The following is a 55,874-nucleotide window of genomic DNA, read 5'->3' on the forward strand; positions in this document are numbered from 1 at the left end:
ATGGAGGCTGGTCTGCTGCAGCCGTTCAGTCAGTGGTATGTACTCAGATTTGTTGTTTTATATCAGGATTGATAATAATAATACTACAGCAGAGAAACTTTAGGAGACAATTTAAGAGTAAATTAAAACATAATCTGCATAGAATAAGCAACAAAAACAAGATTTTCTGTAACAGCAAACTGATGTTTTGTTTTAAGACTGGAAGGAGCGACAGCCTGTGGTTCAGTGGTTTAGATCGTCCAACATGGCGGATCGTCCTTCATATCCGTCAGTGACCACTTTCCAAATGTGCCATGACAGGTTTGTGTGTTGCAGACGCACCGGCCGAGTCCTGCTGATTTATCCTGCAGGACGTTTCCTCGCGGTGTCGGCTGTGGTTTATCGTGCCGGTGATGACAGCAGAGTCTTTCCCCTTCGGGCTCTTTTCCTACTTACACAAAGTGTGAACAAAGTTTGATTCTGATTGTTTCCAGATTTGGAAAACTGGTCAAAAACTTGTCAAAATCCAGAAAATACTCCTTCAGTCGTGGAGTCCTGAGTGAAGGTTTTGAATGAGCCCAGGCGAACGACGGTGAAGCTGCCAAACTGCACACGAGGGAACAAAGTCTGTTCTCTCCATTATCTGTTTCTCTAAAGGAAAAATCCAACCTAAAACTCCTGATCACTGTTTCAGGAAAGCACTTTGTTTTTGGTGATGTGCTTCCCAGACTTTTTTTTTTTTTTTATTCCCATGGATTGTTGAGAACAGCTACAGAACAGTAAACGTTAAAGGGGTTTTCATCTGGATTCTTCTTTCTTTCTTTCTCACAACACTCTAAACTCGCTAAATCATTTGTTTCACTGGCCCTCAGCTAAGCGCCAACCCCCGTTAGCATCTGTTTTCAGATGTCACGGAAATACTCATTGATTTCTGAAACAGCGTCTTTCATTTCAGGCAAAAGTCAATAAGAGCATCCTCCCATTTTCTTGCAGACCGCCGTCAGTTTGGCTGCTTGAATTAACGATGTTAGCTAATGGAGCTAATGTTAGCTAATGGAGCTAATGTTAGCTTCATGAGTTTGTTGCTAATGATTCGTTTTAAATATGGAGGAGTATCGGGGACGGGCTTTAGACTTATTTTACATTACTTTTTGCATTATTGTAGAGAATACAATTTAACTGAAAGTGTCAGCGTTAGAAAAAGTAAATCAAAAGAGGAATATGTATGTAGAGTAGCTACATGCGTGATATCCTGCTGTCATGCTAACGGCTGAGGCTAAAGCTAAAAGTCGAAGTCCGAACCAGTTGGTGATCCTGGGACCAGCTCCACAGTGAGAACAGGACCTGTAATCCACAAACTATTGATTATTAGTAGTGTGTGTGTTGATCATGTGCTCCTCGGTCCTGAGAGCAACACCCGGTTATCGTTGTAGGCTGTTTGGCTAGTTAGCCATACATGCTAACGTTTATGCTAACACAGATAAACACACATTTCTTACACTTTTAATTTTGTGGTTGAAAACAGAAACAGAAAACACACTGTGATGGGCCCGTCGCTGTTCCGGGTAGATGGTTGAATAAACAGCAATATTTTCTGTGTGCTGTTGCATGGCATCCTGGGAAATGTAGGAAGTCAGGGATTAAGAGGAACAAACCAAAAACAGTGACTATCTAAAGGTTGGATTTTTCCTGAGTTCTTCATATCTCCATAACTAAACACTAGATTCGCTTGGATTGCACTTCGACCATGTATTGCCTTTTTTTTTGTTGTTATTTTCACCTGCATGAAGTTCATGAATCTCTTAACGATCAAATGAATGATGCGCCCCAGAATAGAAAATTAAAAAAAAACTAATTAAAAAAAAAACCCTGCGGAAGCAATACGGTGACGAGCAGCAGGAGGCACGTCGTCCGGCTGTCGTGGATGTTGTTCGTGCCACTGTGGCGTGAAATCCCCCGCTGTTGAACACTGTGACCTTTGACCCTTTCACTCTGCCCTGTCTGCCTGTGGATCGGCGCGTCACGTCGAGCACTGTGAACTAAAAAAAAAACTAAACACAAACGTCTCAGTCGTTTTTCCCCGTAATGGCGTCGTAGTGACCGTCCGCCCTTCGCTCATCTTGTTGGCGAGCAGCGAAGGCATCAGGCTTTGACCCTACATGTGCCAAAAATATCAAGGAAAGAGAGAAAAAGGTTTTAACGCACGAGTCCTCTGCCTTTCACCGTGAAGAAAATCATGTTTGTATGTTTACTGTTGTTGCATTTTTCTGGAAAACAAAAAAAAGGGTGAGAATACTAAGATGTCTGGACGTATTTCCCTGTGGAGAATTAGACTGTCGTCCATTAAACTTGAAGATGTTTGTCCGGAGCTGCAGATGAAGCTGTTGTAGAAACTTTCATGACTTTAATCCGTCTTAATGTCGTCTGTCAGAATCAAACAGCCTCCGAAATTCGAAGTTATTCAGAACTGGAGCGTCAAAACCAGCAGTTCTTCAACCATAAACTGTGTTTTTATTCCAACCAAACTCACGTCTGAGGTGCGTTCGCTGACAGAAATGTAGCAGCCGATTTCTGCTTGAATTATATGAAGGAACAAAGAATCTCACTTTAAGTGTTCGGCATTTTAAGACTCAACAAGAAACTATATTTCCTGCACCAAAATCATACATTTTACCCCACAGATTGAATATTTTTGCTTTATTTTTTGCCAAGTTTCAGCAAAAAACCACTTAATCTGTGCCGAAACCCCTCTCAGACATTAAAGGGATAGTTCAGATTGTTAGAGAAGCAGGCATGCTCAGACACTAAATGAGACGAGAGCAGAAAGAAGCAGGAAAACAGATTTTAGCCTCCATCTAAAAAAAAAATCAGTATATGTGTCGCTCTCTTCAAACCACCAGACTCCATTGACAAAAACAATAATTTTACCACACACAACACTGGAGTTGCTGCCACCGCCCTGGTCTGTTAGTTAGTTTGTGTTATTGTGTGGCGTTGATGTTTTAAATGGTTTGTTCGGATCAATGAACTTAAGTGTTATTTCATTTTAACGAGGCAGCGGTAGCACAGTGAACTCCTGTTTTCTGCGAGGCAAAATTATGACTGTTTTGTCAATGAAGTCTGGTGGCTTTGAAGTGAGCGAAGAGAAAGAGAACAGTAATCTGAACTGCCCCGTCAACCGTTTTACAAACATCCTTCGACTTATTGTAGAGCCTCAGTGGTATATTACAGTTGTAACAGGACCTTGAATGCACCACGGCGTATCACTCGACATCACAAACTGACTACAGACCACAGACGAGAAGCACTGACAGAAAATCTTTACTTTAGTTCACATTCAGACAGTCGACTTTAAACTGTTTCAAAATGTCTCGAAGATGAGCGATGCACACTTTTCCAAACAGATCCTGAACGCAGCATCAGTGAGGTGTTTGGTTGGAATGAAAACATTCATTGATCATCAGGCCTTTTAATCTAATTTAATTTAATTTAATTTGATTTAATTTAGTTTAAAGCAAACGTCAGATGATTCTTCCCAAAGTCGAACCCGAGTGTTTCTTCAGCAGCTCGTCTCCGCTCTCAGTTCTTTGTGCTCAGATTAACAGATGGACTCGACCCTGCGTGACCCTGCGCGCCTTTTTTAATTTTTAATTTTTGTTTTTTGTTTTCGTGCTGACGAGGTCGCTGTCGGACCGGTCTGTGTGTCGTCGTAGCCCGTGTTGACAGTGACGTACCTTTTGTGATTTGACCTGATTCTGTGCGAGTTTGAACAAAAAAAAAAAAAAAAGGCTGCGTTTACAAGAAAAAAAAAACGAAACAAAAAAAGGAAACCAGCTGGCGTGGTGTGTGTGTTTTTTATTTCTACTTTTTGTTTTTTATTTTTCATTTTGATCCCCTGAACTGTGCTCGGGTGCCATTTTCCATTTTAACAAAAAGAACTTTTTCTAACTGCGGTCTCTTCTTTGTTTTACTTTTCCTACTTTTCACACAAACCCCCACGTAGAATACAAGACTGTCCCCGATTATGTCTTTGTTTATTTATTGATTTGTATATAGAGATTTTGTTTTGCATTGTACATTCTCTCCTCTCTTGGTTATAGATTAATATATTCATGTATATACGAATAAACATTAAGTTTATAAAAGTAAAAAGACTCTTTTCTCTTAATTATTGCCTCCTTTGTCTTAAGATTAATGAACTGACAGTAAACTGGACTGGAAATCTTTTATTTGACAGAAGCACAGAGACCTAAAATGATAATAAATCAACATGGATGTTATACTGAAGTCTTAAATTGATCGTTAAAGGTCATAATCACACTTTTCAAGCATGATAATGCAATAAAATGTGTCATATGTCCTTTTTTCTACACAGTTTGAAATACTTTGATATGTATTTTATTTACAGATAATTAGTCACCACACTAGATTAAAATAAAAGTCATCATCCGTCTTATTCTCTCTCCTACAATTAAATAAAGACCAAAAATTAGACATCAAATATACAACATATACTTTAAAAATAGTATAATAAATTCCAAATGTGGTGCAAAGAATATTTCAACTTGCAAGCAAAGATTAAACTGTACATAAAGGAGCTAAAATACTAAATTCAAAACTATACTTAAGTAAAAGTGCATAAAAATGATCAGTGAAATGTTCTTAAAGTATAAAAGAGCTCATTATGCAGCCATAATGTTTATAATTTATAATATTCTCTTATCATTATTTATGCATTAACATGTGAGCAGCATTTTTACACTTTAGTCGACTGTTATAGAGCTAATTTTATTAAATTATGTATTTTCAGGCTTCTTAATTCACTGTTTTGTATTTTACAGGCTCATGATATCGCAAATAACTACGTCATCCGTCAGCGACAGGACGCGCTTGTCCGTCGCGCCTGCGCAGTAGCTCAGAGCTTTGTTATTTCATTCAGAATGGCGCTTAGCAAAACGTTTGGACAAAAACCGGTGAAGTTTCAGCTGGAGGAGGATGGAGACTTTTACATGATCGGATCGGAGGTTAGTTTTTCACTTCTTCAACAACACGGTGCTTTAATTCTTTACTTATTAGGCAGAGATTGTGTCCTAAAGCTGGCAGCCGGTCCGCTAGCAGCTAGCTAGCTAGCTAACAAAGCTAGCAGAGAGGGAGGACGACGCACGAAGATTCATTCATTTATTTTGGGATTATTGTTAATTTAACCGAGAAAATCTGTGAGGATTAATACTTATCCATCTATATGCGTTTATAACTGAATACATTTTGACCTGAAAACGTTCGTCCTTCTCCGGAGGGTCACCCGCTTCTGTTCGGCGGAGCTAGCTGACGTTAAACAATTAGCTAAGCTAAGCTAACGGTGTTTATCCAAGGCTAAACAACCTGAATGTGGTTCCTTCAGTGACTTTATTCAGGATAAACTGATTATATGTGTCACTGAAACTATAAAAGTCGTACTTATTGGAAAACATTTGAAAGCTCTAGCTATTTTGTAGTTAGTTGTTTATGAGATTATTGCCCCTTTCCCACTAATTACACAGAACATATTGTTTGTAACGTCACTTCACAATAAACTGGTGTGTGTTAATTAGTCCAGACTCTTTTTATATTAACCTTTTTTAATATATATTCTCATATTTTATTTTGTATAACATACCAGGTTATATTGTACTAAACCATGTCTATATGTATAGTGCTTTATTACATACTGTATAAATGTCATTATAGACAAATACAGCTAATTAATCATGTTATATTCTGTGTTTTAGTACTTGTATTACATTCAGTACATTTACTTATGTACTTAAGTACACATCTGAGGTACTTATACTAATATTTCCATTTCATGCTGTTTTCTAATTCGACTCCACTAGATTTCAAAATAAAATATGATGCCGTGATATAAATTAGAACACCTGAAAAGATTAGTCGATCAATCTATTAGTCGATCAACAGAAGGTTAATTTGCAGCTAAATCTGATCGTTGTTTAAGTCAGTTCATGTAGAAACATTTCACAGTTCCAGCTGCTCAGTGAAGATTTGCTGTTTTTCCTTTTGAGCGGTTTTAATGAACTGAATGTGTTTTTTTTATTGATAATGTTGAAGGTTTGAACCGAACAGGTTTATCAAAGTGTCACTTTGGGCTCATTGTGATGACGTTCCTCATTATTTTCATAATTTCTTATATAACTGTGCTGCTTGACTTGGGATTTTGAATTTAATCATTCTTGTATAGTTTCTATTATTTCTAATCGTATTTTCTATTCTATAAATTATTTATTTTGTTTAATTTCTGTATTTATCTGCACTTATTTCTGTGACAGACTTCAATAATTATTAAAGACAACAGAGATCAATAAAGTATTATCTTAATCTTGTTGTCAGAGAATTTACATTGCAGTAAAGCAGCACAATGAAGCAAATGTCAAACATTGATATTTGTTGTGTAAAAAGATTAAATTAGTCTTGTTGTCCACCTAAATGATTTATAATAATAATGATAATCATATTTTCCAGCTCCTCTGTATTAACCCGTCTTTCTCATATATGAAACATCTCAAACCAGCCAACAATCCAAACAGCAAAGACATTCAATTTACTATCAAAAACCAGAAAACGCTCAAATGCGTGAAACTGGAACCAGCAGAAATGATTAATTAATTGCCATCAACACGTCTTCTGCTTGTGTTCAGGTTGGAAACTACCTCCGTATGTTCAGAGGCTCCCTGTATAAAAGATACCCGTCATTATGGAGGAAGCTGGCGTCAGTAGAAGAACGGAAGAAGATCGTGGAGTCGTCACACGGTCAGTAACACATCTTCAGCTTTCCTCTAATGTGAGAGGAAGAAAATCTGGATTATGGAGTCTCTCTGTTATTTACTGTTGCTGAAAAGAGAAAAAAAAGCCTGTTAATTCAATAATATGAAGAACAATTACAGGAGTTGATTTGTTTATGAGAAACTTTATCTTCCACAAATAGAATAATGAAGATAATTTTGTACTTACTGACTTGTAAGTAGAAAACGTTTTTCCAGTAGCTCACCAGGGGCACAGATCCCTACAGAGAGAGACCTGGAAGATCCTTTTGGTTTAACCACAAACGGCTGTTATATCGCTCTCTGCACACACACCAGACTACATTCACAAAAACAGGAATTTAACGTTCTGCCGCTGTTCTACCGTTGCCATGATCGTTTGGTTTTGAGTGTTGGTTATTGTGTGATTTTGGTGTTTTAAAGGGTTAGTTTGGAACAACACAATATTTATGTAGCACACAGTAACACAAACTAACTAACAGATTGAGGCAGCAGCAGACCAGCAGCTCCTGTGTTCTGCGTGGTAAAATGACTGTGAATGTGAATGTAGTCTGGTGTGTTTGCAGGGAGCGATATAACGGCTGTTTGTGGTTAAACCTAAAGGATCTTATAGGTTGTACCAAAATATGTTAACATGTAATATTCATTTGTTTCTCAATATTCAAAAAAATACTGAAACTGTTTGTTTAAAAAGTAATCAGCTCTAAAGAATAATGTAAGTGATGATTTAAATGGCTGCCCGGCTCAGTCGTCCCACACTCATGGCGTGTTCGTGTTCTCGTTCTTGTCGTTCAGATCACGGCTACACTCAGCTGGCCACCAGTGTGACCCTGCTGAAGGCGTCGGAGGTCGAGGAGATCCTTGAAGGCAACGACGAGAAGTACAAAGCTGTCTCCATCAGCACCGAGCCCCCCGCCTACCTCAGGTACCTCACAGACGATGACGGGAACGTCGCTTAATTTACATGTTTGATCGAGCCGGAAAAGGTTCCTGCAAAAGAGCAGTTTCAGTAATCGATCTGGAGGTTTGTAGGTGAGCAGGAGAAGAGCTCCTTTTCAGCTCGACAAAGGTGATCATCAGTAGAAAACCTCTGTAGATCCTCGAAGAGTATTTGTTTTCTACAACTTTACTCAGTATTCAGATCATTAATGCGATAATGTCAGAGTTCATTCAGGCTCTCTGAAAATGTTTGAATTTTAATGTGGTATTTTTAAGGTGTGTTTGGATTTTGAAGAAAATGCTTGAAGTTCTAATTACATTAATATAATAAATGACTGAATGCTTTTTAGATAAATAAAGTCAAAGTCGAGCCAAACTGACTTTAATATAAATAACCATAGTATTAAGGTCCTGGAAGAGCTTGAAAATGACCGAAAAGTGCTTCATTGTCACTTTACAAGAGATGTAAGAACCCTGTAATATACAATTAACAACAATATAATTAACAGATGAATTGTGATGGTTATGATATATATTATAACACTATCTAGTCCTTTAAGGTAAACTGCAAAATAATGACTATTAGTGCCAGAGAGACTATTGGGTAAATGGCATAATAGATAAATAAATATAATATAATACAATATAGTATAGTAGTAGATTTTTAACACTTAAATCTACGTTGGTGAGATTAAGAACAATAAAGAGCCGTCTCGTTTTGTTTGTGACGTCATCGCTGCGTCTCTTCTGGCTCCAGGGAACAGAAGGCGAAGAGGAACAGTCAGTGGGTTCCCACGCTGCCCAACAGTTCTCACCACCTGGACGCCGTGCCGTGCTCCACCACCATCAACCGCAGCCGGCTGGGACGCGACAAGAAGAGGACCTTCCCGCTGTGGTGAGCCGCCGCTCCCTCCTTCCTCCTTCGTTCCTCATGTTACACACACTCTGGGCGCTCACCTCTTCTGGTTATGTGTGTGTGTCCTGTGTAGCTTTGATGACCACGATCCAGCAGTGATCCACGAGAACGCCACTCAGTCTGAGGTTCTGGTTCCGATCCGTCTGGACATGGAGATCGAGGGACAGAAGCTCAGAGACGCTTTCACCTGGAATATGAACGGTAACGTCCCATCAGAAGAGTCTGGTACTGAACTCACTTCATGGAGTTAAAGAGAGAAGTTAAAAGCTTAACTTCAGTGTTTTTAAACTTGGACCCTGTTCGTTCATATCCTGGTGTCTAAATGACTGGTAGGTAGAAAAAGTGTTGGAACTGGTCCAGTAGATCACCTCAGCCAGGCTGCAACATGATCCTTTGGGACAACTGCACCTGATCACAGTAGGTCCACTAAAAGAGCTTGTTTGATCCACTGACAGCCTCATGGAAAGGATCCCTACAGAGAGAGACCTGGAAGATCCTTTTGGTTTAACCACAAACAGCACACACACCAGACTACATTCACTAAAACAGGGATTTTAGCTCACAGTGCACAGGAGCTACTGGTCTGCTGCTGCCTCAGTGTCTGTGCTTGGTTGTGTTATTGTGTGCTACATAAATATTGTGTTGGGTCGAAACTAAGCCTTTTAAACACCAAAGTCACACAATAACTCACACAAAATCAAACGATTGAGGCAGCAGTAGAAGAGCAACGCCTGTGTCCTGTGAGCTAAAATCCCTGTTTTAGTGAATGTAGTCTGGTGTGTGTGCAGAGAGCGATATAATGGCTGTTTGTGGTTAAACCAAAAGGATCTTCCAGGTCTCTCTCTGTAGGGATCCTTTCCATGATGCTGTCACACACTTAGAATAACAACTAGAGCCTGTCAGTGGAAAAAATATGTAAAAAAATAAGGCAGAGGTTTAAAAATACTGAAGTTACCATTTAAGCATCCAGAGCTGCTAATCACTATTAAAAATGTCCATTAAAGACCAAAAACAAAACATTTCTCCTGCTTGTTTGAACTTTTCAGAGAAGCTGATGACACCTGAGATGTTCGCTGAGATTCTTTGCGACGACCTGGACCTCAACCCGCTGGCCTTCGTCCCCGCCATCGCCTCCGCCATCCGACAGCAGATCGAGTCTTACCCGACGGACAGCATCCTGGAGGACCAGGCGGACCAGAGGGTCATCATCAAGGTCTCTATCTACTCTCTCTGGTATCTCATTCTACCTCACATCCGTGGTGGAGGTGAGTCATTCATCACCTGTTTGTTAAATGTCCTCGTGTTCCAGCTGAACATCCACGTTGGGAACATCTCTCTGGTGGACCAGTTTGAGTGGGACATGTCCGAGAGGGAGAACTCTCCGGAGAAGTTTGCCCTGAAGCTGTGCTCCGAGCTCGGCCTCGGCGGGGAGTTTGTCACCACCATCGCCTACAGCATCCGCGGTCAGCTGAGCTGGCACCAGAGGACGTACGCCTTCAGGTACTGCCCCACACACACACGGCGAAACGTGCGGCTGAGAGGATGTTAGCTTACGTTTGGTATCCTGGCTGCTTTCTTCTGTGTGAAGATGGTTGTCATGCTGCATTCAGGTGCCCCTCGGACAGTCCCATTTCCTCCAGTGTGTTCAAGAGCTTTTAAGTCATAATGTGGAAACAACATGGAAGACGAGAAGATTTTAACGCTCAGAGTGTTTAAGCAACATGTCGACAACAGGTGTTAATATTTACAATATTGATTTAACTGATTAGTGATCAGGTTTAATGTGAATAAATAACTTAATCAACTAATTTAGGTCACTCGATGTGACAGCAGCTAACGGTTACAGACGAACTAAAAAGTTTCTTACCATCAACCAAACATTTACTTTTGTCCTCCATGTTTCTGTGTTTAAGAAGTTGGCAAAAGTTTCCGGTTTGTTCCACCTTGAGGAGGCGTTCAGGTGCATTTTCACAGTCTGGAACAAATTTTTCCAGTTATTCTGACACTGCATGAATGCACCACTAGGTTTAGATCGATGTTTGATGTTTGGCGACCGCTGGCTGAGGTGATATACTGGACCTGGTCCAACAGATCTTATACCTTCCAGACATTTAGACACCAAAACATGCAGTTAGAAAAAAAAAAAAGAGGACCCAGGTTTAAAAACACTGGAGTTTTCCTTTAACCAGTGAAAACATCCGTCCTGCTTACGTCTCTGTTGTTGTGTATGTTGTTGCCGTGGTGATGTGGCGGAGACCTTTGACCCTCTTTGAAGCCTGTTGTTGTTTTTCTCACTGTAAACCAGATGATGGTTTATAAAGACGTCCAGACTGCAGACAGACAAGGTTTTTTTTGTTTGTTTGGCGTTTGCTGCTCTGACGGTTCTTCTTCGGGCTGAAATGTCGTCTGTCTGGCTCAGAGTTTAGCTGGATGTCAAGTGATGAAATATTCCTAAACCCAGACGGCCACCGACCTCTGCTCCAGCTGGATGTCTGGACTGGAAGAAATCTTTCAGCGCTGCTTATTTTCCTGCTTATTCCACAGTGACGGCGAATCATCAGATGTTTGTCGGAAATATATTAAAACAGGGAAAAATCTCAGATGTGACACAAATGGAAAACTGTACAGTACAAGACACAATAATATATAAAACACAACAAGCAACAGTAAAACTACATAACACACAAAAAGAAAGGACGTCCTCTTCCTCTGGCTGAATGTCGGCTGAACGCTGGAGGCCGACTGAGGGACCGTCAATAAATTACTAAACTGACACAACAGTCAAAAACAATCAGTCAGAACCTTCATGCTGATCAGTGAAAATTAGGATTTAAAAATTATGTGTACTTTATTTATTTTACATAAATATTTTAATAAAATAGTAATTTCATTAGCTTCCATGAAACGTGATGCAGTGATTATTATACAGTCACACCTCTTTAGATTACATTTAAGTGCTGCTTGTACTTTATTTTAATGCTTTTATGGAGAAGAAAAATCCTGATTTATGTCAGTAGCTTCTGTTTGTTCTGTGTATTAATCATTTCTGTCAATGCCTCACATTACCTTGAAACTTTAGCAGGGGTCCTTGAAAAGCCATGGAAAGTTTTTAAATGTTGTCCCTGAAGCTGTTCAGGAACCTTCACCTCCTAAACATCCTTAAATATTTTGGGAAAAGTCATTTCATTTTGTTAAGTGACTGTGTGTGACTGTGTGTGTGACTGTGTGTGTGACTGTGTGTGTGACTGTGTGTGTGACTGTGTGTGTGTGTGTTGCAGTGAGAACCCCCTGCCCACAGTGGAAATGATTGTGTGTGTGTGTGTGTGTGTTGCAGTGAGAACCCCCTGCCCACAGTGGAAATGACTGTGTGTGTGTGTGTGTTGCAGTGAGAACCCCCTGCCCACAGTGGAAATGACTGTGTGTGTGTGTGTGTGTGTGTGTTGCAGTGAGAACCCCCTGCCCACAGTGGAAATGACTGTGTGTGTGTGTGTGTGTTGCAGTGAGAACCCCCTGCCCACAGTGGAAATGACTGTGTGTGTGTGTGTGTGTGTTGCAGTGAGAACCCCCTGCCCACAGTGGAAATAGCCATCAGAAACACAGGTGACGCCGACCAGTGGTGCCCCCTGCTGGAGACGCTGACAGACGCCGAGATGGAGAAGAAGATCAGAGATCAGGACAGAAACACGAGGTCAGTTTCCGGCCGCACGGACGGTCAGCTGACCGGCGGTCCTGTTTCCAGTCACAATAAGAGCTCGGGCAATTTGATTATTTTCTGGATTAATCAGTTAATTATCAGTGAAATACCAGAAAATTCTTCAAATGTTTCAAAGCAGCCGAAAACCCCCAAATATCCAACTTGGTTATAAAGAAAAGCAGCAAAGCTGGAAATGTTTGTCATGTTTACTTATCCATTATTTATATATTATTAAAATGATCAATTGATTCTCTTAAAGAACAGCAATGTAAATATTCTCTTGTCATTGAAAATCGATTCTCTGTTTATGTTTGTTGGCTCTGCAAACACACATGTTCTGGTTTTTTAAAGACTGACTGATGAACTGATTGGTTGACAAAGATGGTCAGCTAATTAATTGATAAAGTAGAAACCCTTATTCGAATTTAATGTCACCTTTAAAGGGATAGTTTGGATTTATTATTTTTTTTTTTTAACTTGTTAAATCACTCCAAAGTCGTCTCCAAAGCCACCAGACTCCATTCACAAAAACAGCATTTGTACCCTGCACAACACTGGAGTTGCAGGTCCACTTCTGCCTCAATCCATTTAGTGTGTTTGCATTATTGTGTGACTTTTAGTGTTTTAATGGTTTAGTTCTGGTCTGAATTAACATGTTAATACACCAAACTAATGGCAACTAGACCAGCAACTCTTCTCTTCTGTGAGGTAAAATTACTGTTTTTGTCAATGGAGTTTGGTGGCTTGTAAGACTGCAGTATAACAGCTCCAGTTCCCAGTTAGAAATGGCTCTCTGACATACTTCAGAAAATCCAAACTATCCCAGAAAAGCTTTGGAAACTTGCAATAATCACCTTTTAAAACATTTCAGCCATTTTGTTAGTGAAACAATTAGTTGATAATTATTGATTGATATGATGAGAACAGTTATTAGTTGCAGTAATCAGGTCTGTAACAGTCTGGAGTTTGTGTCGTGTGTTTTCCTCACACGAAGTGAGTTGCTGCTCTTGTTGTTGTTCTGTTGTTGACTCTCTCTTCTTCCCGTTCGCTCCGCAGGCGGATGAGGCGACTGGCGAACACGGCGCCCGCGTGGTAGAAGAAGCAGCTTCAGCGCCCCCTGCAGGAACGTCTGATCTGAGGTATGACGCCGTCTCGGTTCGCAAAACATCATCAGCAACAAAGACGTCCCTCCATCGCGTGCCGGACGTCTTTCCTGCTCGACCGGGCTCCCGCTCAGCCGTTCACCGTGTTATTTTTTGTTTTATTTTTTACTATTAATGTTAATATTCTGTTTTGTTTGGCAAAGCCGCCCCCGGTAGAAAATGTCCCTCCTTCGATTTTCCCCTCCGACTCTCGGCGTGGAGGAGCTGCTCTCACTTTGACCACTGACTCTCTTTACCTGACCAGAGGGAGAAGAAACCACACAACCAGTCTCAGATAATATATTGTTATGTTGTATTTGTTGTCTTTTTGTACATTTTAATAATTCTTACAAAATAAAAAAAAAAAAGTGAAAGCTCTTGATTTGCCGTCTGGTTATTCTGTGAATCATTTTTTCTAGTTTCAAGTATTTCTGATATAACTTGGATCAGACTGATGTATGAGTCTACTGATTTTTATTGTTTTTACTGGTTTTTGTTCATACAGGTGTTCAGTTTGAGAGCTGACAAACAATTAGCAGTGTCTTTCTTTCTCTTTTCTAATGTTGAACAGAATTTGGTTTTGATTCAATACACTTGAGTCAAAACTTTGCCCTGAGTTTTCCTCTACTTCCAACATGAGGTCAAAGCTTAAAGGGAAACTCCCAATCGGTACATATTCTGGTGTCTAATTGACCGGCAGGTACAAAACGTGTTGAAACCGGTCACCATGAAAGAGACATAATCATTTGGGACAACTGCACCTGATCAAAGTGCTTGTTTTAGCCACTGACAGGCTCAGATTGTTATTCTGTATCGCTCTCTGCACACACACCAGACTCCATTCACAAAAACAATAATTTAACGCTCACTGTCAGACACTTATCATAACAATCTGAGCCCGTCGGTGGGTAAAAATTCCGAAGCTACCCTTTAATTTTGTCCAGTACTTTGGCGCAAAACGAATCACGTTCTCATCATCCTCAGATGTACTCTCAGTTCTTTGCTAATTAGCATGTTAGCGTGCTAACAGGCTAAACTACTATGGTGAACAGGTATAACAAAACACTATACCTGCTTAGCATCAGCATCTTAGCATTTAGCTAAAAGGCTGAAAAAGTTGTCAAATGCACCGTAATATCTTAATAATGTGAGTGAAGGTTGACCTCACCTGCATTATTCTGTCAAGTTAAAGATGTTTTAAACTTTGCTTTGCACCGTTGTGTTTAATATAAATCACAAAATTAAATTTTTTATTAATTCTTAATTAAAAAGCCACTTTGTATCTCAGAGTTTCCACCACATTGATGTTTCTGTCCCATGTTGATGTTGTAAATGATCCTTTAGACTCTTAAACTCAGATTTGGTGTCTTGACGTTGACGCTCATCAGTCTGACCCCAGCTGTGACTAATATCTACCAGCAGTGCTTTATTATGAGGGACGATGTTTTGTTGTTGGGGGATGGTCGGGGTGGGAGGGGGGGGTCCCACTGAGGCTTGTTTGCGTGTTGTTGTGCTAAGCAGTTTCCATTTTGTCCCCAGTGTTTGACCCACAAAGGCAGCGGGTGAAAGTGCAGCGTGTGCAGACGGGGCTGATGGGATTTCAGGCCGTCGGCAGTTCTGTGGACCAGCAGCAGTGACACAACAGCAGGGGAAAGAGTCATGGGTCAGTCCTGCTCCTTTCACCTCTTCTAAGCGACGTTCAAATACCACGTTCTCTTTTCTAGTGACGTTAGGACAAGCTGTGGTCAGAGATGAGAGTGAAGATGTTTCAAGCACATAAAATGGCACCGTGTGACTGATTTCACTCAGGTATTAAGCATTGGAGCTGGTCCAGTAGATCACCTCAGCCAGCTGCAATGGCTGCAAAGTGATCCTTTGGGACAACTGCTCCTGATCACAGTAGGTCCACTAAAAGAGCTTGTTTGATCCACTGACAGGCTCAGAGTGTTATTCTAAGTGTGTGACAGCATCATGGAAAGGATCCTACAGAGAGAGACCTGGAAGATCCTTTTGGTTCTTTGTTTTCTTCAAAGACACCAGACTCCATTGACAAAAACAGTAATTTTACCAGTATTTCTTTCCCAGAAAACCAGAGTTGCTGGTCTACAGCAGCTGTATACAGCGGTTATATCGCTCTCTTCAAAGCTACCAGACTTCATTGACAAAAACAGTAATTTTATATTTTACAGCTGGGCTACCGCTGCTTCAATCAGTTAGTTTCGTTGTGTTATTGTGTGACGTTTGTGTTCTAAAGGGTTAGTTCAGATCCAACACAGTGTCTATGTAACACACAAAAACACAAACAAATTAATTGATCGAGGCAGCAGCTCTCCTGTTGTGTGAGGTAAAATCACTGTTTTTGTGAATGGAGTCTGGTGTGTGTGCAGAGAGCGATATAACGGCTGTTTGTGGTTAAACCAAAAGGATCTTCCAGGTCTCTCTCTGTAGGGATCTACTGATGCCTCCATCAGTTAGTTTGTTTGTCTTATTGTGTGTTACACAAATATTGTGTTGGATCTGAACTAACCCTTTAAAACACCAAATTTACACAATAACACAAATAAACTAACGGATATATCATCTTTGGTTAAAAAAACAAAAAACAAATTGTCCTTCTGTTCAGTCCTCGTACATCTCAACTGTCCTCTGCAGTGACTCTGGGCTCCTCAAATCCACATCCTCCTCCTGTGTTTCCTGCTGGTCTCTGATTCTGGTCTTGGCCCTGTTAGTCATGCGGCTCCTCGTCCCGCTGCAGACCTCCACCCTGCTGCTGCTCTCCCTGGAGGGGACGGTAGTCTGGGTCCTCCGGCCTGTCAAACATGACCCTCCTGGAAGGAGAGAACGGGGCCGCGGGACATTCACTAATCGATTCTTCACACTAATGCACTGTATCTGGTGAATGATGAATTCTGGTTCTTACAGGAGTCCTGGTGTCATCAGCAGCTTCCTCCCTCCCGGCTGGTTTGGAAACACGTCTTCCAGGAAGTAGTACATGTGACCGACACTGATACCTGAGGAGGGGAGGAGCTCGTCACACATCCGACAGCTGAATGACGTCCTTAGATCACCTCAGTGGATCAGTCTTATGTGTTTGAAATGAATCATTATAACAAACAAACCTCGTGTTCAGACTCAAACCAACACTGAACGCATCGACTAACAAGTAAATCTTCCCCTGTGCCAGCTCTATTACTACTGTATATTAAAGGGTACTTCAATATTTCTACACCAATTTTTTTTTTACATATCCTGGTGTGTAAATGACTGGTGGGTATTAAAAGTGTTGGAATTGTTCCAGTAGATCACCTCAGCCAGCAGCCACCAAACTAGCTGCAATGGCTGCAATGGCTTTGATCCACTGACAGGCTCAGAGTGTTATTCTAAGTGTGTGACAGCATCATGGAAAGGATCCCTACAGAGAGAGACCTGGAAGATCCTTTTGGTTTAACCACAAACAGCACACACACCAGACTACATTCACTAAAACAGGGATTTTACCTGGCAGAATACAGGAGTTACTGGTCTATTGCTCCCTCCATCAGTTAGTTTGTTTGTGTTATTGTGTGACTTCGGTCTTGTAAATGGTTAGTTTGGATTAAATGCAATGTTGTGTAACACACAATAACACAAACAAACTAATCAATCGAGCCAGAAACTCCTGTGTCCTGTGAGGTAAAATTTGTGTTTTAGTGAATGTAGTCTGGTGTGTGTGCTGTTTGTGGTTAAACCAAAAGGATCTTCCAGGTCTCTCTCTGTAGGGATCCTTTCCATGATGCTGTCACACACTTAGAATAACACTCTGAGCCTGTCAGTGGATCAAACAAGCTCTTTTAGTGGACCTACTGTGATCAGGTGCAGTTGTCCCAAAGCCTTGTGTTGCACTTGTTTGAGGTGATCTACTGGACCAATTCCAACACTTTTTGTACCTACCAGCCATTTAGACACCAGGATATGTCCAGGTTCCAGGATACCAAAGTTACCCTTTAAACACAATGACCTTAATGTGCCTCACTGTTGCTTTGGGTATTACACACACGTCACATCAGATGTCGTTGGGTTTTGGTGAGATGTTTTTATACCTAGGAGGTCGACCACAATGGAGTTTCCGAGCAGCAGCGAAAATCCCATGAGCACCCAGGGCAGGAACGGCGCCTGGAAGTTCAGGAGGCCGAAGAAGTTCATGCGTATGAGCGGGTGTCTCCTACTCCAGACGTACACCAGCATGATGATGAAGGCCTGACCCAGGAAGAAGACGTTGGCGAACAGACCGAACAGCTGCAGGACGTCAGGTTAAATACAACCAATCACACGGTTTCCTGTTCTACGTGACAGTGAAGTGCTATGAAATAAAATATCCTCTTTTTTTATACATACTGTAGACTGTGGACGCCCATTTCTGCCAGGAGAATAAATGGATCAAAAGTTTGGGCTGATAAAAGTAAAAATCATAAATGATAGTGAGTCAAAATCCTGAGATATTAAGTCATTTAGATACGTAGATAAGTAAAAAGGTTATTTAATCAAAGTATTTCTTAATACTTTATACTTATTACATGATTTTACAGAACTACAGTTTTTATTTTCGTCAGTTACATTGTGAATTTTGACTTACTTTGTCAAAAATGTGAATTATTTGAAATATAAACACAAAACTTTAACTTACGAAGGTAAAATTGTTAAACATTAAGACAAACTTGTGATGTATTTATTGACTTATAGTTTTGAGTTGAAGAGTCAGAACTTGACTTATATCAAAATCTAGACAAGTTTTTGTGACTTTTTGTATTTTTTATTTTACTTTTATATTACCTAGAAGTCCCATTGAGGTCTGAAATCTATTTTACAAGAGAGACCTGGCAAAAGGTTTAACTTACCTGTTCATGAAATTAATAAATGATAAATATATATATTTTTATTTTTCAGGCATCAATGGGCTTCCATACATGCACTGTATGTTGTCAATTTTAGTCAGAAAATTTATTTCGGCACATTTCTGCCTCCAGAAATGTAAAAAAAATGGAACATCAGACTGTAAAGTTCTGAATTATAGTCACTCATGATTCCCTAAAATTAAAGTATTTGAAGGACCAAAGTCTTAAAACTACAATTTTTTTCCTCAAATATCATTATTGTTGACGGGATGCTAAAACCTTCACAATAAAAGCCAACCTATGACATTCCTTCATGTCAGCTGAGCATGCTAATTTCGCGATAACACACTAAACACTGATATTACACCAGAATTAGTCCTCACAGACCTGCACTTAAAACTGTCCGTGAAACATAACACGGCTCCAGAAGAACCTATAAACCTGCACGCGGACCGTTTCAGCCCAGAGGGACGTCTGTGGTAAACAAACCCAGAACTGTATCATTAACCTGGAATGTGAACAAGAGCTTCTGGCGACAAACTGCTGAGCATCATCAAAAAGAGACAGGCTGCATGTACAGGAGCTGGATTTTCATGCTTTTAGCCAGCAGCCAGCTCAGAGGGAGCTAAAGTGTCTGATGTTCCCACCGTAAAGGCATTTTCTTTAAACCTGGGTCCTATTTTTTACATATTCTGGTGTCTAAATGAGTGGTAGGTGCAAATAGTGTTGGAATTGGTCCAGTAGATCACCTCAGCTAGTAGCCACCAAACGGGCAGCAATGGTTATATCGCTCCCTTTAAAGCCACCAGACTCCATTGACAAAAACAGTCATTTTTCTTCACAGGACAACAGGAGTTACTGGTCTACCGCTGCCTTAGTCGATTAGTCTGTTTGTGTTATTGTGTGTTAAGTAGATATTGTGCTGGATCCAAAGTAACCCCTTTAAAACACCAAAGTCACACAATAACACAAACAAACTAACTGATGGAGGCAGCAGTAGACCAGTGATTACTGTGTTCTGTGAGGTAAAATCACTGTTTTTGTGAATGGAGTCTGGTGTGTGGATCTGCTCTTTTTATAAGCGTCAAAAAGGATACAGTCATCACAACTCCTCCAAACAGGAACATGAAAACAAAATCCGCTGTCCTTCCCCGGAAACAGCCTTCCTCCAGCATCCGACAGTATCGATACCTGCCTCTGGTTAAGGACCGCCGCCGCCATTAGAAAACATAGGTATAGATTAAGGGAGATAAATAAACTCCTCTGATGAAACGCAGGGATAAAAGATACAGAAAGATGATGTTGAACACAAAACTGAATCCAAGAGAACCAAAGAACAGGAAGCTGGTTATCAGGCGCCATATCTGAGATAAAGACACAAAAAAAAAGAGTGTAAATATGATAACAGACCATTTGGGCCTATTTTCAATCTAATAAGTCGTTGATAAATGTTACCTGGTATCTTCTGATGATGAGGTCCGGGTTAAAGTAGAGCTGGAAGGGGGTGATGACATCAAGTTGCTAAAAAAAATAACACACAACTTGAGATTAATCAGCAAGTTAGACAGCGAGATATTTGATTTGTTGCATTGGCGATACTTTAAAGGTGAACTGTGTTTTTTTTTTTTTAAACCTGGACCCTATTTTTGCATATTTTTGGTTTAAAGTGACTGGTAGGTAGGCTCAGAGTGTTATTCTAAGTGTGTGACAGCATTATGGAAAGGATCCCTACAGAGAGAGACCTGGAAGATCCTTTTGGTTTAACCACAAACAGCCGTTATATCGCTCTCTGCACACACACCAGACTCCATTCACAAAAACAGCAATTTTACATGGCAGCACACAGGAGTTGCTGGTCCACTTCTGCCTCCATTGGCTGGTTTGTTTGTGTGATTGTGTGACTTTGGTGTTTTAAAGGGTTAGCTGAGATCTGAACTGATGTGTTAGTTTATTGATTGAGGCAGCGGTAGACCTGCAGCTCTCGTGTTCTGCAGGGTTAAATTAATGTTTTTGTCAATGGAGTCTGGTAGATTTGATGCAAGTGAAGTAAAGTGCTCTGTGACATCAATGTAAAGTGGTAAAAATATTCCGAATGTTGCGTCCACTTCAACACTTAAACTGATATTGATTTTTTTTTTAGATGGGTCTATTTTTTTAGGAGGCTAAAATCCATTTTCCTGCCCCCTCGTCCACAGCAGTACATTACTTAGCGTCTGTGCCGGGACTCCTGCCTGCTTCTCCAAGGTAGGTAAAACTCAGACAGCAGCACTTCAAATAATCCGAACTGTCCCTTTAAAATATTTCAAATGATAATAGAATAAAACAGTAAAATAGAACAAAGATTATTATATTTACAAGAAAGATGTAACAACATGTATACATACATTTTTATATTCATATATATATATATTTATATACACATAAAATATGTGCAATAAACTCAAACTTTAGGACTTTTAACTGACATTTAAACTCTCCTACAGCTCAAAGAATTAAAGCAGTTTACTCAAAGTGTAAATCAACTATTTCAAATGTCTCATCTTGACATTTTTAGGTAATTTCAGCCTTTTTCTACTTAACAGGTACATTAACTTTCTCAGTAAATATTTCACTGCCTCAGTAAATAAACTATAAAAACAATAATAACTGTTTGGAGATCAGTAAACCTTCTTAAAAATTCATCATAAGTAGCTTTACTGTGAGTTTTAAGAGAAAAATGTTAGAAATGAACAGTTTCTTGCTATAAATATCTGATCAGAGCCTGAAGGTCAGAGTGTAAACTGTGTTGTTGTTGTTGTTGTTGTTGTTTCTTACCACGGCAGCTGTGGTGAGGACGCAGGCGGTCGTGTACGCTCGGGTCACCACGGGGATCTGGAAATACTCCTGAGTGAAGCTGTGAGCCATCGCTGCTGCTGCTGCCCCACTGTCAGCCATGATTTACCCTCTGAATGAACAGCACAGGCCCCGCCCCCTCCCACGGCACCAGCCAATCAGGTCCACCGGCCAATTAACACCATCCAACCCACACACTCTTTAAACACTTGAAACATACAAACTTTGACAAATATATTTGTTTTAGTAATAATAATTGCATAATAAAAACTGGATGAGCAAAATTACATGTAAAAATGTTCTTTAAACACAATATTATTAATTTTTTGAACGACTTTGACACAGAAATTACTCTAAATTCGAGGCTCAGAGTTTGTAAATGTATAATCGTGCATATTTTTATGTGTGTATTTGTTAAACCACAACAGCACAACACTTCTTTATCCACAACACAATTATTTATTGTTTTTATTCTGCCAAACTTTAACTAGTTTTGTGGTAGAATATTTGAAATGTGGTTAATTTCTCAGTCTAATACACAAGATACTATTAAAGGATTACTTCTACCTGGGCACTTACATACAAAGTAGGTCCACTAAAAGAGCTTGTTTGATCCACTGACAGGCTCAGATTGTTATTCTAAGTGTGTGACAGCATTATGGAAAGGATCCCTACAGAGAGAGACCTGGAAGATCCTTTTGGTTTAACCACAAACAGCCGTTTTATCGCTCTCTGCACACACACCAGACTCCATTCACTAAAACGGTAATTTTACCTCACAGAATACAGGAGTTGCTGGTCTGCTGCTGCCTCCATCAGTTAGTTTGTTTGTGTTATTGTGTGACTTTGGTCTTGTAAAGGGTTAGTTTGGATTAAATGCAATGTTGTGTAACACACAATAACACAAACAAACTAATCAATCGAGCCAGAAACTCCTGTGTCCTGTGAGGTAAAATTTGTGTTTTAGTGAATGTAGTCTGGTGTGTGTGCAGAGAGCGATATAACGGCTGTTTGTGGTTAAACCAAAAGGATCTTCCAGGTCTCTCTCTGTAGGGATCCTTTCCATGATGCTGTCACACACTTAGAATAACACTCTGAGCCTCAAAAAAAAGTGGATAATTTATGGATGTTTAGCTTTAAATCTTCCTTGCATCAGTTTCTGTAATAAATCAGCTTTAAAGGCGGCACAGTTTGGTAAAAAGGTTATGGTTTTATTAGAAAGGAAATAACAATATGCAGGTCATACATTTCAATGTACAGAGTATGGGCTACTGACGAGTAAAAAATAATAATCAAAGACAACATGTATGTACAACAGACTTTTGCTAAGTTGTTTGAGTATAAATATTTTTTTTTCAAAGCAGTCAGAGTTCACTGATGAACACGTGAGTCAAAGTCTGACCGATGAAGAGCGTAACGGCTCGTCAGCGTCCCGCACTGAAAAACTAACACCTGATGAACTCTGTGCCGAGCTTTCACATTTCACACGGCAGAGGAGCAGCGGGTCTCAACCTGGGCGTCCTGACCCACAAAGAGGACGTCACGTGACTTTTTGGGGTCCACGAGGACCCTTTAAAACCCTCCGGCAGCGGCAGAAGAACGATTCAGGTCAAGAAAATACTCCTGACTTCAAATCATGACTTAAATAAGAAATATTATCAGCAAAATGTACTTAAAGTACCAAAAGTACGGCAGTAAAACGTCCCCTGCGGCTGATAAATGATCATACATGACGTTCTTAGTTAATACCTGATGTTACTGTTGCAGCTATGAACTATTACTACTAAAAACAGCCCCAGGGGGTCCAACCTGCGGGTCGGGGCCCTCCAGAGGGCCACCAGATAAATCTGAGGGGTTGTCAGATGATTAATGGGAGCGGAAAGAAGGAAAAAAATGATTTAATTTTCGTTTTCTGGAGTTTTCTCTGCTGTTTGTCTTCATTTATTCATAAAAATCCATCAAATCAAGACTTCCTGCAGAAACATCTTTAAAATTAAATGAGTTGAATGAATGAGTTGATGAATTAAATGAAATTAAAAAACAAACTTTGCACATTTTATAATATTTTTTCATATTCTGTATTGTAAATATTCATATTTATGTTTATAGACTTTTATATTTTTGTTTTGTTGCTGGACTTTCTTGACTTGATGTGTTTTTCTATTAATTTATTCTATTTTTATTCTATTTTTTTATTGTACGCACCAACATACCAAGTTAAACTGTTTCTGTGTCTGAGCAGGTTTTCAGTGTGTTCACACTGTGACAGTGACTAATTAAGATTACTTAAACCAGACAGTGTGCGTACTGAATACTAACTAGAATCACAGGCTCTAATCTCCCACAATGCATTGCACCAAGGAAATAGAGGAGCTGCTCACAGCTTGAAAAGTAAATTATGGGCGTTGGTGAAACACTTCCAGAGAGGAGAGACATTTGGATGATGCTCATATAAAAAAGTAAAGTATATTTATACTTTTGTGTGTGTGCACTAATTGCAGTGACGTTATAATGTGATTATTAATATGAAGTATTATTATCGGATGTTTTCTGTGATTCTTATGTTGTTCTGTGTTGTGTTTTTTGTGAATGTTTGATCTTTCTTGCAAAACAGACCTTAATCTCAAAGAGAACGGCCAATTAACTAAAGTTTAAATATAAAAAAGTATGGATTTGGCACAGTTTGATCTTTAATATTGCGGAGAAGAAATAGAAGAAAATCAAAATATTAAAGTAAACTACCTTAAAATCGTACTTGAGTAAATGTAGCTTTGTGTAGAAAGTTCAGCAAAACAGCCTGAGAATTAAAAATAAGGTGAAAATCAGCCACTATTTTTGTTTTGTTGTTTGTTTTTGGGAGACCAGGTTGAGAGCCGTTGGTCCACGCAGCAGCTGGTGTCCCTGAATGCATCACGCTGACCCACCTGAACGGAGCACCATGTCACAGATAATCAAAGACTTCATCACCAAGCACAAGGACCTCCTGTGAGGAAATGTCTCACTTCTACTCCTGCGGGGTTTTGGACTCTAGATGGCGTCCTGGAGCTGTTTTGTTTCACCGCCGCAGACGCCTGCAGACGAGTGAGTGACCACCGAGCACCTTCATGTTAGAGGAGTGACATCAAAACATGACATTCAGGGATTTTATATCTTGTTTCTTTGGGCTCCGTATAGTATGAAAGGCAGGGATTCTTTCAGGGCAGAAAAGTGGGACTCCTGACATCTAAAAAGCTGCATGAGGACAGATTCAGTTTATAAAGTCAGACGTGTTGGCGACGTGTCTTAATAACAGCAGAGAAGAAGCATCACATACCTACGAACTGAAACCTTGTACATTTGCTCTATTTGCCCAAATAAGGACTAAGCAAATCAATACTTCAACTGACAACTGAAATCACAGAAAACGACGTTATCCAGAACTTTTAGTCCAGAGGGAGCTAAATGAATGTCCCCATCTGTCCATATCCTGGTGTCTAAATGACTGGTAGGTACTAAAAGATCCTTTCGGTTTAACCACAAACAGCCGTTATATCGTTCTCTTCAAACACACCAGACTCCATTCACAAAAAGAGCAATTTTACATGGCAGCATACAGGAGTTTCTGGCTTGATTGATTACTTTGTTTGTGTGATTGTGTGTTACACAGCATTGCATTTAATCCAAACTAACCCTTTAAAAGACCGAAGCCACACAATAACACAAACAAACTAACTGATGGAGGCAGCAGTAGACCAGCAACTCCTGTTGTTCTATGAGATAAAATTCCTGTTTTTGTGAATGTAGTCTGGTGTGTGTGCAGAGAGCGATATAACGGCTGTTTGTGGTTAAACCCAAAGGATGAGTGCTGCCCCCTTCAGGATGTAAGATAAGAGCTCAAACACAGACAGAAGTCTGTCACGTTTCGGTCAAAACTACAAAACAACTTAATTAGTTAAGGTGACCTTTGTTTGCATGTTGTGGTTCGTGGTCAGTGAGTCAGGTTGGCTGGAAAATCTGCATTCGGGTTTGTTGAACACTTGATTCAAGTACGGCGTTCTACGGTCTATTATTTCTGTACAGCAGACGGTCGCTATGGGCGCCATTCTCATAGTGAAAGCAGTAAAATCATTTTTAAATCTATAAGACTGTTTTTTAAGTTTTAGTTTGAAGTATAGATTGTATTGTGTCTGTTGAACTTTGTGTTAGCATGTTGCGCAGCTAATGTGTTCGCCATAGCCCAGTTTATAAGAAGTGGATGTAACCATGGTGACGTCACCCGTCAGTTTGTGGACCGCCATTGTGAAGCCTCGAGTTTGGCTTTATGGGCGTCGCCATCTTAGTTTTTTGGAGCCACTGATTGTCCTTTGATTGGTCAGAGTCTTAATTGACTAAATGAACATCCTGCTGTGCCGAAGAAGACTGTAAACTAGAAACTGAGAGCAGAAACTCATCAGGAAAATGTTCACTGAGCTGATAAATCAGGAGAGAAGTTGGCTCATTTTCTCGTTGACTTCCATCCAATCAGACTTCCTGTTTGAAGCCAGTGGAGTCGCCCCCTGCTGGACGGTAGAGAGAATGCAGCTTTAAGGCTCTTCAGCATCGGCTTCACTGTTCAGACTTCTTTGACTTCCTTAAAAAAGATTTCTGGGATTGAAGTTACAGTTTTAAAACAGAAGTTACCTCCCTACAGCAGCTAATGTCTCTAAGTTTGATGTCACTCTCCAAACACTTCAGGATCAGCGAGTCCGTCCACGGACTGAAAACCAGAATCTGGTCTAAAATCTGAACTTCGGGCTCAAAGACGGGAGGTCGAGGACGATGCAGGGCCCAGATCTCGGCCGCGTGGTGACAAAATGTGCAAAATAAACATGAGTGTAGCTGCACAGGAGGCGCCAAGTCTGAGGAAACATGACCTGGTTTTCCTGAGAAGAAGGTGTAACCGATCTGAGCATCAATAAATGGAGCAAAGCACAAACAGATTCGGTCCTTGAATGGACGAACACGCAAAACGTCTCTGTTTTAAAAATAAAAACTCCTCTTTATCTTCGTCAAAATATTCTCCTCCGTCGGGACGACTCACTCGTTTCTACAGCCGAAAAAATCCACGCCGATGTAGCGAGGGTAGCCCTCCAATGAGTTCATGCCGACGGGGTCGAACTTCCAGTACTGTCGTCCTCGGATGAAGTGAGCGTAGCCTGGAGGACAGAAAACACACATCTGGTCAAATCTGTGAGAAGAACCAACAATTACACATCGCTTGGAGTTTGGAGAGAATAAATTTATTAGACTTTTTGTGATGTGATGAAAATGCTGCACTTTTTACTCCATTTTAAGTTACTTGCTACTTTTAAAAAAAAAGGGTTTTACTTTGAAAAACATACGATACAATTTACTGTTTAACCAGCAGCTGCAAACGTTTCTGGCTTTTGACACACAGAAACGTTTCCTCTCTAAATTTCTCACATGGTTTCATCTGAAATTCCTCCGTACTGAAAAAATAAATCAAAAAACTTCTCCTTAAACTCACTGAAATCACAAATAACGACAGGACGTCGTCAAATGTCCTCTAATGATCCCACTTAGGAGGAGAGGTGGGATTTTCTTGCCCCTAATTTCAGCCTCTCCGAACCTGAACCCCTGCTGCAAGTAAGGGATAATGGAAATAAGCTAACTGTTATTTAAGGAGGAGGCATATTAGACCTTAATTTGGACGTCCCTTCATGTTTTGAAGGTTTTTTTGAAGCTGGTCTGGTCTGTGCTGCTCCCAGTTTGACTTTGTTGGGAAAAAACCAAACACTGTGGGATCGTTTATTCGGCCTCCGTAGTTGTTCCGAGTATCTGAACCCTACTGCAGCGAACAAATTAAGTTTTCAAGCTGGAACTCGTAGCTTTGTTCTCGGACCGTACCGTAGATGTCCCTGAAAGTGGCGTCCACGTCGTCGGGGACGCCGCTCCAGTCCTGCATGCTGCGCGGGTAGACGGACTCCACTCGGTTCTCGCGGGGGCTGAACCTCCAGTAGCTGCCCGACTTGAAGAAGTAGGTGTTGTAGTTGGAGTCGTGGCCCCAGCGCAGCGCCGCCTGGATCGCGGACACCGACAGACCCAGACTCCTGATGGAGTCCGGGCCTCGGATCTGCATCTCGGCGTCGAACACCCAGTAGTTCTCACCTGCCGGGAGAGACGGACGACAGCGGACACCATTTAAACGTTGTGTTTCTCATTCGTTTTCCATCTTTTAGACACCAAAATATGTTAAAAAAAAAAAAACAGAGTTTTCCTTTAAAGTGTTTCTAATGCAACACATAAGATATCTATAAAATAAGCTTATTTTTATAACCCTCATTCAGTTCCACTATGACCCATATTACACTCACATATTCTAGCCCTTAACAGGCTCAGAGTGTTATTCTAAGTGTGTGACAGCATCATGGAAAGGATCCCTACAGAGAGAGACCTGGAAGATCCTTTTGGTTTAACCACAAACAGCCGTTATATCGCTCTCTGCACACACACACCAGACTACATTCACTAAAACAGGGATTTTACAGAACAGGACACAGGAGTTGTTGGTCTTCTGCTGCCTCCATCAGTTAGTTTGTTTGTGTTATTGTGTGATATACAAACGCATTGTTGGATCTAAACTAACCCTTTAAAACACCAAAGTCACATAATATTACAAACAAACTGAGACAGTGGTAGACCAGCAACTCCTGTGTAAAATTAGTGTTTTTGTGAATGGAGTCTGGTGTGTGTGCAGAGAGCGATATAACGGCTGTTTGTGGTTAAACCAAAAGGATCTTCCAGGTCTCTCTCTGTAGGGATCCTTTCCATGATGCTGTCACACACTTAGATCAACACTCTGAGCCTGTCAGTGGATCAAACAAGCACTTTTAGCTGAGGTGTGTTACTGCCAGCTGAGGCGATTTACTGGACCAGTTCCAACACTCTTACACACCAAAATATGTAAAGATAGGGCCCAGGTTTAAAAACAACAGAATTACCCTTTAACCACATGTAATAGAAATATTTTCAGAAAGACTCCATTGCAGTAATCCCACAGCTTTGTGTTAATTATCATTTTACATGTGTTTAAACTTGCCTAAAAGTGAATTATACTTGGTGATCACATGAAACCATAAACCACATAACAGCAGCTCAGACGCCGTCGCTGCCCACCTTGAAAGAACCAAATATTCCCTGACTTGTCTTCAAAGGCGGCGTCGATGCTGTCGGGAATCCCCCTCCAGTGACGGGACGCCAGCGCCGGGTAACCGCTCTCCAGATGCCCGTCCCTGATCCGCCACACGTAGCTCGACTTAAAGAAGAACAGCTCCCCTCGGATCATAGACACGGCATCAAAGTCCGTCTGGCAGGCGTCGGGCTGGAAATAAGACAGATCACTTGTTCCCGTCCGCACGCAAACGTTAACGTCTCTAACAGGAGGGACTTTTAACTGCAGGGGGATGAAGTGTTAAAGAGTTTTACTGTCTTGAATAAAGTAGAGTTACATGTTTTACAGCAGAAAACAATCTAGAGTGGCCGGAGCTCACATGAGAGGAACTCTCCAGGGACTAAAGCTTTTGTCTTTAACCCTCGTTTATCATCCTCGGTTCAAAAATGCACTTGTGTATGATGTGGTGTTTCAGACATATTCACTCGGTTTAAGTGTGTCACCACCACAGAAGCCACTTAAAGGATGAGGCTGGTGCTGTTCTGTATTTTTCTCCTCGTCAACAAAGCCCATAAAACTGAACCGATCCCACAAACAAGACAAGTGTCTCCGTCCGCTGAGCCACAGAGCTCCAAAAACTAGAACTACACTAAATGTGGATTCATCCGCCGCTGGAAATAGTTTCAAACAAACCTTCCTCCCTCTAACAGTGAGAAGTTCATTTAAGAAATTACTGAGTCTTAAACTTTTTATCGTTGACAATGAGCTTCATCTTTTAAACGTTTGAATGATTTTGGTGTGTTTATTAGGAATACATAAAAACGTAAAAACATAAAACTACAGGCTCTCTTCATTACTAAAAACAGATATAGTGTGATTTTTCTCATATTCTGTATTATAAATATCTGTTTTATATCTTTATGTTTCTCGAATATGCACCATTATATGAAGGCAAAGTCTTTCTAATGTGAAAATTGGCAATAAACCTGATTTTGATCCTGATTCTTGTAGAGATCAAAATATAAAAAAATATTATAATAAATGTTTTAAAACAATATTCGCTCTCAAGGATTTGAGATGTCACAAATTTTAGTGAAAGATTAGCGATGCTGCTGCCTTAAATACACACAACAGCACCAAACGTGGGTTCATCCGCCGCTGGAAATAGTCCCCAACAAACACACTTTTTCCTCCTGTTTGGTAAAAAACTGGAGACTCACAGTAGCTGATGAGACGATAGCACTAAGGTTATTCTAGCTCACTAAAACTAAACTAAAAACTAAAACTAGGCATGAAAAAACATTTTATTTAACTAAAAATAAGAATTAAAAACTTGAAAAGAAAACAGGAATTATCTTTAGTTTTAGTCTTTGCCAATTCTTGTGATACCAATTCTGAAATTCTCTTAAATGTGTCCCCCATATTATAATTATTAATTATGAAACTAAAATTAGGTGTGAAAAATTATTTTTGTTTACTGAAACAAGAATAAAACATTTAAAAAAATACAGTAAATATCTTAAGTTTTAGTGTTTTTAATTACTTGTCAATTACTGTGACACCAAATCTGAACTGCCCCCAATATTAAAATAAAATAAAATAAAATAAAACTAATGCTGAAGCTTTTAAAAAACTGAAAAACATTTTAAAAAAATATATAAAAACAAGCAAACTCAGTCTGAAAAATAACAGAATAATAATAATAATAATAACTAACTATACTAATAATTATCTTCCTACATTCGCCGTCTGATTGGTCAGCGGCTCCACTCACATTAGTGATGATCTCGTTGGTCTCTGGGTTGGACGGCGGCGGAGGAGGAGGGGGCGGCGGCGAGGGCGGGACCTGCGGCTGAGCGCCGTACAGGTACTGGATACCTTGCTTGTCGTCCTCGCTCAGCCTCAGCGGGTAGGAGAAGGAGTAGTACGCCGACATGATGGCGCCCGGCTCGCGGGAGTGCTGCAGGCCCAGGACGTGTCCGAACTCATGGGCGGCCACCTGGAGGAGGTCGGTACCTGGAGGGGGGCGGAGTTAAAACCACACCTGGTTGAAACGGCGCCTGGGAACACTTGTAGGCAGACGGAGGGGGTTAGCTCCCCGCTTCCTCTCACCGCTGACTCACGCCTGCTCAAACCCCCCCATATCCACGTCTCTTTATACAGCCATGACCTGCTCCCCGTTATCTCACCTGTCCGCCTGAGGTCACCTGAGGTCACAGGTGTGTCACATACAAAAAGTATTTTTGTTGTGCCTTCAGGTTCTGTCAATTTCTCATGAACGCGACATTTCAGGAACACTGTGAGGGAATTTCTTCAAATTGGGTCAAACATCCATGTCGAGTCAGAGATGAAGAGTTTGGAGGTCAAAGGTCACAGGGGGTGACATTTTGGGCCATAACTCACATTTCACACAGGCAGGAGCTTTAGGGCGGGGCTACCTGCTGAATAAACCAATCAGAGGCGGTCTTTATGGAGCTTCTTGCTCCAAAAAAAAAAAGATGGCGACTTGGTCTTTTCTGTTATTTTATTCTATTTACTTCATAGTCGTCATGTTTCCTAAAAGCAATGAATGTAAAGTAAAAAAGAAAGAAGTTAGTTGGGCTAAAACACAGTTTTCTTTTTCCACACTCACCCATGTGGTTTCCGAGGGTCCAGGACTCATCGTAGTCAAAGTGAATGTCGCCCTGTCGGTGTGTTTTGGGGAAGAAGGCGTGTGCGAGAATCCCACCTGGGCCGTCGAAGGGAAGGTTGTCTCCATGCCAGTACCTACAGGTCCGTAAATCAAACACATGTCTGCATGACTGGTAGATAGAAAAAGTTTTGGCACTGATCCAGTAGAAAGGACACGTAGCTACAGAGATAGACCTGTATGATCCCTTTTCTTCAAAGGAAAACTGTCTTCAAAGCACCAGACTCCATTGACAAAAACACTGATTTTACCTCACAGAAAACAGGAGTTGTTGGTCTCCCGCTGCCTCGATCGGTAAGTTTGTTTGTGTTATTGTGCGACTTTGGTGTTTTGAAGAGTCACTTTGGATCCAAATTAATTTTTTACAGCACCTTTTATTACACCAAAGTCACAAAAAGTCCTGTCTTCTACAAGGTAAAATGACTGTTTTGTCAATGGAGTCTGGTGACTTTGAAGAGAGCGGTGACACATTCTCCTTCACTTTTCTTTACTTTTACTTCCCAGTTATTCTTTAACCCAGTTTTTGTTTCAGGAAGAACCTGGTTCTTTTTTGTTTACCCATTAACAGCCATTATATCGCTCTCTTCAAAGCCACCAGACTCCATTGACAAAAACTGTCATTTTAAGTCACAAAACACAGGAGTTGCGTGCAGCAGGAAAAACATAAACTGTTGTGTCGTGACGAAGCTTGAATGAAAACCATGATTCAAAACAGGGAAAGAACATTTTTTTTAAAAGTCACTGCAGGGATGAACAAACAACTCTGCATGAAAGAGAATGAAGTCATTTCAAAGACGACACAGATCCCCCATAAAACTCTTTTATAATCTTTTGTATCTCTGCAATCTGCTCGTCTTTTCTTGCTCGACTGTCTCTTGTTTCTGTCTCTGATTTTAACTGCACTGTTCATCTTTCACGTCATGTTCTCAAAACGCTAAATGTTTCTGAAAATGCTTGAAGGTTTTTATATCTAATGTTCTATGCAGTGCTGAATCATCAGTTAGTTATTTAACAGAAAGTGAATCGGCAACTTCTTTGATAACTGATGATTATTTTATTTTAGTTTAATGTTGCCATTAAACTGATGAGGTATCAGTGTAAACGTCAAATGTCCCAAATCGTGTTTTAATAATAAAATATGATGTGATGGCACTTCCTGCTGTTATATATGAGATCAAGTATAAATGTTGTTCCACCTTTAAGACCCACAAACAGCCGTTATGTCGCTCTCTCCAAACACACCAGACTCCATTCACAAAAACGTCAATTTTACCTCACAGGACACAGGAGTTGCTGGTCTCCTGCTGCCTTGATGAGTTACTTTGTTTGTGTAATTGTGTGACTTTGGTGTTTTAAAGGGTTTGTTCAGATCAGAATAAACCTTTTATAACAACTTTCATATCACTAAAGTCACACAAAGTTTTGTCTTCTACAAGATAAAATTACTGTTTTTGTCAATGGAGTCTGGTGGCTCTGAAGAGACACATTTTTCTTTAACCACTCATAGTAACGCCAGTTATTCTTAACTCCCTTTTTCTTTTTTTTCTTTAGAGGAAGTACCTGCTTCTTTCAGACGTTAAATCACTCGCTTCAAAGCCACCAGACTCAATTGAAGAAAATGCTAATTTTACCTCACAGAATCCGGGAGTTGCAGGTCTATTGCTGCCTGGATCAGTTAGCTTGTTCAGTGTCAATCAAAGTGCCAATTTCTCGATTTCTGATTTAATTTAGACATACATCATGTGTCTTAATTCAAGATGTGTTATTTTTTTCTCCATGTCTCAGTCCTCCCACCTCGTGAAGTCGATGCGGATGTCGGCCTTCCCGCTGTGGACCTCAGTGAAGGTGAGCGGCGTGACGTCACTCCAGATTTTCAGCGCTTCCCGGAAGACACGCCGGACCTTTTCCTCGCCCATCTGCCAGGGGAAGCGGACGATCCTGCGGGAGGCCAACGCAGGTGTCAAACACACACAGAAACAACACAGTTCAGTCGCAGAGAGGGACCACCAGCGTCGCATGCCTCCCTCTAATCTGATATGAGCAGTCGTCTGCAGTCGAGGTGTGCTGTTACTCACGCCCTCAGGCTCGCTAACAAAACACAGCATCATCGTCTCCTCCCTTTCCTTTAGATAAAACCACCCAGTGTGATGAGTGAGGACAAAAAACAATATATACACTCCTATTCATTCCTCATATCAGACGGTCACTACTGCAGGAAATCTTACATTTTAGTTTGTTAATTAGATTTAAGAAAAAAAAAACGAGCAGACAGGTAACAGGATGTGTCAGCAAGGCCACAGGCTCAAATCCTGAAATTAAAGGAATAGTTTAAAGTATTTGGAAATAGAAAACATGTTTTTTAAATTTGATTTTCTGCCAGAGAGTTAGATAAAAAAGATCAATATAACTCTGGTGTCTGTATGAAGCTACAGGCTGCAGCCAGTTAGCTTAGCTTAGCTTAGCTTTTAATGTATCTGCTCTTTCTGGGTCAGACAGAGTGGACGGATATCAGTCTGCAGCTCATTTATTAATTCTGTCTATTAGCGTTGTTTTGTGTTTTATTTTTGGGGCAAGTGTCGTTTGATTTCCCCCAGAAAGGTGCGCTCAGCTATTAGCATGCTAGCTAGCATTAGCTAACGTTGCGTTATAGCCTAAAAGCGTTAAACTACACAGAAACTAGCTAGCTTTGTGCTACGTTAAGCTAACCGGTGAACATGCTTATTTCCCCAAATGTCGAACTGTTCCTTTAACTAATGTGAGAGTTAAAGAAATAGTTCAACATTTTTGAAGTATTCTTAAATGTTTTGATGACTGAGTCCACTCCCTCGCTCTAAGGATGAAAGAAAATGAGTGTATTTAGTAAAATGTTAAACTATCCCTTTAACCTCTAGCCTCTGGATATGAGCTGTTTCAGCAGTTGTTTTTTGTTTATTAAGGTGTCCTGACTACCTGTTTGATTCCTGGTACTTGTACAGGTTTCATTGGTTTAAAGGCATGAAGGTATTTTCATCTTGAATTAAGTGAGCTGAGATGTTTAACTGCAGCTCCTGTGGACAAACACGAACATCTCTAAGAAAGCTGTCAGCCTCCGACTGTTTTTACTGGTTTGGACTTCAAGAAAAATCTTTCTCATCATTTTATGGCACCGAACAGGAAACACGTTGGCTTACCTGTAATCATTTACACTGGCTGCTGTCTTTTTTTTCATGCAAAGAGGGTCAAGAGGCACAGGAAGCAGCAGGGTTTATGGGAAATGTGGTCTTAATTTAGAGCAACACTGGCAATAAAAACACCGCTGGCATTCATCTCAACCACTGTCTGGTTTGATTACAGAAAGTATAACGTAGAGGTGGAGTTAAAATCATCTGGAAAATTGAAGCCCCAGGTGTGTAGAAAAGCAGCACCCACACACTCCATCTTAAAATAAAAGGAATAATTTGGTGAAGTTCGGTGGAAAGAAACTGCTGCAAACGTGCACATATTTGTGCAGCTGCAGTTTGCACAAGGGGACTTCCCTCAGTGCAAAGTTCACATATGTTGAAATCCTTGAGTTTATCACTTTTTACAGCAGATTACGTCAATTTTATTCAAACAGCCAAATAACACAAACCACTAGTTTTCCTCAGGGGGCTTTACGACGCCTTCTGTCCTCAGACCTCCTCCAATCGGATCAGGGAAAACATTTAATACAAGACACCTCACAGATGGATTAAAGTAGATTATTACACGGTTGGCTGGATACTTGAGAGATGCAACGTCTGTAGGAAAATCTAGTTAAAACACATCTCTTTAAGCTAATTTTTAGGTAATTTTGTTTTATGTTTTTCTTCAGCACTTTAAGGATTTAAGCACTTTAAGCACTTATTTATCTGTTTCTGTTTATTTATTTATATTGTATGCACTTTGGGCTGATGAATTATTGTATAAAAGGTGCTTAACACAAGGTTCTTCCTCTTATTATTAGTTATTATTATTATTGACTCATCAGACCGACATCACTGAGCTTTGATTGGTAATTAAACCGGGTTTTTTTTAAAGGATAACGCAGGTTTTAATGTTTCTTTGCACTCTGACTCTCCTCCCCTCGTCTGTTTCCTACTGAAGACGTAAACCTTTAAAAGTCGATCGCAGACATTTAGTTTCACCTTTGTAAAAGCTCCATAAAACTGCTGTTCACTGATTTTGTTTTTTATTTTGTTTATTTGTTGGGGACTATTTTCAGAGGCGGATTAATCTGCGTTTGGGGCAGCAGGACCACAGACGTATATTCATAGATGCTGCTACTTTGGTCATATCTATATTTTTACCCATGTGGAGATTGTCTCATTGGATTTGTTGACAAAACATGAATGTCACTAGACTCATCTTTTAACTTTGCAACTACATATTTAAGTTTAACAGTGTTTTACAAGGTGCCTTTACATAAGAGAGGTAAAAATGTGAATAACGAAGCTTTACATAACATAATACAACCAATGTGGCCATTTTTACACCCAGGTGTTTGTTGGAAAGAGTATATTTTGTGTTTAATGTACGCTGACTTTTATATTTATTTGTATTTCAGTGATTATTTTGGCCCAAATCGTGATCTTTTGGTGCCTAAACCTAACCAAACTGCGACACAAAACAGATCATAGTAAAAGAAAAGAAGCATATTCGTTAACTAAGTTGACGAATAAATTAATTTATTATTCTTGTTGCAAAGAGACCCTCCAAAAATAGAAATAAAACTATGAAGGGAAGCTGATAAAACTCTCTCTTCTCTTCTAACAACAACAAGCTCAGTCCTTTGACGTGCTGCAGCCACCTGAAATCTCCTTTTCAGTCCCGTTAAAGCAGTTAAAGCGACTCCGCTGACCCGTCATGACTTCACAGGTCACGTCGGCGCTCGCTGCTCAGGCTCAAAACGCCGGCTAATTCCAGCACAGGGGCTCATTAGCGAGGCTCCGCTCTGTCAGGCGGACGGTGGCCCCGTTGGGTCACGCAGGAGTACAGTTTGACTTTGGTCCTGGTTAACCACATCACTTTGTCAGGTGTCACTGTGAGCGCTTTATTGGCCCGATCCAGCAGAAGTTTATTAGTCTGTGGCCGCCTTTAAAACCACTCCAGCCCCCCGTCTTTCTCTCCGTCTTAATATAGTGTTGCCTTAAAGAATGACCACAATGAAAGGGACCCCAGGAGACGCAGACAGAGCGGCAGCAGCCGGCAGACCCTCGATGGTGCCGCGGCCCGAGATGAAAGGAAACCAGCACCCGTTTTTCACAATCATGATTTCAAGACTTAATTTATAAAAGTACTATAATAGGACTTTTTTCCCCCTTGAGTTCATCATAGATCCCGTCTGTAACAGAGTCAGGAGCTCATAAAAAGCCGCCTAACCAGCTACAACAGAAGACGTCTCTGTCTGTCTGTCCATCTGAACGACTTCATGCTTGGCGGCCGTGTTACTGAGGACCACAGGAAGTGTAAGCTCTCAGTATCTACAGGACACATTTATCAGTACTGTGTTACTACCACCAGAAGAACTTCACACTGAAGTGAACTGAGAGGGCACCATAAGCTATAAGAGACGTCAGTTTGGCGTCACGGCTGTCGCCATCTTGGTTTTTTTGGAAGCAGAAGTGATGTTTATTCCACGATGACGGCCTCTGATTGGTTAGTCAGCAGGTAGCCCCGCCCTAAAGCCCCTCCCCACCTGCTTCCTGGTCTGTTTTGCTCTAAACTTTTATCACCAGCACTTGTAGCATCAGCACTTCTCGCTAGCTCACTCTTAAAAAACAGCAGTGGAACAAAAATCCTCACTTGAAGTCACTGATTTGATTGTTCTGGTGCTTGTCTTGACACCAGGTCTGTTTATATGGACTTTAACTTGCCCCACATGCTATGGATTGGCCACTGCCTCGTATCCTCTATTTATTCATACGTTTTGAATAGAATTAGAGGTGAAACAACCCAGCTGGAGGGAATATACAGACATTTATTTCAAATCACAGGAATCGGGACACAAAGTAGAGCTAATTAGACAGTAGGCAGCTAACCTGGTGCCGTGGGTTCGTTCACTGATCTGTACCTGTAGGTGAGGTCTGTCCTCTCCAGACGTCCTCCGTACAGGACGAAGCGTCTCTGGCGCTGTCGCCCCCGATAATGCACCTCCTTCTGGGCGGGGAAGTCCGGTACGCCGCAGCGGGGTCGGTTCCACGTGGCCGAGGTGTTGGTGGTCGGACTCGTCTCCTTCAGTAACTCCTGAGCGTGAGGAAGCTTCGCCCTCTTCTTCAGGTCGGGGAACTTTTCAGAGACCTGGAACCACAAAAATAATGTTTTTTTCTAAATGTATTAATAGTTTAAAATGCATCATGCTGTGTCATCTAATCGTCTTTGGTGCTGTGTTACAGTATTTAACAAAAAAGAACAATTGTTTTTCAGGAGGAGATAAAAAAAGGAGGAAGAAAATGAAAGTAAAGGGAGAGACGTGGAGGAGAAAGAGCATCATTTCAAAAAAGAGGTAGGACAAAAGAATAAAAAAATATTTTCACTTTTATCTACTTTTACTATTTGTGTCACTGTGGAAACATAAAATTAAAGAGAGAGAAGAGAAAAGCTCCCATCACCCGATGAAGGAATAAAGTATTTTGCAGTAAGAGGACAGCATGCAGGAGCTTTCTCCTCTCTTGTTGTTGGACATTCTCTCCTGCGCACCTGTCGACAGGAAACTGAAGGTGTGCACGAAGCTTTTAGTCCAAGAAATGAAGCTCTAAATAAAGGATAAACATCAGAAACGAAGGAGGAGTGATGACAGACAGAAAAAATAGGAAGGAGAGAATAAAAAGTGACATGAAGAAGAAGAAGAAACAAAGAGGCGGACATGCACCTCAGTGCTGCCTGTGTGTGAATCAGCATCATTTTGGGTTCATTTCGAAGGTTCATGACCTCACAATCAGGTCATCCAGCCACACGTAAGTTTGCCCCAGTTTAACAGACAGTCCCAGGGTGTCTCATTATCCTTAATGTCCCCCCGACCAGGTCCAGAGGAAATGACTCTGCTCATTTCCACAGCAGCAAATTACAGAGGAGAGCCGTCCCATAATGCACCTCCTCGTCTGACCTCCGTCTCCAAACCAGGCCGCATCACCGCAGCCACACTTACCAGGGAACGTTTGGGTGTTTCTCTTCCTATAAACAAAATTACGTGTGTTTCCTTTTCCGCTGCTGCTCAAAACAACCAGTGGGAAAAGACGTTATCGATTTTATTGTGCAGAGATGAAACTAATTAGCTCGAGATCCCATGAATCTTCCCACAGCTTCTCTCACATAATCCTTCTGCGATTGTGAGGCCACCCTGACTCTGACCTTTCACCTTCATTCTGCACAGCGTCAACGAATAATAAGAAATGTTTAAATGCAGTAAAAGAACACCGAGGCTCAATCAATCGTGACGTCACACATCCGATAACTAATTAAAACCTGTGGGGAAAATTAATTTACTCTAATTTGATTTTTCCAGATGTTTTGGCTTCACTTTTTAGGAGCTGTCCTTCATGTCCTCTGTGTTTTTAATCACCTGAGGAGCAGTTTACATTACATACATACATGTTAAATAAACATGGTGGGATTTATTTTGGTATTTGATATGCTGTCTTTGAAGCCACCAGACTCCATTGACAAAAACAGTATTTTTTACCTTGCAGCACACGGGAGTTTCTGGTCTTCCACGACCTCGGTCAGTTGATTTGTTTGTGTTATTGTGTGACTTTGGTGTTTTAAATGGTTAGTTTGGATCTTAACTAATGTGTTAAGTTTGTTAACCGTGTCAACGATAGACCAGCAACTCCTGTATTCTGTGAGGTAAAATGACTGTTTTTGTCAATGGAGTCTGGTGATACACTCCCAGTCACACGAAAAATGGAGATGTGTGTGAGTAATATTACATCTATAACATCTGAGCCGATCATGGATCAATACGGACTCCCTGTCACCGACTTCAGATATCAAGCTGTACGTTTTGTCATGTTTTATGTTGTTTTGCTGTTTATTTGGCAGGTTAGTCTGTTGAACTTAGCGTTAGCATGTTGCTAATGTGGCCTCCCCTATGGAGAGCTGGTGGGCGGGGCCTGCTCAGGGAGCTGACCAATCAGAGCAGAAGGGGGGGGGCTTAAAGAGACAGGAGCCAAAACAGTGCGTTCAGAAAGAGGCTGAACAGAGCAGCTTGTATTGTCCACATGATAAGAGAAATAATGTTTTTTTTGAACATTTCAGCATGTAAACATATTATAGTAGGACTCCTGAACCTGAACTTGAGCAGGTGTGTCAGTATAATTGTATATCAGTAGAAATATAAACTAATTAAACCAAAAACCAACCAAACAAATCCTACATCACAAGCCCAACCCTAATCCTCACTAGATCCATAGCATGAATATAAATAAAAAATAGCATAATTTAATGCAGAAAGTTTGTCCGAGTCACAATCATGTTTTTGTCGTGTTTAAAAGAGCCCGCCTCGCTGGGCTCTGCAGGACTCCCGGCTGTGTCGTCGTTGTTGTAGGTTAAGGGGAACAAAACCCAGCAGGATTTGTGGAATGTGCTCCAGACTGCAGAAACACGTTGACTGATGGGTCTGGATCACAGAACAAACAGTACACACCTCCCCAAAGCCCCCACACCTCTCCGCCCTCGGTGCTTTGCTGTGTTTAAAAGGAGAGTTTAGCTGCTGGGGTTGTTGCGTGTTGTCCTACAGCTTTCTTTAAACGGCTCGTTTCTTTAAACCAGCTGATAAACTGCTTGTTGCTCGGCTTCTTTTTGCTCTTTTTCCGGAGGTTTTTGTCTCTCTCTGCGCTCTGTTATCTGCAATCCTCGCAACAAAAACCTCAGATAACCAACAAAAGCCTTATCAGGGAGTAAATCAGCAGGTCTGAAACGTATCAGTCTAAAGGCTGTTGACATGAAACTGGTGGAAAACATAACTAGCATGGAATTTGATCTCTATTTGTTTGCTTTTCTTATTCTTCTTTTTACATTTAGGTTGAGGGAGCAGACACAGACCTGCAGACACCACCGAGGACACTGAGTTCATTTCCTCTGTGTTGTTCATGGGAATTTGTGGATTTTAATCACCTGAGATGGAGTTTACATTACACAAATACAGATTAAATACACATGGTGGGATTTATTTTGATATTTGATATGTTCTCTTTAACGCCACCAGACTCCATTGACAAAAATAGCAATTTTACCTTGCAGAACACAGGAGTTTCTGGTTTAGTTCTGCCTTGACTGGTTAGTTTGTTTGTGTTATTGTGTGACTTTGGTGTTTTTAATAGTTAGTTTGGATCATAACTAACATGCTAGTTTGTGCTAGTTAGTCAGCGGTAGACAAGCAACTTCCATATTGTGCAAGGTAAAATTTGTGTTTTTGTCAATGGAGTCTGGTGGTGGGTCCCTGACAAAAAAAGGGGTGTTTGACATCAATGAAAAACAGCGAAAAAAATCTAAATATAACGTACACTTAGTACCTAATACAACCCCACTTCAAATAATCCTCTTGCTGGCGAGGACGCAGCTATGGCTCGTCCTCAGCAGCCTCTGTGGTCTTTGCTGAGTGCTGGGATTTGAACTATGAATCACCTGGTCACGAGCCGACCTCTGTCCCCAAACGAGACAGTTTAGACTGAAGCTGCCCGCCGCCTGATCCCAATCAGGGAGGTGAGGCGAAGGGAGTGTCGGCTTTCAGGGTCGTAAAGCTAATTCTAAGTGGTGGGTGCAGAGGGAGCCGCCTCTGTCGTTTCAAAGAGGGAGATGAAAACCGAAACGTGTGGTTAAAGGACTAAAAAAAAACCCTGCCTGTGTGTCAAATGGATTATTTGACCCCTCTGACCCCACAGCCGAGTAAAACCCTAAATGTGCCTGATTCCCAGTAGGTTTCCCAGTAGGAGTTCAAGGTCAAAACAAGAGCGCTGGATCTAGAATATCGATGAAAACAAAATTTAACATAAAGCCTGGAAACAAGAGCCAGTCTGGTAACAATATCTGCTGCTTTACTGCGGTTTAGGTGTTGGACTATTTCTTGGTTTGGACGAGTAGCTTCATGGATTCAGACCAAGAAACAATCGGTCACATAACCATCTAGAAAATGGCGATTTGTCATTTTTACACTTGTGGTTTTTTGCACAAATTTAAAAAATGAGATATAGCGTGGTAATTATTGAGGTTTAGAAGTGTTGGGAGGGTTTTAAATTAGCACCCGCCATCTGCCAAATGCAGGTAAATTGTTGCAGTGGTGAATAAAAACGTCAGGACAGAAAAAACTCACACCTGTGAGGCAGATTTAGTAAAGTTAGCGTGTGATTGGACAGAGCAACATGAAGGACAAATCATCCGCTGATTACTGTATCAATACACATCTGACCGTTGGATTGATTGGCTGCTCTAAAAGCTGTAACCTTCCTCACATTAACACATGAAAACGCCTGATTTCTTTCATGTTTCCACCGTTTTTTTCACCATTTGAGGTTCGACTGACGCTCCCTTGATCACATCATCTTCTTCTGCGATAGTATTTGGATTCTCTGACTGGAAAAATGGCGCCGCCTGTTGTTTATCTCGATGAACTGAATCAGATCGTGGAGGGAAATGAGCATTCAAGACAAGATCATATTTGTTTTTTCTCTTATCACTTGTTACAGATGAGTTTTAGATTTGATTTTGAGATTTTACTGACCACTTTTAAAGCTCTGTCTAAAAGTGAGTCTAAAAGTGACTATTTTATTATAGTATATAATAAAATAATATACATTTTATTCAGAAATATGAATTTCAACAACTTTTCCTCAATAAAATAAATCAATTTTTAATATTTTTTTTGTACTTATCCTCATGTTTTGTCTCATAGTGTCGTCTTATATTTATATTCTTTAATTACGGCACATTATATTTGCACTATCCTTTTTTAAATTATTCTTCTGCCTTCCTTCTTTTTATATTCCTAATTGTTTTTTTTATTTTATTCTTTTGTCTATGTGGAGGGAAACGAGCAAAGTAAGAATTTCATTGCTCAGTGTTCTTACTGTGCACATGACAAATAAACATCTTGAATTAGCTCCACAAACAAGACGCACAGGTTCACCTCCGACATCGACAAACAGGTCAAACTCTGCTTTGAAAGTCTCTGTTTTCTCTGCACGGGTCCTGACTAGCGCGCCGGCTGTTCAGTGCATTGTGGGATTTGTAGTATTAGAGGTGGGAGTCCTGTTTACCGACGGGCCGTTCTTAATAGTCACATGAAATGATCTATATAGTATTATATTATATATAGTTGTATTGCGGGTTGAGTTTGACGTGTCTGTTCTAGAGTCACAGCTCATGACTGAAGCTGACAAGACGCCTCTGGAGCTGCCTGCCTGAATCTGTGACATCTTTTAAATCACTTCTTTAAACTCATCTTATTTAAAAAAAAAAAAGCCTTTTATTCATACTGCCAATTTTTTCCCACTGTGTCTTATTGGTTTTATTATTACTGGAACTGTTTCTTATCGCTGTTATTGTGCATTTTATTCAGTTATTTAGTCTTCATCTTAAGGGTCTGAGCTGATTCACCTCATGTCCCAAACTTTTTTAACCATGTAAAGAATGAAATAAGGTTTATTATAATTATTATCATGAATTAAAAAAACCAATAAGACACATTATAGAAATAAAGCAGAGAGGTTGCAGCATTAACAAAAGGCTTTTTAGGAAGTTTTAGGAAGTGATTTAAAAGATGTCACTGATTCTGAGACGCTGTAGCTAATATGTAGACTGTATTTCTCTTTACACTTATCTAATGTGTACAGATTAATCAAACTGTGGCCACAAATTGCATCTTTGCGGATCTGCAACAGGATTTCAAGCACTCAGTGTAGTAAAAAAGTGGCCTTGATATTTATTTTTTCTCTCCGCGGTCACACAGAGGAATGAACTTTATTTATTATCATTATCATTTTATTTATTATCGTCCTGTCAGTAACTGCAGACTGAGTTTAACGCGTGTTAAGTTTTGCTCGCGTGTTCACGTGCAATTTCAGAGCAGACAATAGACGTCCTGTGAGGAGACTTTGTGACGACGTTTGGGTGAAAAAAAAAAAAAAAAAGAAAAAGAAAAAGAAAAACCCTCGGGACAATTAGTCTGTCACTTTCCGCTGAGAGTGCAAGAAGTCAGCGATGACATGTGAAACTCCCACAGAGCCTGAAGGCGTCATGGATGCTTCTTCATGCTGGGAACATGTGAGAGAGTTTTTGATGGCGGTGATGAGGAGGAGGATGATGATGATGATGATGATGATGATGATGATGGTGGAGAGCCATTACAAGTATGGACATATCTAGCTTCTGGTTACAGTGATGACAAGATCTGCGGTACAGGGGATCTGACAGTGGTATTCAGAGAGAAACATGTCTGTACACGGTGCGTCTGAAGAGCGTCTCCAGTCGAACAACATACCCACCGCCGGCACAGTGGCCTGGTGGTGGTGGTGAGGGGGGGGCTGAAGACGTTTTAACTGTAAAACCTTTGGCCGAGTCTCTACCTCTTCACTTGAGGAGGAAGAGCCCTAATTTGATACTTGAAAGCAAAGCCTCCACTCAAGTACTGTACTCAGGCACTGCAGTATTTAGCTCTTTCTGGTACGTCACTTTCTCTTTTCCCATTTTGTGAGACTTTCTAGTTTCTCCTCACTACAGTTTGGAGAATATATTGTATTTTTGTTTACATTATTTCTTTGCATTATTTCTTTCTTTTGTTCCTTCCTAGAAATCACTTTCTAAAACTTTCTTTCACGGCCAGTAGGCCAATTTATTACCTTTACTGAAGTCAAAAAGTGGTTTATTATGGGTTATTATCACACTGTAGCACTCCTATGTATTGGTAAAGGATTTGATTACTACTTCTGCTGTTGCTTTTAGGATAAAGTACCTTTATATTTATTAGTTAAAAGACGTGAACCAACAATCTGCCTACCAACCAACAACTTAGATTTTTCTTCAGCAGCGGGAAAAAGAGGTTTTATCGTACCTTGATTTTTTTCCCTTCGGGGCTTTGTACCTTCAGCCTGTCGCTAACATCGGCTAAGTTTAGTTAACGTAGCTAACGTTACCTGATGTTACCTTCGTCTTCCTCATAAAAAATTAGGCTTCAAACTCATCTGAAAATACAATCAGGAATATTTGACTATGGCCTATATATAAACATCATTGGTAATTATTTGCCAACATTTTTAGAGTAACATTACTGGTATTAAGATTCACTTACTTTGCTAATGTTAATGTTAGTGTTAGCTACGTTAGCGAGGAATGTTAACCTTTACTACTTGTACTGTTATTAGTTATGGTTCCTGACGTAGTTCTCTGGTGTTTTGTTTGGACCTCAGTGGTGAAGCTGTTAGTTCTGACTGGACTTGAACGCTCCGCTGTGAAGCTAACGCTAATGTATGAGAGGACTTCCTGTGATTTCTAGAAAAAAAAAAACCTTACCTGTTTCAGGTAAACGCTTAAAAACACCAAATCACACCTGCAGCGTACTTTAGCTTCATGTCCCCTCGGCTGAACAGCAGACAGTCTGCTGCTGTGTTTGCGGCTTCCTGATTCTCTGGGAATTTTTGGAGTTTATATGAGAAAATGTCTTCGGTGAGGACGGGAAGTGTAGTTTTTAAATCACATGCTACATTTGACACGGACAGATAGAACCACTTTTAATCAAAACAACCTCAAATGTTTAAAAATAGCAAAGTTGTCTGATCAAAAACGTTTGCTGCAGCTGCTCCGTCTGGACGCCTGAGATTAGGGATACATACTTTTTTTCCCCCCAAGTATTTGAGATTTTATGCCGTGACACATTTTGGTAAACGACACTAAATATATCAGTAATTCAGAAACAATCAGAACAATCAGGTTTTGGGACTCGGCCCAGTCAATTCTGCAGGAAATCCTCCAAAAAAAAAAGGCACAGAAACCAATTTTTACACATTAGCATCGACAGAGCAGAACATGTGTTTTGAATGAGGGCAGTAAGAAATCAATAACTGCAGCGAAAGTAGAAAAGACAGGTCGAGGGAGCGTGGGTTCGTCAAAGAGGAAATTGCAAAAGTTGATTGAAAAATTCCTGGTGAGAGTCACAGAGACTGATGGGAATCTAAAACCAAAAAAAATCAGAGGATCAGAGTTTATTGATCGTCTCATAGAAGTCTTCAAACAGGTGAATGTGTCCTGTGGTCAGCCAGTCAAACACGATATCTGACTGAGAAACCGAAAAAAAAAAGAAAAAGAAGAAGTGAATCCGGATGATAGGAAGTATGTCATAAGTGAGTGTTTATACGAGCAGACAGATAAAGTTTCAATTTGAAGGGTGTGCTCTCGTTGAAAAAACAGAGACACAGACTGCTTACAGTGAGAGGATTTACAGGACCAGATAGCAGCAGCGGGGGGGTGTACGACGTTTCATCAACAAATACCTCGTTATCATCTCTCTTAATCTCCTAATCCACTATATCGTGGCAGAATCAGAAACACCCGGCAGTGGAAGGTGATATAAACCATCTGGGCATCTGCTTACATCTCCTATCTGTGCCGGCACTAAAACTCTTCCGCCGAAACTTTGGCCCGTCTGGCTGCAGGATGACTGGCTGATGATTTCATTGCTGACTGTGATTATTAATGCGACCGCATCCCCCCGGGGAGTAATAGTTACCAGGCAAATAACGCCGTCTTTTATCTTTTATTCAAGGTTTTTTGGCACCTTTTTTCTTTCTTTCTTTTTCATGACACTGTTTGAGTTTGTAGGTTTGGACGAAGCTGTTTTAAAGTCAAGTGAGTCAGAAGGTCTCAGCTCAGGCGTCACGGCTTCGTGACTCCGTGAACACAAGATTTCTTTTAATAGGCAACGTGCGGTTATTTTAGAGCGTTTAAATCCCATCTGGAGCATCACCTGGGGCCGGACGTATAACGGTCCCCTCGGTCCTGAAGGGGTTCTGTCTTTCCTGGTCCACTGAGAGGGTTCAGTCGGTCCTGGTGGGGTTCAGTCGGTTCTGACGGGGTTCAGTCGGTCCTGGTGGGGTTCAGTCGGTCCTGGTGGGGTTCAGTCGGTCCTGGCGGGGTTCAGTCGGTTCTGACGGGGTTCAGTCGGTCCTGGTGGGGTTCAGTCGGTCCTGGCGGGGTTCAGTCGGTCGTGACGGAGGTTCAGTCGGTCTTGATGGGGATCAGTCAGTCCTGAAAGGGTTCAGATGGTCCTGACGGGGTTCAGTTGGTCCTGACGTGGTTTAGTCGGTCCTGACGGGGTTTAGTCGGTCCTGATGGGGTTCAGTCGGTTCTGATGGGGTTCAGTTGGTTCTGACAGGTTTCAGTCGGTCCTGGTGGGGTTCAGTCGGTCCTGGTGGGGTTCAGTCGGTTCTGACGGGGTTTAGTCGGTCCTGGCGGGGTTCAGTCGGTCGTGACGGAGGTTCAGTCGGTCTTGATGGGGATCAGTCAGTCCTGAAAGGGTTCAGATGGTCCTGACGGGGTTCAGTTGGTCCTGACGTGGTTTAGTCGGTCCTGACGGGGTTTAGTCGGTCCTGATGGGGTTCAGTCGGTTCTGATGGGATTCAGTTGGTTCTGACAGGTTTCAGTCGGTCCTGGCGGGGTTCAGTCGGTCTTGATGGGGATCAGTCGGTCTTGAAAGGGTTCAGTCGGTCCTGACGAGATTCAGTCGGTTCTGACGGGGTTTAGTCGGTCCTGACGGGGTTTAGTCGGTCCTGATGGGGTTCAGTCGGTTCTGATGGGGTTCAGTTGGTTCTGACAGGTTTCAGTCGGTCGTGACGGGGTGTAGTTGGTCGTGACGGGGTTCAGTCGGTCCTGACGGGGTGTAGTTGGTCTTGACGGGGTTTAGTCGGTCCTGTCGGGGTTCAGTCGGTCCTGATGGGATTCAGTCAGTTCTGACGGGGTTTAGTCGGTCTTGACGGAGGTTCAGTCGGTCTTGATGGGGATCAGTTGGTCTTGAAAGGGTTCAGTCGGTCCTGACGAGGTTCAGTCGGTTTTGACGTGGTTTAGTCGGCCCTGACGGGGTTCAGTCGGTTCTGAAGGGGTTCAGTCGGTCTTGACGGGGTTCAGTCGGTTCTGAAGGGGTTCAGTCGGTCCTGAAGGGGTTCAGTCGGTCTTGACAGGGTTCAGGGTTCACTGTATGATCAGAGCCACCTGAACTGTGAATACTCTGACGCTGTGGTCGGAGGACCCCCCTCACCTCGTTAGTGGTGGATCCAGAACGAGGCTGAGCTCCTCTCGCTAACTAACAAAGCGTCTGATTAACTTTATGTGTAAGAGCCTTTTAACCGCATCCCCCCCCGTTGTGTCTCACCGACCACTCGCAGCTGTGACCTAGATCTGCTCGATGGGAACCCGGGCCGCCGCCTCTGATGTCACCTTTGCTCTCACGCTTCCACCGACCAATCGCTTCGCACGAGCACATCGAGGGGGCAAAACAGAAAGGAAAACCAGGGACTCAGGTTCTATTGACAGAAGCAGTATCCAAACAGTTAGCTGTTCGCCCCTCCTCCTCCTCCTCCTCCTCCTCCTCCTCCTCCTCCTCCTCACTCCAGAGGGAAAACAGACACTTTGTGAATCCCGCTGCCCTGAATGCCGCAGACACTGAAGCCTGTCCGGGCCTGTGTAATCACTCACTCTTCTGTCAACAGCGGGGGAGCAAATTGACAAAACCACAGATTAGATTCTGCAGGGAAATGACCAGCAGACTAAACAAGGTTGTCATCGCAGGTGCAAAATATTTCTGATAACGTGTTGCTAGGAGAGAGTCGAACCGTCGACAAAGACGTGGCACAGCAGCAGTGACTTCTGATTACTGCAAGTTAAACCGTTTAAAAAAGTATTTAAAACATTCACAGTCATAGTGGGGATGTGAGTGAGGGAGCAAGATCACTGATCACTGATCACTGTGCACTTCACCTTTTTACAGACACTCTCACTCTCATGTGTGTGTGTTTGGACACTTGTATGTTTGTGTTTTATCCTCTAATTGTTATTTTTCTAACTGTGTGTTTTAGTAAGTCCTATGCAAACAAACTCTTCTACTTTTTCTTATCATTATTAGTCCATAATCACTGTGTCAGATTGGGTCAGTGGTTCCCAGCTGTTTCGGTTCGTGACCCTTTAAAATGAATTGATTCGAGCGTCCAAAAAGTCTTTGTTCTTGTGCTTTATTCCCGAGGAAGTAAAATTTATCCACTAATTTACGAGATGAAGGCAAAGATTGGAGAAGAATCTGAAAAAATAAGTAGAACTTTGTGCAGCAGAATTATGTTTCTCCTCCTTTTCTCCTCCGTTAATCACAAAGTTTCTCCTGTATCCTGTCTTTACATGCTACGTTTTTTTTTTTTTTTTCACCACAGACTGTACGTAAAGATGGATGACGCGCTTCTGCCTCCTCCCACTGCGGATACGGGCGCCGCCACCTTGTGCCGGTGACGTTACTTTAGGGAGTGGAGCCGCGGTATCGAGGTCCCGCCCGTCAACCAATCACAGGTTAGGATCACAGACGCGTAAACACTGACACCACATTGGCTGCTGGATCGTACATCAACATTGCCGCCATATTGGAACGGTCACGGCCCGTAAACGTGTGCAAGTAAGTTTTATGGATAAAAACAAATAACATTTCTCAGACGAAAACTTGACTGAAAAATCATGGATTCACGATCTACATGGAGCAGAAAAAATTAATTAAACAAATACATTTTCAGTCAAATACGCCGGAGAAGTTGACGTATCGTAACGACGGGCTGAAGAAGTCAAAGTGGCGTCTGCATATATTTGTCTGTGGTCACGATTAGCAGTCAACACCCTCTGATTATAGCATGAAATAACTAATTAACACCAAAGTGATCAAGAAAATTAACACTGTACTTTGATTTTTTGTGTAGTTTGGTTCACGTCCTGTCTGCTGACATGGAGGAGAGGAGGAGGAGTGATGTTGGATTCATGGCTCTGTGTTTCCACAAGGTCACAGGATAAATTTGTGGGGTCTTGAGATGATTAACCGAGGAGAAAATTATGAAAATTATGTTTACACGTTCATTTTATCATCATCGGCTCATCTGGAGGTTCGGGGTCTCACCTATTTTTTCCACGACACAACAAAGTGAAACTGATATATTTTGACCTCAAAGCAGCAAGATTACAACTTTTTTATACTATTTCCCTTTCAAAGTAAAAGCCCTGTAACGTTACTGTGGACAGAATCACTTCATTTCTTATTATCTGGTGATGACAAGACATTTCTAATGAAATGCAGAGACATATTTGATTATTTATGGACATTATCAAAGGCAAACTGTGTGGACAGTAGCCGGCACGCTGAGGCTCCGACCAAGCGATCTGATTGGTCAACTAGACAATTAGAGGGCGCTCAAATCAGCATTACGGCACAGCTAACCGCCACCGTGCTCATCGCTAAAAATATCAATATCAATAGTTTCATTCAGGTCTGAGGAGTTTTTAGTATCAGCTCATGTTTCAGGTTCTCCTTCATCTCAGTTTCAGCTTCAGTCCTCCGGTGGCTAACCGCTACTAGCTTAAAAATGGAGTAAGAGGACGTAGCAGCTAAATGTGTGGATGGAAACATGCAGATATCTGAGCTCCAACCAGACTGAGCCGGTGTTTAGTCTTCCTACGTGTGGTGTTTGTCCAGTTTGGGAAATCCAACCAAACAGGGACTAGTTATCGTCTCTGTTGCTAGGGGCGTTACTAAGGCCCGGCCTACTGATCGCTTTCCAGCTATTAGTCGGAGCCCCTTAAGTGTTTCATCGTGCCAATAACGACGGTAAAGCTCATTACTATTAAATATTAATATTAAATACCAGCTCTGATGCTTCAGGGGCGCATCGGCCTCCTGGAACAATCCACAGCCGTACCAAAACATCCAAACGCTCACGCCCTCGTCCGGGTATTTACCACATTCCTCCGTGTAACTGCTGATCCGAGCCACCTGTTTGTTTTGATAAATGACTTTATTTTCTGGGTACCTGTAAACAGGACGTTCCTGTGAAGATACGCACACGCGTGCTTCACCAGCACTCTGTGTAAATAAAGGTGGAGCAGCAGAGAAGAGGATATAAACGGGGGGATGAAGAGGCTGTAGTGGAAGATTACAACATTATTAGGAGTATTTTAGGATTATATTATTATTCTTATGTTTTTGTCATGCATGAGGTTTTGCTTTGAAGCACATTGAGTCTAAACTCGACTGTAGTCATGAATGAGGTGCAGCATGCGGTCAGGTGTGCAGCAGTGACTGCTGAGTGGCTGGAAATGACATTAAACAATGTGAAGATAAGTGAGGAGAGCGTGTGTAGAAGTGGCACTGACGCCGTCATGACGGGTCCACATGGAGGACCCCTCTCTTTTATGGTGTTGTTGACAAAATGCCTGTAATACCTGTTATTACAGCTTCCTGCCCTGCAGACAGGGGAACTCAGCAACCTTTATTTTCTCTCCCTCCCTCTCTCCCTCCCTCTCTCTCTCTCTCTCTCTCTCCCTCTCTCTCTCCAAACCCAAACCAAAACACTCTGCTGTCATCCTGCACGCACAGGAGAGGACAGGACGTCAGGTTTGGGCTGCAAAGTCATGACTGCTCCCACAGCTGCTGAGCACACAAGACATAAATAGTGATGATAGTCATTTCTGCAAAGTAAGAGCTAATTACAGTGACAGGCAGCTCCTGTGCGCGTAAAATAGCCATTTTCTTAATCACAACACGAGGCTCATTGGTCCAGAGGCACGGGCGTGCACGTGTGCGCGTGCGTGATTTGGAAAAAAATTGTGTGTGTGTGTGTGTGTGTGTGTGTGTTGGGGGGGGGTTGGTATGAGCAGCTGCAGAGAAGTGTGGGGTTACTTAAACCTGCAATTAATTCCTCAAACAGAGATATAGATCGACTTTATGTTGGCGCAAAGTGAATCAATCTGCTGCAAAGTCTGCACGAGCACACAACTGCAAAGTGTGTGTGTGTGTGTGTGTGTGTGTGTGTTTAGGAGGTGGGGGAGAGCCACTTGTAGCAGGACGAAAGAATGAAGAAAGTCAACACTGCAGATTCCTTTAAATTGCAAAAATTGCATCCCTGCAGCTACGGTCCGAGTTTCAACCAAACCAACTCGTTCTGCTGCCAAAAAAAAAACACCACAAACCCTCCAAACATCTGCGCAGCTAAAAGTTCTCTGATTCTGACTTTGCATCAAAGTAAAAGTGAGAAGAAGAAGAAGAAGGTGAAAAAAACTCACCGGTGCCGCTTTGTACCTGCTGGACCTCCGCGCTGGAAGACAAAGTGTGCTCTGGAGGCATTGCAGCGCGAAGACGCAGCAGCAGACGAGCAGAGAAGTCCGCATCCTCACCGCCGTCCGGAGCCCCGGTGGTGCGCAGGCAGGCTGGTTTTGGCGCAGCGGTGTGCGGTGCGCAGTGCCGCGAGTCACACGGCTGCAGGATCCGGAGCGACTTCTCTTTAAATAGACTCTGATTTCTTTGTTCTGCGATTTTTTTCCTCCACATACTCTTTTTTTTTTTTTTTTTTTACAGCCCAGGGCTGATAATACCACCCGCTACCATGTGACTCTTAACCCTTTCTCTGCCGCGCCAAACCCCAAAACACACGACGATGCCGGCTGTGCGCCTCCCTCCTCACCTGTGGCCCCTGTTTTTTTTTTTTTTTTAGCGCAACACCAAGAAACCAAGAGTTAAAATTCAGGAGGAAGCATTAAATTTTGGCAATATCCTCCATGCAGCACCGTAAACGCAGCAGGTACAGGCAGGCACAGTCCAGCACATATGGGAATAATATGGGATTATTGTAAGAGTATTAAAAGGACACAAAACCACAAAACACACTACAGCTTTATTTAGGTTTAAATCCGCTTCATGAGGAGAAACAAATGGAGTCAGTGTTGAAGGAAGCAGACACACACACACACACACACACACACACACACACACACACACACACACCTGTGAGTAAAAGTGATGGACAGCCACGTGGCCTTCATCCTGCTTCCTTATTTTGTGTTTATTTAATCTTTTTATTATTCTCCTGAGTAAAAGGGAGATAAAGATCAAACTCGTGGAATACTTTATCCTCAAATTTAGCAGAACATTTAAAAAAAAATCACTATATTTGGAGATATAAGATAGATATTGAGTGAAATAAAGAATAGTGGAAAGCCTTTTGAAAACCCACCAATGTAAAAAGAGCCTTTTTTTTTTGGACAGAACCATAAAAGAGCGTTGGAGGGTCTGTTCTTTCCTATGAAAGCTCCTCAGTGACACAAGGAGCCCAAAAAGTTCAACTGTCCGGGTGTAGAAGTAGCCGCATCTTCGCCATCGTTGGGCCCAGCGTGGGCGAACTTCCTGTTAGCTCAAGACTCTAGACTTTCCAAATGTTATCGGACTGAATGGATCAAATGATCAAAAGAATCTGAGTTACAGGCGTCTCTGTCATAATGTGGGTTTTAATTTAGTGATGGACGCCATTGTTTTTAATGACCCCGTCAACATCAGCCTACCCATAATGCAACTCGCCCACCAACAGCTCACGGCGCCTCAGATGCGTTCATGTTTACCGTGTTCACGACAAGAGTCCATCTGAACGCTTAGCTTAGCTTAGCATAAAGACTGGAAGCAGAGGGAAACAGCTAGCATGGCTCCATTCTAAGATAAAATGTAAAAAACACAGAACAGCAGCTCTAAAACTCACCGATTAACATGTTGAGTCTTGTTTTTTTAAAATCTGAACACAAGCAGAAAAGTAAAAATGGTTTTTAAAGGAGTGTGGCGTTACCGTGGGGTTGCTAGGCAACCAGCTTGTTGTCCATCCGAGCAGGTAACTTCCTCTAAAACCTCAAACTGTGTTTTTTGGTTTGTTTTTTTCTACATTTCTGTTTTTTGTACGAATGAAACGAACAAGATAAAACCTGTTGATTAGCGGAGGTGCTAAAATAAGCTAACTCGCTCCATCTCTGCACCTAAAGCACAGACATCAGACTCACAGATCCTCTCATCGGATCAAACAAAGCCAATCCGCTCCATTAAATTAAAAAAGAGGAGCAACTACGACGGTGACTGACCTCAAAAGGGGCCGAAACATTTGTGAAGTGTAGTTTTTTTATGTGATGCAGGGGAAAAAAAAAAAAGAAAACTCCCGTTGAGGAATCTGTTGGTTTATTTTTGCAGCTGTGAGATAAAATGCACAAACTCCACAGTCAGGAGGTCTCTGACCCACCTCAGCCCCTTTGTGCAGAGAGAAAACTCTCTGTGAGTCAGTTTGACATCATTTCTGTAATTACAACCACTAATAGCAGCAAAGAATTCAGCAGAGCGCTGCAGTGTAATGGCTGTCAGCTTTCTGAAGACTATTTGGACGTTAAGAAGGGCTCTAATAAAATCTGATTGCCTGAAAAGGAATTGCAAGCTCTGCACCACATCGGGCCTGTTATCTTACACGAGTAATGACAGAGAAAAGGGAAAGGCTTTATAAGAAAGTGACACTACTCATTTCTGGACAGGAGACTATAATTAATGTGACAGGGTGCAGATGTGTTGAGGCCAATTAGAGTCAAAGCTACACTGGGTTGGTCAGATATCAGCGGATTTTGGACTTCACCCTTTTATTTAAAGGATTACTCCAGTATTTTAAACCTATGGCCTGTTTGCTAGTACACAGAAAATGTTTTGGATTCGGTCCAGTAGATCGCCTCAGCAGGCAGCCCTGAAACAGGCTGCAGTGTGATCCTTTGAGGCAACTGCACCTGATCACAGTAGGTCCACTAAAAGTGCTTGTTTGATCCACTGACAGGCTCAGAGTGTTATTCTAAGTGTGTGACAGCATCATGGAAAGGATCCCTACAGAGAGAGACCTGGAAGATCCTTTTGGTTTAACCACAAACAGCCGTTATATCGCTCTCTGCACACACACCAGACTCCATTCACAAAACCAGCGATTTTACCAAGCAGAACACAGGAGTTTCTGGCTCGATTGGTTAGTTTACTTGTGTTATTATTTGTCACACAAATATTGTGTTTGATCTGAACTATCCCTTTAAAACACAAAAGTCAAACAATAACACAAATAAACTAACTGATTGAGGTAGCGGTCGTGGACGAGCAACTCCTGTGTTCAGCAAGGTAAAATTGCTGTTTTTCTCAATGGAGTCTGGTGACTTTGACGAAAGTGATGTAACGGCTGTTTCTCAAAAGGATCTTACTCTTGTTGAAGAGTAAGATCCTCGTAGCCTGTTTCACGGCTGCCTGCAGAGGCGACCTGTAAAAAACATTTTGTGTCTACTAGTAAATATATATATATATATATATATATATATATATATATGAGGCTTAAAATAGAAGTTTAAAATACTGGATTTACCTTTAAAAAATGCTATTAAAAAAAAGCCTGGCTGCAGTATTCTTAACTAATTTATTCAAAGAACTTATTCAAAGATGTTATTTATGTTTTATCATTGCACTAGATAGAACAAAGCTTATATTTGTCTCCTCCCATCAAGTTTGAACTCAGCCAATGAGATGATTCATGCTGCAGGCAGGCATCTGAGAAAGCTTTGTAACTTAAACTCAGATCTACTGTGTTTCAATCGCGCTCCATATATTTTTATTGTGTTTAAGAGCAGCGTGTTCTTCATCTCCACGTCTGTTATTTGACTCTGAACTTTCCACAGAGTCTTTATTGTCCAACGTTAGCAGACTTAAAGCTGCTCTGGAGTAACCTGCGCCGCGCTGCACGGGCCATTGTCATCATGGGAATTATACAAACAAGCTATCTCATGTTCTGCCACAGATGGTCCCAATACATTTTCCTCCTCAGTACTTTTTACAAGACGTGGCAGCGGTCCAGCACATGACAGCAGCTCTCAATTAGAAAAGAAGTGCGCCTCAAAATCAGGATCCCAGTCGCTGCCAAGTCCAATAAACATATAGGAATCTCTGTAAGTGACACCGGTGCTGGGAAGCTAACTGGAGTTTCATATAACATGCTGATTACAGTAGAAGCACAGAAAAACAAAAAAAAGACCCATCTGACAAAAAAAAAAAGGCTTAAGAAGGTGCAGCATGCTGTGACATGAGGTTAATTTGTAGGAGGATATCAGAGGCGACAGGGGAGCCACTGTAATGGCGCTTTTCCACTAGTACCTACTCGGCTCGACTCGGCCTTTCTGGTTTTCCACCAAGTGATGCTACCTGGTACCAGGTACTTTTTTAGTACCTACTCTGCCGGGGTTCCAAGCGAGCTGAGTCGAGCCGAAAATGTGACGTCACCAGACTGCAGGCCACTGATTGGCCAATCAGGGAGTGACATCACTGGATGAGTCATGAGAGCGACTCGTTCACAAGAATCAAACTCTCCGTTTTTACAACGCCGGAAACAGCTTTTATTATTTCTGTAATAATAATAGTAGTAGTAATAGTAAGTAATAATAATACAAATGACACCACTGGAGTTTCGGGCCGCCTTGCTATGACGACCCCCCCACTTTGAGGTGGTACGCTACTGTAATAGAAAACCAACCAAACCGAGGCGAGTGGAGCTAAAACTGTGTGATGGAAAAGCGCCATTAGAGTCCAAGTGGTAAAAATGTAAACATTAAAACAACTCAAAATGCTTTAAGATGCAGTTTCCTCGAATGGCCACCAGGTGATTGACGTGTTTTACTGACCTGCTCGTTGTTTTCTGAAGAAATGCTAAATTAATATATTTGTTTTTCTCCATAATCACACATATGCTACATCATGTGTTTTTAGGTCCCGTGGTGATTTTAGGAAGTGATTTCTGTTCCCAGAGGACGA

General features: G+C 41.5%; 2 protein-coding genes across 3 annotated transcripts; one reads left to right on the top strand and one right to left on the bottom strand.

Annotated features, from left to right (window-relative positions):
* The first annotated feature begins 4,886 nt into the window (after positions 1-4,886).
* On the top strand, positions 4,887-13,859 carry smarcb1a (SWI/SNF related BAF chromatin remodeling complex subunit B1a). Of its 2 annotated transcripts, XM_070833718.1 has the most exons (10): positions 4,887-5,003; positions 6,672-6,783; positions 7,590-7,719; positions 8,491-8,628; positions 8,723-8,850; positions 9,696-9,862; positions 9,959-10,149; positions 12,206-12,337; positions 13,400-13,482; positions 13,650-13,859. In XM_070833718.1, exons 1-9 carry the CDS (start codon positions 4,920-4,922, stop codon positions 13,437-13,439), a joined length of 1,122 nt encoding a protein of 373 aa, XP_070689819.1. In that variant the 5' UTR covers positions 4,887-4,919; the 3' UTR covers positions 13,440-13,482; positions 13,650-13,859. The 2 variants fall into 2 exon arrangements, with proteins under 2 accessions (XP_070689819.1, XP_070689818.1); XM_070833717.1 differs by having other exon boundaries at positions 13,400-13,859.
* A 2,351-nt stretch (positions 13,860-16,210) lies between these two features.
* Positions 16,211-51,415, bottom strand: LOC139203828 (stromelysin-3-like). Its single transcript, XM_070833719.1, is given in 16 exon segments — positions 16,211-16,313; positions 16,406-16,496; positions 17,565-17,760; positions 19,454-19,547; positions 19,647-19,720; positions 19,812-19,877; positions 21,171-21,298; positions 26,081-26,181; positions 26,248-26,362; positions 27,075-27,335; positions 28,344-28,548; positions 30,113-30,354; positions 30,971-31,104; positions 32,822-32,965; positions 37,098-37,324; positions 51,311-51,415. Coding segments are annotated over 16 exon segments (2,286 nt in total).
* Between the last annotated feature and the right edge of the window lie 4,459 nt (positions 51,416-55,874).

Source organism: Pempheris klunzingeri, chromosome 7 (genome assembly GCF_042242105.1).
Source record: "Pempheris klunzingeri isolate RE-2024b chromosome 7, fPemKlu1.hap1, whole genome shotgun sequence".
Lineage (NCBI taxonomy): Eukaryota > Metazoa > Chordata > Actinopteri > Acropomatiformes > Pempheridae > Pempheris > Pempheris klunzingeri.

Bases quoted from the DNA above. Each gene is read 5' to 3' on its own strand.
- smarcb1a (XM_070833717.1), top strand. From the start codon at position 4,920: ATGGCGCTTAGCAAAACGTTTGGACAAAAACCGGTGAAGTTTCAGCTG. The intron at 8,629-8,722 runs GTGAGCCGCCGC...TGTCCTGTGTAG, and splicing joins AAGAGGACCTTCCCGCTGTG to CTTTGATGACCACGATCCAG. The intron at 10,150-12,205 runs GTACTGCCCCAC...TGTGTGTTGCAG, and splicing joins CAGAGGACGTACGCCTTCAG to TGAGAACCCCCTGCCCACAG.